The 70579-nt window shown below is 46.4% G+C and overlaps 6 protein-coding genes and 1 long non-coding RNA gene across 8 annotated transcripts in view; 4 read left to right on the top strand and 3 right to left on the bottom strand.

Annotated features, from left to right (window-relative positions):
- Positions 1-135, top strand: part of LOC109746022 (uncharacterized) — a 3655-nt gene extending 3520 nt beyond the window's left edge. Inside the window, exon 2 of the mRNA XM_020305138.1 lies at positions 1-135. This exon is cut by the window's left edge and continues 780 nt beyond it. Coding sequence (XP_020160727.1) covers positions 1-135 — 135 coding nt within the window.
- A 7124-nt stretch (positions 136-7259) lies between these two features.
- Positions 7260-10393, bottom strand: LOC120962671 (uncharacterized). The gene is made up of 2 exons (XR_005753397.3): positions 9124-10393; positions 7260-7502 (listed from the first exon to the last, which is right to left on the bottom strand). It is a non-coding gene; the product is annotated as an uncharacterized lncRNA (long non-coding RNA).
- A 12489-nt stretch (positions 10394-22882) lies between these two features.
- Positions 22883-25775, top strand: LOC109746026 (uncharacterized). Of its 2 annotated transcripts, none has more exons than XM_020305141.4 (3): positions 22883-23153; positions 25050-25311; positions 25414-25775. In XM_020305141.4, exons 1-3 carry the CDS (start codon positions 23031-23033, stop codon positions 25470-25472), a joined length of 444 nt encoding a protein of 147 aa, XP_020160730.1. In that variant the 5' UTR covers positions 22883-23030; the 3' UTR covers positions 25473-25775. The 2 variants fall into 2 exon arrangements, with proteins under 2 accessions (XP_020160730.1, XP_020160729.1); XM_020305140.4 differs by having other exon boundaries at positions 22897-23153; positions 25041-25311.
- Positions 25776-26406: 631 nt separating this feature from the next.
- Positions 26407-27839, top strand: LOC109746032 (uncharacterized). The gene is made up of 2 exons (XM_020305147.4): positions 26407-26708; positions 26786-27839. Exons 1-2 carry the CDS (start codon positions 26612-26614, stop codon positions 27658-27660), a joined length of 972 nt encoding a protein of 323 aa, XP_020160736.1. The 5' UTR covers positions 26407-26611; the 3' UTR covers positions 27661-27839.
- Positions 27840-31143: 3304 nt separating this feature from the next.
- On the top strand, positions 31144-32154 carry LOC109746031 (uncharacterized). The gene is made up of 2 exons (XM_020305146.3): positions 31144-31347; positions 31440-32154. The coding sequence occupies exons 1-2, from the start codon at positions 31230-31232 to the stop codon at positions 32045-32047; spliced, it is 726 nt and encodes a 241-aa protein (XP_020160735.1). The 5' UTR covers positions 31144-31229; the 3' UTR covers positions 32048-32154.
- LOC109746030 (5-methyltetrahydropteroyltriglutamate--homocysteine methyltransferase 1) lies at positions 32139-38053 on the bottom strand. The gene is made up of 14 exons (XM_020305145.4): positions 37918-38053; positions 36254-36607; positions 36066-36153; positions 35478-35605; positions 35203-35394; positions 34903-35105; positions 34366-34529; positions 34173-34253; positions 33922-34088; positions 33681-33786; positions 33248-33498; positions 33073-33145; positions 32849-32977; positions 32139-32759 (listed from the first exon to the last, which is right to left on the bottom strand). Exons 2-14 carry the CDS (start codon positions 36601-36603, stop codon positions 32391-32393), a joined length of 2301 nt encoding a protein of 766 aa, XP_020160734.1. The 5' UTR covers positions 36604-36607; positions 37918-38053; the 3' UTR covers positions 32139-32390.
- A 7396-nt stretch (positions 38054-45449) lies between these two features.
- Positions 45450-52536, bottom strand: LOC109746021 (protein FAR1-RELATED SEQUENCE 5). Its single transcript, XM_020305137.4, has 3 exons — positions 49695-52536; positions 46577-46703; positions 45450-46395 (listed from the first exon to the last, which is right to left on the bottom strand). Exons 1-3 carry the CDS (start codon positions 52272-52274, stop codon positions 45878-45880), a joined length of 3225 nt encoding a protein of 1074 aa, XP_020160726.1. The 5' UTR covers positions 52275-52536; the 3' UTR covers positions 45450-45877.
- Between the last annotated feature and the right edge of the window lie 18043 nt (positions 52537-70579).

The raw sequence follows: 70579 nt of genomic DNA, 5'->3' as shown, positions 1-70579 counted from the left end.
CAAGATGCGGCTCAGCTGATGAACTCTCTGCAGATGCATCAGAATCTTCGAGATCAACAGGTGCACACGCAACTACTCAATGATCTTCTGGAGCACATGTGGACCAACAATGGCAACCAAGAAGCCAATGCTTGAGTTTGGCACTTAAAATAAATTTGATGTAAACACTATCTATGCTTTGTACCAACATTTGCTATTTACATGCGACATTGGCTTGTATAATCGATGTGCATGTATTTGCATGGATTTGAGAGTCCGGATTTGAGATATCTGGATGTCGGGACGGAAATATGAGGATCCTTCCGGATGCGCGTGCGAGCGTGCCCAGGCGCGTCCGCGGACGTATATGAGGTCAGATTTGCCAAGTCTGGTTGTAGATGCTCTTACTTACTACATTTGTTTCTCTCTCTCAATAAAAAAATACGTAGTATTACTCAAAAAAAGTAGTATGTTTCTTCTCTTCATCAATCAAACAAAAAGAATGTTTTTTGGGGGGGAGATTGTACGTTGTTCTTAAAAAATAAAAGTGTGTGCTCATTCCTTTCCTATTTTTAAACATAATATTGTTTGATTTTAAGTTCCTATAGTCTTTCATGCCAGTCAATTCGGCCATACAATGATTTCTTCTTTTTCTTATTCGACTTAATTGTAGAATTGGTACACGAACTTGTCTCCTATGCTCACTTTGGTCGACCATCCCACAGACGCAACAAGCGGCTCCATAAACTTGATCAAGGCGCTCAGTTTAGTACATATAAGTTGACTCATGGAGTTGGGCTTGGGTGGGAAGAAGTGGTGGAGACAAGGAGGCGAGCTGGAGCTGCCGCCCTCCTCCCTAACAATCCAGTGAACCTTCCATGCGTATAAATTAATCACATCACTTCGGGTTAGGACCATGTATTTTTTTTGAGTAAAAGATCACATGTAGTTTCTAGATTATGTTAGAGAGGATACCAACTTAAGATTGGATTCGACCACCCCCGCCCTCTCTTAGATAATGTTTGGGTTTTGTTTGATTGAGTTGTGTTCACTACTCTTTACCATAGACACGGGAGTCGGTGAAGCCTCTTGCAGTACGTGTCATTAAAACCCCACTGTGTCAAGCAAAGCACTTCATCTTATATGTGCAATTCTGATTGCATATCTTAAGTTCTTGCTTGTTCTTTGGTTGGATGTAGGGATTGATCTTTGGTACCAGGTTGATAGTGTTTACATGTTGTCAATAGCCACACAGGAGTTGGTTTACTTATTGGCACACCATCTAATGTTTGGTGTAGTTGGGTCGTCAAAGTCCCCTCCAACAAAATCAATACTATCTTATCGAAATACCGGGCCACCTTGTAACTTGTAGAGCTAATTCTAACAATATACATACAATATGGGATGCTTTGAAACACAATACTTGCTTTGTTCCTACTTATTGTGTGTGTGTGTGTGTTTGCTTAACTAGCTACCAAGGTAACATGTTCGTACAAGAATATTATCAGGAAATGAGAAAATATTAACTTGTTTGAAAAGTGAGGATAGAGGGCTAGATTTCTAGGAAGATTGAATAACCCTACTCAATAATTTCATCTTGCGTGTAAAGTTGAACGACAAGTACATGAGCAATAAAGGAGTATACGATCTAAATTTTATGCAGGACATACTTCTTCATGGATGTTGCGTTCCTATGATGCCCCCTCAACACATCCCACTGCACCATCCAGCTCTAACAACAACATAAGTGCAACACAGCTCAACTCAGCCAAGACTATTTCAACAACATCAAAACATCCTCGTGTTGCTCGAGCAAACATTTTGTGGGTGCTACTAGTATAGGCTCTCGCTTTAGGTGATATCAACAACATCGATTTTTTCAAAATACAAATTTTGATGTGAATAGTGTCTTCATAGTCAAAATTTTCCTCTTTATATTCTCTAACTTTAGATCAAATTTTGAGTTGATTTTTTTGGAATTGTAGAAATACCTCATAGATATGTTGTCAAATAATTTCATTTTTTCAAATGTCTAAATATGATGATTATTATTACCGATCCTACGATCTCAATAAGGGCAGATTCTATTGAAGTCTCCCCCAACATATCGTCTTTGGTTGCTTCCACGGGGTCAACAATACTTCCATACATGCTATCATCATTCGTCAAGATGGAACTATGAGTACGACAACAACCTTGACGAGGCAACTTTGGCTTTGGTTCATGAACAAGAATAAGAACTCGATGGCTCCATTTTAGATCATGACATGGAACTCATGGGAGCAGAAGCCACTGATCAATACACAATTTTAGTTTCATAACATGTTTTGAGCGTACAACTGAGCCACATTGAGAAAAATAGCAGCACAACATGTTCCAAACAAGAGGAGTTGTCAAAGAATGTGATGTTTGAATCATCATTGATGGTGGTTTTGCAACAATCTAATTAGAATGGAGTTGATGGAGAATATTGTTGTCACCACCGGGCCTCATCCTCACCCGCACAATATCCATCATCCTTCAGAAATCAACTAGACCAGCCCACAACCTCATCTTCATCTCTGGCATGAACATGCTCCACCCCTCCCATTTCTCTCTATCCTCTTAACTAGTCAAGCCCGAGTGCACCAAGAAAGATGTTTCTTGCATGTAAATTCGACGTCAGTGCCCACTGATGGCTAGACAGAAAATACGATAGTGGGTACATTGTGAATGTCCTTAGGCACATTTTTCAAAAATGGAGTTAAACACCTAGACTCTATATCAATTGATGCACACAGCCATTTATATTGAAGTATCACAAAACCACCTAACAAAGTTACATAAGCGACTACAAATACAAAAATCCAACCGACGGGTGATAACATTACATGACTCATAGACATAACATATCACCGGCCACCATTCAAACATGTTGAATAAAGTCGTGCAACTATCTCCCAAGTGTTGCACCCAATACATGTGTACACCTGAGCCTCCACACGTTGCAGGGAGCCACATATAGGTCCACAATTTAGCTATGAAGATAACTTTAAAAAATGGAAGTTTGGATCTCTGGAAAAACAAAGTCATTTCGGTAACTTCAGATTGTTGACATTAAAACACATATTCCCATCTGGATCAAAACTTTAAGTTTGGGGTTTACCTCAACCTAACATATTTATTATACAAACTAGATGATCTGTTGCACCAACTGGCACAGAGACCAACTCCAACCTGCAAGTTAAGCACTCTATATGAGACTTAGAATAGAAGTCAAGTGAATTATTTGAAGAGGCCAAAAATTGAAAGCAACTAATACAACCGAAAATTTAGGTGAATTGTTTGATGGATGTTTGTATCTGCATCGCACATTTTCGTCGAACTATATGAATTCACAGGTCCTTGTCAAGCTGCAGCAGAATCAGATTCGAGTATAGCATCATTCAGTTGGAGTTCTGAAATAATCTGGATCCCCTTTGCTATTTTAGCAATCTCTGCTGCTCAGGCCATAGTTAGTTGCTGTTTCCATTTGGTTCTTCTTTCTCGTTGTTGATACCGGCAAGACCCAGCCAGATGATGATGTCTGCTGGTTGGTAGTGAGAGGACTCTTAGTACCCGCAAAAAAAGGGCGCTGGTGAAAAAAAACAATCATTTGATTTAGTAGCCTTCGCCACCTATTCCTGAATTAAGGGAACGCGAGAAAGATTTCTCTATGTCAATTCAAAACAAAACAAACGGACGACTGAATCTAAAGTCTACTAGAGAGAAGATTGGCTCGAACGTAAACTACTGATTGCTCTATCCAACCAGCACATACCGTTTGCCTCGAAATAGCATAAGTGATCCTGCGAAACCGGCGATGCCAGACCAATCAAGCGTATCATGTCGACTTTCGAATCCGGGACTTGACTATCCTTGAGATAGCAGTTCCCTGGTCAGGAAAGCGGAGTCACTAAAATGGAAGTCAGGTGAACTATTTGAATCGACCAATTAACCAACTCTAACTCGAAAGTTAAATGAACTATTTGAAACATATAGTTCGCTTCAGGCCACAAGTTAAGCGAAGTACTTGTAAAAAATTCCCCTCAACTATTGACAAATGATCTTGTTCATACTTTGTTTCTATTTGTCTTGACGATGATCATTGCCAATAGTGCTCTCTGATGATCTATTTTTGATGACATGAAAGTCTGTTCGGAAAGGACCATACTGTTTATCATCTGACTATTGTTATGACTCTCATAATAATTGCAAGTTGTGGAGTATTTTTCTGGCATTATTCACAACTACCGAATAGGATGATCAACAAACTCTCAACAAGGAATCCACGAGTTCTGCTCGACCATTCGGACCTAGCAATCAATCACATCAAACAGGTAGCAACGATGGCGTCCAATGGCCACATGAAAATTATGGGACTGCCCAAGCACCTTTGAATTGGTGGCCCACATGACCCGACAAACACACAAATAGACTCAGCAATGGCACACCCCAGGAAATGTATGCATATTACATCTAGGCAAATATACCAGTGGCATTATTATTTATCAGGTGGGTCACCATCCGGGCACATCAAAGTGAATGACCAGCCATCGCACTCAGCATATGTAATCATTTGTCTCTATTGTGCAATAGCCATAATGTTTATCATACGATCACTATTATGACTCTTTCATGATAATCTCAAATTGGCCAGTATTTGCTGACATTGTTCATTCATTCCACATCTATATAATTTTTAATTTGTAATTAAACAAGATTGAACTTATTATTTAATATGGATATTTTGCAGTTGCTATGTAAAATCCATTCCTTCCACATCTACTATATCCAAATAGCTAGCACCCACTGCTAGGAATTCTTTCACTTCTCCTTGAGCCACATCAGCCAAATTAATTTAGCCGTTGGATATACTAGATCAGTCTATAATAGCCATCGGGTCTACACATTGAGAGCCACTTCACCAACCACATATAGCAACTGACGCATGCATGCAACTGCATGTAGTAACTTACACCTAATGAGTGTTCTAATCTAAAGAAATTGACACATGCATGAACTCATACTCAAGGACTCCACAAAAGAAAGTGACACGCCATATTTGTTTGTTTTTGTTCGTTTTTGCAACTATGCATAGGGATGTACATTTATTAATTTTTACAAAATATTGATAAACAAATTATCTTGCTACGGGAGAAACCGTAAAGACACTAGCAAGGTTGATTCATACAAACTTTCGTAGGAAAGCGGGGCATTCGTCTAGTTTAACTTGCTTAGCTCACCCCTAGCTCATATCCATCATCACCTTAGGCCATTATCACTCTTGTTATCAACATTTAAAGTGGTTTGAGTAGCTAAACAACGTTGTACCCTATACTTGATATGGAGTCTTTTGGATTGCATCCTAGTTGCAATCCAAACTTCGTTTAACTAGTTGCTAACAACATTAGGACAATCTTGCATATCCCTTCGCATGCCATGCATTGAATATCATGAACATGCTGGATCTTTGTCGTAGTAGTAAGATTGCATCTGTTATTGATTGTCATGCATTGATGTGGATGCTCGTCGCCACCGACCTGCGGCACCACTACAACACCTTCGCCCCCTCCACGGTTTTCAACGTCGTCCAGCTCGTCATCGACCTCGCAATATGGGCTGCCCCGTGGTTGTAACTCTGCCAGTTGTTTGCCACAACCCGTGCTCGATGAGTTATTCCAAGGAGCCCGCGGTGCAGCCCGTAGCAGGGCGTGTCATCGGCAGATCTCCACATCACCCCCGCGATCCTCGCGGTAGTGGTGGGAGCCTCTCGTGCGGGGGGGGGGAGGGGGGCAACCACACATGAGAAGAAGGTTGTGCGGGGTGGGATGACGGGTTTGGAGTATTAGAGGAAGAGGAATGAGAAGCTTGCGTGGTGCATGCGAAAGAAGATAAGGCAGGGGATGGGCGGGTCACAGGCCCCATGCGAGGACGTGTGTCGCATCCTTTCCCTTTTTTTGATTCGGATCCTTTCCCTTTTTCGATTCAGTTTCAATTTCATGTTATCAGGCCGGACTAAGAAACTAACTAATGTAGCCATTGTAAGCCCAACTACAACCAACAAAGCTTTATGACCAAACTGGCCGCTCCATGCCGACTCAAAAAAAAGAACACTGGGTAGTCCCAAGCAACTTCCCGGGCCTTCACAGTGCCTCTGCCACATGTGGGCTTCGTGCGTGCACAAATGCTATTTCTCCCTCGTTGTGAGAACTAATAGGTCTCACCAACAACACGACGCTACTGGGTCATCCTAATAATGTAGTTGCACACAAGTTTTTTTGTTCTTTTAATCGGCTTTTCACTGTTTTGCATTGGTTCTCTTTGGGGTTCTTTTAGTTTCTCTCTAGTTTCTTTGGTTTTTCTTTATCTTTTTGTTTATTCCTTTGGTTTTCATCATGCTTTTTTTCCTTTTTTCCTTTTCCATTTCTTTTCCTTTTTCTTCTTGTATTACTTTTTATTATTTTACCAACACATTAGTAAACATTTTTTGGTATAAATTAGGAACATTCTTTATACATGTTATCATTTTCTTAAATATATGTTGTGATGTCTACTTTTTTTCATACACATTGTATATTTTGTACACATGATTAAGATATCTGTCAAATACATGTCTTGATTTTTTTTCGAATATGTGTTAAACATTTTACAAATTCACGCTAAAATATATTTTGAATGATATGAGATATTTAAAAAACCAGGGTTTTTTGCATTTTTTAAATTTTAAAAATGTATCTTTGAAACATGTGATGTTTATATGTAACTACATTTTTTTAAATTGTATGAACATTTTTAATTACATAAATATTTTCCAAATTTTTATAAGTTTATAAAAATGCCAACTATATATATTTTGAAGCATGTAAACTTTTAGAAATGCCTCATACATTTTTTCCAATGGTACAATAATTTGCAAAAAAATTAGCAATCATTTTTTACACCGCATGAATATTTCTTAAATGTACGATGAACACTTTTTAAAAATGGACTAAATTATTTTTTGTAATATATGTATTTAGTATCTTTTCAAAATATAATTAAAAGTTAAAAAAGCACGTGAACATGATGAAACCACATGACTACTGAGTCGGCCCACTACCTGCTCTTTGCAGGCAAGCCAAGCTACTATCTCGCGTAAATCTTGAATGTTGTCTACTTCTCATCTTGTTTTATTTCGAGTGTAGAAATCGGCCATCATTCTAGTGTGGCACCCCGGCTCAGAGAACCAAAACACTCCGTATTCCAGACCAGAGATCAAGTTTTCTGGAATACGACACTACTTGGCATAGAACAAATTAGCTCTTATTACAAATATGGGTACAAGGGTTCGGGTGTTACAAAGGATTATATCGGCACGACGACACTACGCCTGCTAAGATAGCTCTATGCTATCAGTGAAACAACGATGATGACAGTGAACTCCACTCCGCAGGGACTCTGCCTGGGACGTATCCTAGCTTGCAAACTTGGGGTCCTCGACAAGCAATCAAACACGGCATTACCTGCAAACTGGCATGACACGTCAGTTGAGTACTTTGAATATACTCGTAAGCCCACAGCAACCAAAAGCAATCAAGACAAACAATAGCATGTCATTCACAAGTTAATTGCAGATGAGCATGATACCACTAGAACCATACGAGATGAGCAAGGCATGAACATGTTACTTATGATATGAACATGATGATAATGCATGAGAGGGGATCGATGTTTAACGTCTCTTGGACCAACTTACTCTTCTCGGAGGTTATCTCGTAACCACCAAATATATATGCCAATCTTTCTTACCGTCACGATCATCACATGATCACCTCATGATCAACCATCATCAATGATACCAGAGTGATCATCACAAGATCACCTCATCATCATCAAGAATACCATCGTGATCATCTCGTGATCACATAAAGATCAACCAACTTCTTTCCTCATCGAACCGGGGTTGTTTATTAGTCATATTGTTATTACTGTTGACCCAAGTTGTGACCTACTACGAACTGGGTCCATAATCGAGAGCGCGACTATCGATAGAGTATACACTCTGCAGAGGTTAGTACACTGTACCCACACCACGGAATTCATGGCCTCGTGCTCCCATTCGGGTGGACCAACGACATTCCGATAAAACCAATCTATTGCATGATACTCTCGCGGCCACCTCGACAAACTCCCCTTTGGGCTATGTCCTGGGTGGCCCCGATGCCAACTCTTGACATCTGCCACTTTTGTGGCCGGCCACCGTCGTGGCCAAACAAAAAACAAACGGTCCCAAACGAGGACAAAAACGCGCAAACAACTCAGGCACACAAGGTTATCGCCGCCTACCGGGCCAGGGTAGCGCACGCACATAACCTTCCCTAGTTTGAGGCGTCGGCGAGAGGCATGACAACAAAATAACATGATGAAATGACAATGCAATATGAGCATGATATCAACATGAGCATGGATGGGAACCATAATCATTAAACATACGAATCTTACATCAACAATAAATCATTAGTCTACTCATGCAAATGAGCATGGCATAGTGATGATCATGAATAGCACCAGTAGGCATTGGAAATCAAGAAATAATTAAATGAGCAAACAATTATTCAATCATTCGAGTGAGGACCATGGCTATTGCAATGCCATCAAGCAAGTGGCTGTGTAGTTTGCCTGGCGATGAAGAAATCACCTGGAAGAAGTGCGATGAACTCGCTGAAAGTTTTGCAGGAAAAGTTTCTCGAAGGGGGCTAATTAGATGGCAAGGGTAAAATGGTCATTTTCAGAGTGTTACAACATCAGAAAATGGTACCAACAAAATGGGCTCGACGAATAGAGAATGTGGGCTTTTGAATAACCTGATTCGGAGTTACGGTTGCGGTGATACGGCCGTTCGTTCGTTAGGCAGAAAACAAATAAAAATGTATTCATTTCTGCGCTGAACTAACGGACGTCCGCACACTAGAGGTTTCGGCCGGCGGCCGAAAGCAGAATGCGCCTTTCAGGAAATATGCTTGCTGCATAACGAAAACCTATTCTTAATGGAAGTAAACCTGTACGCTTTCTCAAGAGGAAAACGTATTCCTTGGAATACGATTCCACTTAAAGGGGCCGGGCCAAGCTGTCGGTGGCACTTACCCCTCTGCCGTGTCCATGACACGCGGGGCCCACCTAGCCTCTTTCTCTCCTCCTGTCCTCTTCTTCTACCTCCGACAGCGATGCAGGGGAGGCGCCGGCCACCGGCCTAGCCGTCGCCGCGCCGCTCCAGGGGGCCGGCCGGCGAGCGAGGGGGCCTAGTAGCCCGTCACCGCGCCCAGGGGTGGCCGAGGGTGATCCCGAGATGGCCCATAGCCCTGGCGCCGATGCGGCTGTGGCGGCCAAAGCTTTCCAAGAGGAGGGCAGCGCCAGCAGGACTCCTCCGCCGGAACTGAGGACGGCGGAGGCTCGCGGTCTCAAGGGTAGGGTCTCGGAAGCAGAAGTGTGGGAGGGGGTCTCTCAATCGCCGAGGGGACCGAGCGGCGGTCATCGGCCATTGTAAAGGGAACGAGGGACTCCGAGGCTTGGAAAGGGGTCTGGGAGGGCGGTAGCTTGCGGGAGAGATTGGGGGTGCGCTCAAATAGCCGCGGGGAAGGCTCTGGAGCGAGCTAGGTGGTGGCCGAAACTCCAAGAGCCACGGCGACGTGTCCGTGCGCCGGCGAGGGCGCAAGCGAGGACAGGGGCTAGGGGACGGGAGCTGGAGGTAACTCAGCGACGTGGGCGAGCTCGTGGCACGCCGTGGCGATCTGGGCGGCCGGGGAGGGGCCTCCCGAGGGGTCCAGTGGCCAGAGCACCGGGTCTGCATGCAACACACGCGCTCTACGCGTGGTCACCGCGTGAATGTGGCGTTGCAACGCGCTCTGGTCGTCCAAACCGTATCTGGAAGGTAGGGTAAAGGTCACAGAAGTGACGCATGAGATTTAATAGAGATAAGGGAGCAAGCACTGCACTGATTTGAGACGACACTGATTTTGGAAGAAGGTGTTTGTTGTGTACTGGGGATGGCTCACTCGGTTATAGGTGCTGAGCTTTTGCTTGGTGTGATCACACACTAAGATTATTATCTATGCAAAATATCAGCTCAAATGGAAGGGTTTAACTAGCATTTGCTGTACAAAGTGCCAATCTGGCCAGAAAATATAAATGGAAGCTGCACTCACATGGATGATGGGATTGAGCTGTAATTTGGTAGAGGATTGTCATTTGGGCATATGAAGGCACTGTACAAATTTCATACCATTTGGAACCACAAAAATGGTACTTCCTTCACAGTGGTCCTCCCTGGACAGAAACTTAGGAAACTCATTGAGGGAAATTTGCTTGATGAAATGGGCCCGTATTTGGTGGAGGGGTGTTATATAGGTAGAAGCATGTCCTGGTAAATTTTCAGAAATTATGTGACAATATAAAATATAGTTGCTTCACAATCTGAAAATACGACCAGAATCAAAGATTCGACGACGTGCTCACACGGATCATTGGATGAAGCTCAAATTTTTAGGAGAGTAAATATGTGACCACACTGAGAATATTGCAAAATTTCAACTCATTTGGATATGCCTAGCTAGTACTTTCTTCACAAAGCTTCCCCCTGGTCAGAAACTTTGTAAATTTGCTGAGGAAGATTGACAAGACAAATGAAGCTGAATTTTTTCATGTGGCAATGATTTGAATATGAAAGAGTGCTCAAAAAGTTTGAGATCAGCCAAGAAGATATAAATGACACTTCCTTCACAAAGTGCCGTTCAGGACAGAATAGGAAAATGAATATTCCTGAATTATTTTTGAACTAGGCAAGGAAGAGTTTAGACATATCTATGGTAGATATGACCCAAAGGATTTATGGGAATTTTGTGGGAATTAATGGCAACACAGAAATATAGGTTGCTTCACATCCTATGGCAAACATGGTTATTCCTTTAATAGAAAAAGGGATATTCCCAATAAATAAATATTGGGGTTTGGCTAAGATGGAAATGACATGGTCTTGGGAAGGATTTGAGAATGACAAGCCACTTGAGATAGGAAGAAGAGATGATCTTCCTATGCTTCAGGACCACACAGTCACAGAAAAGGAAATCCAAATAAAAATTCAAAGAAATCCAAAAGAATAAGAAAGGGCCAAAAATCACGGTGTTACATCCAGTCAGATTTGGGGAGCGATTGTGGAGGGGCGTGATGTACTTAAGCAGGGTTTAATACACCATATCCTCAACTCACATCTGGTGTGATAACCTGATCCTAAGGGATGTTATGATGCGGCCCTTCGGGTGTCAATCAGCTTACCCACTTGTTTTAGTTTCTAAATTCATTCACAACACATTGACTAGATGGGATCCTGAGCGGCTCGCTAAAGTCTTCCTGCATATTTATGTCCTAGCCATTCTTGGCATTCCTCTTTGCACGAGTGAGGTTGAAGATAGTTGGGCTTGGAACTTTGAAAAAGCGGCCGCTTCATGGTCGGGTCGGCATACAAGATGATGATTGCAACGAAGTTGAGATGCGAAGCTTGGTTAGATGGTTCATATGAAAATTGTTATGAAACACACCAGTTCCAGGTAAAACATGCATGTTCCTTTGGAGATTGGCTAAGCATTCGATACCAACCGAGCACGTTAGGGCGCACAGAAAAATGTCAACGAATAGCACCTGCCCCGGGTGTGGAGCTGCAGATTCCTAAAGACATGTGTTGCTTGAATACACAATGACAACATGTGGATGGTGAACTGGCATAGCACCTTTGCAAACTATGGAACCAAGCGCCAAATAGTGGTTAGTCTCTATGATGGGACTGTTGGAGAACGTAGTAATTTCAAAAAAATTCCTACGCACACGCAAGATCATGGTGATGCATAGCAACGAGAGGGGAGAGTGTGTCCACGTACCCTCGTAGACCGAAAGCGGAAGCGTTAGCACAACGCGGTTGATGTAGTCGTACGTCTTCACGATCCGACCGATCAAGTACCGAATGCACGGCACCTCCGAGTTCAGCACACGTTCAGCTCGATGACGTCCCTCGAACTCCGATCCAGCCGAGCTTTGAGGGAGAGTTCCGTCAGCACGACGGCGTGGTGACGATGATGATGTTCTACCGACGCAGGGCTTCGCCTAAGCACCGCTACGATATTATCGAGGTGGACTATGGTGGAGGGGGGCACCGGACACGGCTAAAAGATCAATGATCAATTGTTCTGTCTATGGGGTGCCCCCTGCCCCCGTATATAAAGGAGCAAGGGGGGAGAGGCGGCCGGCCAGGAGGAGGCGCGCCAGGAGGAGTCCTACTCCCACCGGGAGTAGGACTCCCTCCCTTCCTTGTTGGATTAGGAGAAGGGGGGAAGGAGGAGGGAGAGAAGAAGGAAAGGGGGGCGCCGCCCCCCTCCTTGTCCAATTCGGACTAGAGGGGGAGGGGCGCGCGGCCTGCCCTGGCCGCCCCTCCTCTTCTCCACTAAGGCACATGTAGGCCCGTTAAACCCCCGGGGGGTTCCGGTAACCCCCGGTACTCCGGTATATATCCGATAACCCCCGGAACCATTCCGGTGTCCGAATATAGTCGTCCAATATATCAATCTTCATGTCTCGACCATTTCGAGACTCCTCGTCATGTCTGTGATCACATCCGGGACTCCGAACTACCTTCGGTACATCGAAACATATAAACTCATAATATAACTGTCATCGAAACTTTAAGCGTGCGGACCCTACGGGTTCGAGAACTATGTAGACATGACCGAGACACGTCTCCGGCCAATAACCAATAGCGGAACCTGGATGCTCATATTGGCTCCCACATATTCTACGAAGATCTTTATCGGTCAAACCGCATAACAACATACGTTGTTCCCTTTGTCATCGGTATGTTACTTGCCCGAGATTCGATCGTCAGTATCTCAATACCTAGTTCAATCTCATTACCGGCAAGTCTCTTTACTCGTTCCGTAATACATCATCCCGCAACTAACTCATTAGTTGCAATGCTTGCAAGGCTTAAGTGATGTGCATTACCGAGTGGGCCCAGAGATACCTCTCCGACAATCGGAGTGACAAATCCTAATCTCGAACTACGCCAACCCAACAAGTACCTTTGGAGACACCTGTAGAGCACCTTTATAATCACCCAGTTACGTTGTGACGTTTGGTAGCACACAAAGTGTTCCTCCGGTAAACGGGAGTTGCATAATCTCATAGTCATAGGAACATGTATAAGTCATGAAGAAAGCAATAGCAGAATACTAAACGATCGTGTGCTAAGCTAACGGAATGGGTCAAGTCAATCACATCATTCTCCTAATGATGTGATCCCGTTAATCAAATGACAACTCATGTCAATGGCTAGGAAACATAACCATCTTTGATCAACGAGCTAGTCAAGTAGAGGCATACTAGTGACACTCTGTTTGTTTATGTATTCACATAAGTATTATGTTTCCGGTTAATACAATTCTAGCATGAATAAATAAACGTTTATCATGATATAAGGAAATAAATAATAACTTTATTATTGCCTCTAGGCCATATTTCCTTTCAGTCTCCCACTTGCACTAGAGTCAATAATCTAGATTACACAGTAATGATTCTAACACCCATGGAGCCTGGGTGCTGATCATGTTTTGCTCGTGGAAGAGGCTTAGTCAACGGGTCTGCAACATTCAGATCCGTATGAATCTTGCAAATTTCTATGTCTCCCACCTGGACTAGATCCCGGATGGAATTGAAGCGTCTCTTGATGTGCTTGGTTCTCTTGTGAAATCTGGATTCCTTTGCCAAGGCAATTGCACCAGTATTGTCACAAAAGATTTTCATTGGACCCGATGCACTAGGTATGACACCTAGATCGGATATGAACTCCTTCATCCAGACTCCTTCATTTGCTGCTTCCGAAGCAGCTATGTACTCCGCTTCACACGTAGATCCCGCCACAACGCTTTGCTTAGAACTGCACCAACTGACAGCTCCACCGTTCAATGTAAACACGTATCCAGTTTGCGATTTAGAATCGTCTAGATCAGTGTCAAAGCTTGCATCGACGTAACCATTTACGACTAGCTCTTTTTCACCACCATAAACGAGAAACATATCCTTAGTCCTTTTCAGGTATTTCAGGATGTTCTTGACCGCTGTCCAGTGATCCACTCCTGGATTACTTTGGTACCTCCCTGCTAAACTTATAGCAAGGCACACATCAGGTCGGGTACACAGCATTGCATACATGATAGAGCCTATGGCTGAAGCATAGGGAACATCTTTCATCTTCTCTCTATCTTCTGCAGTGGTCGGGCATTGAGTCTTACTCAACTTCACACCTTGTAACACAAGAAAGAACCCTTTCTTTGCTTGATCCATTTTGAACTTCTTCAAAACTTTGTCAAGGTATGTGCTTTGTGAAAGTCCAACTAAGCGTCTTGATCTATCTCTATAGATCTTGATGCCCAATATATAAGCAGCTTCACCGAGGTCCTTCATTGAAAAACTCTTATTCAAGTATCCCTTTATGCTATCCAGAAATTCTATATCATTTCCAATCATCCACATATAATATCAGAAATGCTACAGAGCTCCCACTCACTTTCTTGTAAATACAGGCTTCTCCAAAAGTCTGTATAAAACCAAATGCTTTGATCACACTATCAAAGCGTTTATTCCAACTCCGAGAGGCTTGCACCAGTCCATAAATGGATCGCTGGAGCTTGCACACTTTGTTAGCTCCTTTTGGATCGACAAAACCTTCCGGTTGCATCATATACAACTCTTCTTCAAGAAATCCATTCAGGAATGCAGTTTTGACATCCATTTGCCAAATTTCATAATCATAAAATGCGGCAATTGCTAACATGATTCGGACAGACTTAAGCATCGCTATGGGTGAGAAAGTCTCATCGTAGTCAATCCCTTGAACTTGTCGAAAACCTTTCGCAACAAGTCGAGCTTTATAGACAGTAACATTACCGTCATCGTCAGTCTTCTTCTTGAAGATCCATTTATTCTCAATGGCTTGCCGATCATCGTGCAAGTCAACCAAAGTCCACACTTTGTTCTCATACATGGATCCCATCTCAGATTTCATGGCCTCAAGCCATTTTGCGGAATCTGGGCTCACCATCGCTTCTTCATAGTTCGTAGGTTCGTCATGGTCTAGTAACATAACCTCCAGAACAGGATTACCGTACCACTCTGGTGCGGATCTTACTCTGGTCGACCTACGAGGTTCAGTAACAACTTGATCTAAAGTTTCATGATCATCATCATTAACTTCCTCACTAATTGATGTAGGTGTCACAGAAACCGGTTTCTGTGATGAACTACTTTCCAATAAGGGAGCAGGTACAGTTACCTCATCAAGTTCTACTTTCCTCCCACTCACTTCTTTCGAGAGAAACTCCTTCTCTAGAAAGATTCCAAATTTAGCAACAAAAGTCTTGCCTTTGGATCTGTGATAGAAGATGTACCCAACAGCCTCTTTTGGGTATCCTATGAAGACACATTTTTCCGATTTGGGTTCGAGCTTATCAGGTTGAAGCTTTTTCACATAAGCATCGCAGCCCCAAACTTTAAGAAACGACAACTTTGGTTTCTTGCCAAACCACAGTTCATAAGGCGTCATCTCAACGGATTTCGATGGTGCCCTATTTAACGTGAATGCAGCCGTCTCTAAAGCATAACCCCAAAACGATAGCGGTAAATCAGTAAGAGACATCATAGATCGCACCATATCTAGTAAAGTACGATTACGATGTTCGGACACACCATTACGCTGTGGTGTTCCGGGTGGCATGAGTTGCGAAACTATTCCGCATTGTTTCAAATAAAGACCAAACTCGTAACACAAATATTCTCCTCCACGATCAGATCGTAGAAACTTTATTTTCTTGTTACTATGATTTTCAACTTCACTCTGAAATTCTTTGAACTTTTCAAATGTTTCAGACTTATGTTTCATTAAGTAGATATACCCATATCAGCTTAAATCATTTGTGAAGGTGAGAAAATAACGATACCCGCCGCGAGCCTCAATATTCATCGGACCACATACATCTGTATGTATGATTTCCAACAAATCTGTTGCTCGCTCCATAGTTCCGGAGAACGGCGTTTTAGTCATCTTGCCCATGAGGCACGGTTCACAAGTACCAAGTGATTCATAATCAAGTGGTTCCAAAAGTCCATCAGTATGGAGTTTCTTCATGCGCTTTACACCGATATGACCTAAACGGCAGTGCCACAAATAAGTTGCACTATCATTATCAACTCTGCATCTTTTGGCTTCAATATTATGAATATGTGTATCACTACTATCGAGATTCAACAAAAATAGACCACTCTTCAAGGGTGCATGACCATAAAAGATATTACTCATATAAATAGAACAACAATTATTCTCTGATTTAATTGAATAACCGTCTCGCATCAAACAAGATCTAGATATAATGTTCATGCTCAACGCTGGCACCAAATAACAATTATTCAGGTTTAAAAACTAATCCCGAAGGTAGATATAGAGGTAGCGTGCCGACCGCGATCACATCAACTTTGGAACCATTTCCCACGCGCATCGTCACCTCGTCCTTAGCCAATCTTCGCTTAATCCGTAGTCCCTGTTTCGAGTTGCAAATATTAGCAACAGAACCAGTATCAAATACCCAGGTGCTACTGCGAGCATTAGTAAGGTACACATCAATAACATGTATATCACATATACCTTTGTTCACCTTGCCATCCTTCTTATCCGCCAAATACTTGGGGCAGTTCCGCTTCCAGTGACCAGTCTGTTTGCAGTAGAAGCACTCAGTTTTAGGCTTAGGTCCAGACTTGGGTTTCTTCTCCTGAGCAGCAACTTGTTTGCTGTTCTTCTTGAAGTTCCCCTTCTTCTTCCCTTTGCCCTTTTTCTTGAAACTGGTGGTCTTGTTGACCATCAACACTTGATGCTCCTTCTTGATTTCTACCTCCGCAGCCTTTAGCATTGCGAAGAGCTCGAGAATCGTCTTATCCATCCCTTGCATGTTATAGTTCATCACGAAGCTCTTGTTGCTTGGTGGCAGTGATTGAAGAATTCTGTCAATGACGCTATCATCCGGAAGATTAACTCCCAGTTGAATCAAGTGATTGTTATACCCAGACATTTTGAGTATATGCTCACTGACAGAACTATTCTGCTCCATCTTACAGCTGTAGAACTTATTGGAGACTTCATATCTCTCAATCCGGGCATTTGTTTGAAATATTAACTTCAACTCCTGGAACATCTCATATGCTCCATGACGTTCAAAACGTCGTTGAAGTCCCGGTTCTAAGCCGTAAATCATGGCACACTGAACTATCGAGTAGTCATCAGCTTTGCTCTGCCAGACGTTCATAACATCTGGTGTTGCTCCTGCAGCAGGTCTGGCACCTAGCGGTGCTTCCAGGACGTAATTCTTCTTGTGCAGCAATGAGGATAATCCTCAAGTTACCGACCCAGTCCGTGTAATTGCTACCATCATCTTTCAACTTTGCTTTCTCAAGGAACGCATTAAATTCAACAGAACAACAACACGTGCCATCTATCTACAATCAACATAGACAAGCAAAATACTATCAGGTACTAAGTTCATGATAAATTTAAGTTTAATTAATCATATTACTTAAGAACTCCCACTTAGATAGACATCCCTCTAATCCTCTAAGTGATCACGTGATCCAAATCAACTAAACCATGTCCGATCATCACGTGAGATGGAGTAGTTTCAATGGTGAACATCACTATGTTGATCATATCTACTATATGATTCACGCTCGACCTTTCGGTCTCAGTGTTCCGAGGCCATATCTGTTATATGCTAGGCTCATCAAGTTTAACATGAGTATTCCGCATGTGCAACTGTTTTGCACCCGTTGTATTTGAACGTAGAGCCTATCACACCCGATCATCACGTGGTGTCTTAGCACGAAGAACTTTTGCAACGGTGCATACTCAGGGAGAACACTTATACCTTGATAATTTAGTGAGAGATCATCTTATAATGCCACCGTCAATCAAAGCAAGATAAGATGCATAAAAGATAAACATCACATGCAATCAATATAAGTGATATGACATGGCCATCATCATCTTGTGCTTGTGATCTCCATCTCCGAAGCACCTTCATGATCACCATCGTCACCGGCGCGACACGTTGATCTCCATCGTAGCATCGTTGTCGTCTCGCCAACTTATGCTTCTACGACTACGCTACCGCTTAGTGATAAAGTAAAGCATTACAGGGCGAGTGCATTGCATACAATAAAGCGACAACCATATGGCTCCTGCCATTTGCCGATAACTCGGTTACAAAACATGATCATCTCATACAATAAAATTTAGCATCATGCCTTGACCATATCACATCACAACATGCCCTGCAAAAACAAGTTAGACGTCCTCTACTTTGTTGTTGCAAGTTTTACGTGGCTGCTACGGGCTGAGCAAGAACCGTTCTTACCTACGCATCAAAACCACAACGATAGTTCGTCAAGTTAGTGTTGTTTTAACCTTCTCAAGGACCGGGCGTAGCCACACTCGGTTCAACGAAAGTTGGAGAAACTGACACCCGCCAGCCACCTGTGTGCAAAGCATGTCGGTAGAACCAATCTCGCGTAAGCGTACGCGTAATGTCGGTCCAGGCCGCTTCATCCAACAATACCGCCGAACCAAAGTATGACATGCTGGTAAGCAGTATGACTTGTATCGCCCACAACTCACTTGTGTTCTACTTGTGCATATGACATCTACGCATAAAACCAGGCTCGGATGCCACTGTTGGGGAACGTAGTAATTTCAAAAAAAATCCTACGCACACGCAAGATCATGGTGATGCATAGCAACGAGAGGGGAGAGTGTGTCCACGTACCCTCGTAGACCGAAAGCGGAAGTGTTAGCACAACACGGTTGATGTAGTCGTACGTCTTCACGATCCGGCCGATCAAGTACCGAACGCACGGCACCTCCGAGTTCAGCACACGTTCAGCTCGATGACGTCCCTCGAACTCCGATCCAACCGAGCTTTGAGGGAGAGTTCCGTCAGCACGACGGCGTGGTGACGATGATGATGTTCTACCGACGCAGGGCTTCGCCTAAGCACCGCTACGATATTATCGAGGTGGACTATGGTGGAGGGGGGCACCGCACACGGCTAAAAGATCAATGATCAATTGTTGTGTCTATGGGGTGCCCCCTGCCCCCGTATATAAAGGAGCAAGGGGGGAGAGGCGACCGGCCAGGAGGAGTCCTACTCCCACCGGGAGTAGGACTCCCTCCCTTCCTTGTTGGATTAGGAGAAGGGGGGAAGGAGGAGGGAGAGAGGAAGGAAAGGGGGGCGCCGCCCCCCTCTTTGTCCAATTTGGACTAGAGGGGGAGGGGGCGCGCGGCCTGCCCTGGCCGCCCCTCCTCTTCTCCACTAAGGCCCATGTAGGCCCATTAAACCCCCGGGGGGGTTCCGATAACCCCCGGTACTCCGGTATATATCCGATAACCCCCGGAACCATTCCGGTGTCCGAATATAGTCGTCCAATATATCAATCTTCATGTCTCGACCATTTCGAGACTCCTTGTCATGTCCGTGATCACATCCGGGACTCCGAACTACCTTCGGTACATCGAAACATATAAACTCATAATATAACTGTCATCGAAACTTTAAGCGTGCGGACCCTACGGGTTCGAGAACTATGTAGACATGACCGAGACACGTCTCCGGCCAATAACCAATAGCGGAAACTGGATGCTCATATTGGCTCCCACATATTCTACGAAGATCTTTATCGGTCAAACCGCATAACAACATACGTTGTTCCCTTTGTCATCGGTATGTTACTTGCCCAAGATTCGATCATCGGTATCTCAATACCTAGTTCAATCTCGTTATCGGCAAGTCTCTTTACTCGTTCCATAGTACATCATCCCGCAACTAACTCATTAGTTGCAATGCTTGCAAGGCTTAAGTGATGTGCATTACCGAGTGGGCCCAGAGATACCTCTCCGACAATCGGAGTGACAAATTCTAATATCGAAATACGCCAACCCAACAAGTACCTTTGGAGACACCTGTAGAGCACCTTTATAATCACCCAGTTACGTTGTGACGTTTGGTAGCACACAAAGTGTTCCTCCGGTAAACGGGAGTTGCATGATCTCATAGTCATAGGAACATGTATAAGTCATGAAGAAAGCAATAGCAGAATACTAAACGATCGTGTGCTAAGCTAACGAAATGGGTCAAGTCAATCACATCATTCTCCTAATGATGTGATCCCCTTAATCAAATGACAACTCATGGCAATGGCTAGGAAACATAACCATCTTTGATCAACGAGCTAGTCAAGTAGAGGCATACTAGTGACACTCTGTTTGTTTATGTATTCACACAAGTATTATGTTTCCGGTTAATACAATTCTAGCATGAATAATAAACATTTATCATGATATAAGGAAATAAATAATAACTTTATTATTGCCTCTAGGGCATATTTCCTTTCAGGGACACGCTATCAGATGAGGCATTTGTCAAGCTATCGGTGACGTTGTGGGCAATATGGTGGGCAAGGAGAATAGTGATACATGAAGAGGTCTATCACATGTTCATAGTCCTGCAACTACTCATGAATTCATAAAGAGGTTCATATCGGAGCTCGATATAACTACGCAGAAAGTTGTCTAAGCACCAACTAAAGCAAAGGGTGATAGTAGCAAGACCCAGGGCACCGCTGCAGGGCTTTACAAAAATACATGTTGATTCTAGCACAGCAAGGTCGGGACTGAGAGGATCGGCCGCAGTAGTTTGTCATGATGATGCATGTTTATATCTCGGTATTTCTTCCCTAGTTGTTCAAGGGGTCACTGATGTTGTCACTCTTGAAGCAAATGGCATGCCAGGAAGGAGCATTGTCTTTGGCTAAGGATGTGTTGCTCCAAAATTTCATAATTGCATCGGACTAAAAACAAATTGTGAGGGATATTGACAACGGTATAACCAGTACTTACGGTTGCATCATTCGTGAGATCAACTAGAGGGCAAGGTTGTTCAACTGTAACTTCATTTATGAAGGTCGTGCATCGAATATTGATGCAGATAGGTTTAGCTAAGTTTTCAAGTTCTCTTGATCATGGCAACATCTGCGGCTGATCCATCTCCATGATCCAATCTGTATCCCACTTCATGTGGAATATGATTCATAAAATTTAGCTTTACCCTAAAAATATACTGTCTCACACAAAGTGACATTTTATTTGAGTCCGCATAAAGTGACATAGCCGCATCCGGTGTTGCTTCGTTTGAACTTCACATTATCATTGCAGGAAACGCCATTTACATTTTAAGCTCTTATTATTTACTTTATTTAGTTATTTAGTAGACATATTTAAATCCTCTTTTTACTAGCAATTTTAGTTTATCGTTTACCTAGGACAGTAATAGTATTTGCAGAAGCTTAAGCAGTACTTCACACAACTATGGAACCAAGCGCCTTGTGTGGAGCTGCGGATCCTGGAGACATGTGTTGCTTGAATGCACAATGGCAAGATGCCTATGGGCTCTTGTGGGTGGTGAACTGGCAAGCACCTTTGCAAAACTATGGAACCAAGTGCCAAACATTGGCTATTCTCGATGATGTGACACGCTATCACATGAGGTGTTTGTCAAGCTATCGGTGGCGTTGTGGGCAAGGAGAACAATGATACATGAGGAGGTCTATTATAGTCCTGCAGCTACTCATGAATTCATAAAGGGGGTCATATCGGAGCTCGATATAACTGCATAGGAAGTTGTGAAAGCACCAACTAAAGCAAGGGCGGCAGTAGCAAGACCAAGGGCACCGCCGCAGAGTTTTGCAAAAATACATGTCGATGCTAACATATCAAGGTCGGGACTGAGAGGGTCGACCGCAGCAGTTTGCCGTGACGATGCAGGTTTATATCTCGGTAGCTCTTCCCTAGTTGTTCAAGGGGTCACTAATGTTGTCACGCTTGAAGCAATGGCATGCCAGGAAGAAGCATCGTCTTCTGGCTAAGGATGTGCTGCTCCAAAATTTTATAATTGCATCGGTCTAAAAACTTAAGTGTGAGGGATATTGACAGAGGTATAACCAATAGTTATGGTTGCATCATTCGTGAGATCAACGAGAGTGCAAGGGTGTTCAACTGTAACTTCATTTATGAAGGTCGTGCATCAAATATTGATGTAGATAGGTTTAGCTAAGTTTTCATGTTCTCTTGATCATGGCAGCATCTGCGGTTGACCGATCCCCATGATCCAATCTGTATCCCACTTTATGTGGGATATGATCCATCAAATTTAATTGTACTCCTAAAAAATAATGTCTTGCATAAAGTGACATAGCCGCGCCCGAGTTTGCTTCGTTTCAACTTCACATTATCAAGATAGGCGGAGCCAAGAAAACTAGTAGTGTAGCCATTGCAAGCCCAGTTACTACAGAGCTTTATGGCCGAACTAGGCGAGCCCAAAAGCTTTCTTGGCCCTTCACCACCTGTAAGATCCCCGCGTGTCCGGGCAAACCTGGCCAACTGGGCTCTGCCTAGCAGGCCGGCTTGTTAGCACACGCGCCCCGCCCGTGACGGGCTGGCTCGACACGTGGTTAATCGGGTCATGCCGGGCACGTGGCGCCTAGGGCCGTGCCTGCGTCTGGAGGCTGGGCACGCGTGCCGGCATGGCACGGCTCATTTTTTATAGGCCAATAGACCGAATAATATGTGGGTTGACGGCTAAATATGCCGATGGGCCGGCCCGTTTAATTGTAGTGCCGTGCCTGGGCCCGGGTAGTTAGCGTGCCTGCCTGGGCCGGGCCGGGCAGTGCCGGGCGGGCCGGCCCATCTGGCCAGGTTTGTGCCCGGGCGACGAAACCGAAGCTCGGCTTTGGAAATCTGGGGAAGGCGACGAACAATCCGAGGAGCTCCGCCTCTTCTTCTCCCCCACCCCCCACTGGCGACGGCGACGGAGGAGAGGCGAGGGTGAAAATTTCCCACCAACCGGAGCGCGTGCCTGCCGATGGAGGTCTCAGCCAGGCTCCGCCCGCCGCCCTCGACGACGGCGCCTCCCCGCCGCGGCGGAGGGTCCCTGGGGCGGCTGCTCCCTTCGGCCCGGCCCGCCGCCCGCGCGGTCTCCGCCAAGGTGCGGTGCCCTCTCCATACCCTCGGTGCTTCCCTCCTCCCCTATCTTGTGGGTTGCGGGGGACGTTAAGCGTGTAGGCCCCAAGCTTCCCTCCCGGTTGCTGCTTCTGGAGGCAGCTGCTTGTGGAGGTGGATGGAATTCTGACGATTTGGTGCGTTCTGTTGAGCTTCTGCCCCCTATTTTTTCACTGATTTCTTAGTGGAAAGGAGGGTGAAGAAGGTAGGCAGGGCTTGTATGTTCCATAGGTTTAGCACTTAGCTAGCTAGGAGTATACTCTAAGGAAGGGGGGGATTCTGAATTTGTGGCCTCTGATAATGAGGCCAAGTTACAGAAGTGAGCACGACAGCACCAGTAAGCTTTTGCGGTGACCATGGACGAATAGGCTAGAAGTTAGTGCATTCCATCATATGCACTGCACTTTCCGAAATGGTTAAAATGCCTGCCAAGAAAAATTCCTGCCTTACGTGCTGGCCCTGGTTGCCAGGAAAAATTGGTGCCTATGCAGTATGCACCCCTACGAAATGATCTTTGTATGTGTATCGACAGGATGGAACGAGAATCGATCGAAGCTGTTTTGATACCAAGTTATGAGCATGAGCTATGTGTCTGGTGCTTATTCAGATAACTATGTTTGTTTGTCAATTGGTCGAGCGTTGTCAAATCATATTGACGAAAGAGCAAGCGTCTGTTCCCTTTAATGATAGAATCTTATGCACATATGCAGTGCTATGAAATATGATAGCTATTCTGGTAAGAGGGATAAGTAGGTTGTAGCATTGAAAACATGACGATGTGGGTGAGTTAGCAGCACGTATAGATCTGGAATTATCCAGGTGGAAATGGAATCACGTCTGCGTTTGGGTGTGAGACAAAAACTAGAATGTCTTGTGAGCATGGCCCATTTCAACCTGGCTGATCTTCTGTTTTCGCAAGTTTCTCTTACAGACAAACAAGTTTATCCAGCATGTAAGTACCATTCAGTGGCAACCAACATTAATTGTTGGTGCGTAAGTATATATAGGATGCAACCTTCTCTTTAAAGGATCTAACTGTTATTTGCGGTTTTGGAACTCAGTGTGTTGTTATTATGCCAGGCTAATCTGGACCCATTTTGTCATCCTGTACGGTAGCGAATACTGCTTAACTTCTTGTCTTCACCCTAAGCACTGGGAGAGCAACAACAACAGCATCCTTTTGGGTGCGAAACAAAGCTATAATGCCTTGTGCGCATGGCCCATTTCCACCTAGTTGATCTCCTATTTTCAGAAGTTCCTCTTATAGAAAAGTGTGTCCGGCATGTAAGTATTATTCAGTAGTGACAACCAACATTAGTTGTTGGTGCGGAAGTATATATAGGATGCAACCTTATCCTGAAAGGATCTAATCTATTATGTGTGGTTTTGGAAGCCAAGCTGTTTTTGTTATGTCGGGCTAATCTGGACCCATTTCTGTTGTCTTCTACGGTAGCGAATAATGCTTAACTTCTTGTCTTCACCCTAGCTAGACCTTGTTACCTATAATACTCCACACTGAAAACACTGGGAGAGCAACAACAACAGCATCCTTTTCTAGATAATTCCACCCAGCTCTGTTGGTTAAATATTCATAGTGAGTGTCCTCCATTCCAGCATCAGTCTACTAACAATCTACTTACTGGAGCCAGGAAGTTGGATTAATAGCTCTCAGCCTCTTACTTCCATATGGGGGTTGATTTTCCTCTTACTTCATTCGTCTCGGTTCTGTTGCGTGATGTGGCCTCACTAGCTAAGTGTTGATTTTCCTCTTACTTCATTCGTCTCTGTTCTGTTGCATGATGTGGCCCGACTAGCTAAGTGACATCCAATCTGATAGTAGCAGTTCATGTTAAGAGATTTACAAATTTTCTAGCCAATGCAGATCAGGGCAAGTGCAATTAATGACCTGCAGAGAAGCAAGAGTAGCCTCGAAGCACTGTTCTGCTACGACAAAGCTGTTCCAGAGGAGAATATTGGGAAACCAGCCGGCCTAGATTTGGAAAAGAAGGAGGTTGGGAAGAATCCTCCATGCGTGCGCTGCGAAACTAAAGGCGCCGTGCTGTGCGCAACCTGTGCTGGCTCAGGCTTGTACGTCGACTCGATAATGGAGAGCCAAGGAATCATCGTAAAGGTCAGATGCCTAGGTAAGCAAGCTTGACAACCATTTCTGATGTCTGCAGTGATCTGTGTGCATTTTATATACTGCTAATATGGATGATACATTGTTTGTTGTGCGATTGCTGTAGGTTGTGGAGGAACTGGAAGCATCATGTGCTCCACGTGCGGAGGCCGTGGGCACACCTGAATTGTTTGTTGATGTCTCTCACAAACAAGGCAATGAAATTCAAGTGGCATCCTCTTGGTGCACGTCCATCATCGGCCAGGACTCGAGCAGTAATCTGTATGCATTTTACTGACGATTCATAGTTGGACGATGGTCGGGGTTTCTGACTAGCAAGGATATTCAGAGCATACTGCGGACAATTTCACTGTACTAAAGGATACGGTGCCGAGTCCGGTGTTGTACCTTGAGTCTGTCTACTTGTGGTAGAGCGTGTTGACATTGTTTTGCTTTTGTATCAAAAATTGTTTCAGTTGTGACACTTTACTGATCCCAACTGTTTGACATGCGTGCTCGTTCATGCATAGGACTCTTTGTTTCGCTGAATCTGATAAAGCGCTTTATGCTACAGTGAAACAAGAGCAGCCGGCACACATTACTTGCTAAGATGTACTAGCACTAAGCATGAACTTTGTGCAAATATCGGTACACCGCCATTGCCTAGGATGAATGATCGCAATTCGACAAGATTCACAAGTTAGAATCAACCTCAAGAACCCGACCAAATCGACAAATTAGAATCTCAGGAACCCCAAGATCACCTGAAGAACAGAGAAACCACTCATACGCAAGCATGCATTTGAAGTATCTGCGAATTCGCCAACTCAAAGATAGGCAACATCAAAATTTGAAAAGTTCGAATAGCAGGTCAAATCGTGCATGGTCGAAAATTATACCTACCCCATTATACACTCAACACTCAATCAAGAAAGAAAAAGAGAGAAACCCACCCAATATATGCTTCCCTTGAGGCTTGGACCAACCTCTGCTGCAAATCCACATGGATTTTCCCCAACCCCGGCCGAAAACCAAGCAAGGAATAATACTTCACTTTGTTGGGGGTTTGCGTCGCCGACCGACGCCGGGAGAAACACCAACGAGCAGAGGAAAATATCACTTGCCCGCCAAGCCAAGCCATGTCTCATCCTTCCAAGAATCTATTCTTCTCCTCCTCCTCCTCCTCTCATGGCTCCTGAGTCCTGACTATATATACATCTCCACGGCAAAAGGCGACCGGCATCACTCGCCATCACCATCACCGCAAGCATTCGTTCATCGGGTTTGTTGTTTGGGAGATCGAGAAGGAGGTGCCGGCAGCAGCCATGGACAGGGCCATCAACCGCACCTACGAGGAGTACACCCCCGTCGTCGAGTGGAGCCACTCCGCCGACGCCAGCTTCGTCAAGATCACCGTCCCAGGCAAGCAACCATTATCCATGAACTGATTACGATGCATGCAGATGCAGGCGCTGATGAGGGTTGGTTCTTGGCTACAGGGTTCAAGAGGGAGGAGATCCGGGTGCTGGTGGACAACCACGGGCACCTGCGCACGCGCGGCGAGCGGCCGGTGGAGGGCGGCAGGTGGAGCCGCTTCCAGAAGGACCTGCAGCTCCCCTCCGACTGCAACGTCGACGGCATCCGCGCCAAGTTCGAGAACGAGGCGCTCACCATCACGCTCCCCAAGAAGCACCCTTCGCCCCCGCAGCAGGCCGTGCCCGTGCCGCCGGTGATGCCGGCGCCGGCGCCGGCGACGCCCAAGCCCGAGCCCAGGAGGCCCTACGTGGCGCCGTCCCAGAAGCCGCCGGCGGCGTTCCCCGAGCCCGCGAGGCCGGCCGCCACGGCGCCGCCCCCTGTCGTTCCTTCTCAGAAGCCCTTCGCTGACCGCAGGCCCTCGCTGCCCCGGAAGTCGGCGGACATTCCCGCGCCGGCAAGGCCGGCACCTCCCGTGCCCGCACCGGCGCCGGAGGAGGAGACCCTGAACAAGCACAACGGAGCCGCGAGGCCCGAGCTGCCCGCCTTCCCGAAGCCGACCGGGGAGTGGGTGAGGGAGGAGGCCAAGAAGCCGCAAGAGGAGGCCATGGCGAGGAAGCCGCAGGAGGCGGCCGAGGAGGAGGAGAAGCGGAGGATGGAGAGGGAGGCGAGAGGGAAGATGGAGGAGGACAGGAAGATGGCGGAGGAGAGGGAGACGGAGAGGATGATGGACATGGCGCGGCGGAGGAGGCCCGCGCCCGCCAACCGCGGGCTGCTGGTGAACGTGGCGGTGGCGGCGCTGGTGCTCGTCGGGATCACGGTGTACGTGTGGCGCAACCTGAGCGCCGCTGCCTCCGGCGGCGGGGACGCCGGAGCCGGGAGCTACGGCGACGAGATGTGAACTGTGATCGATCGACATCGAGCATGCAGCAGCTGGTGCGAAGCATTTGAGGCGTGAGACGAGACGGCTGGGTGAAAGTTCATGCGTGTGGGCAGGTGGTGGTCAATGGAGACATGGTTTGTTACAGATTACAGAGACATGGTTGCTCGATCAAACTTGATGAAATAAAATGTTATGCACGTACGCGCCTTTAATTTTCTACTGATATGTTCTTGAACGCGTCGAGGTTGATTTGTTCTACAAGCACGTAGGAGTATGACTTTAAAACTCTTTACGCATGCAGACTACAAATTTTATCAAGTGCACGCGCATATACGTGAAATGCACTAGTGGATATGGGAGAACATTTACGTAGCTAATTTAACTTTTGGGATACTTAACCAAGTCTCGGTCGATGCTCTATATTCATGGGATCTTACTTTGGGTTCTGTGCAAAATTATTTTTTAGTTTTTCTTATTTCTTTCTTACACGTTATATCACCTGACTTAGACTGGATTAAGACTTAGCCACACCCTTTACTTTTATGGATAAGGTAGGTACGTGTTGATTTTTATTTTTTTGTGAATAAGGTACATGTTAGACTTAACAGTGAAAAAACTTGTGCAAGTTTGCATGTGTAGATAGAGAAAAACTAGTACTCCCTCCGTTCCAAAATGAATGTTGTGGTTTTAGAAACTTATTTTGAAGCGGAGGGGTAACATCGTGGTGAGAAAAAGTGACTTAAATGAAAAGAAATCCAGACAACTTACAAAGGACAGTCCCTTTATTTTCGCAAACCTTTGACGATGATCGTAATTCCCATCAATTAGATGGGAATTCAAACTATACTGTAAAAAAAGTGGAATTCACATCGACCAAGAAACCTACATGTGCATACCCATGAAAGGGATCAGGGGCGTGTCGTTACCGTCGATGGTTCCGTGCTTGATTTGGGAGAAAAGTTAGAGGAGCAAGGCAGGTATTTTGGTTGTTTGGGAGAGAGGTTCCCTCCATTCTTTCTTATGTGCATGCGCTTTACTCCATCATTTTCTCTGTGTTGCTTCTTCTCCACAACTAACAATGGCGAGCTCGTTTGGGGTTTGGGTCGAGTATGCTAAGATGAAAGGTTTGGACATGAACATGTTGGTGAGTAAGGGTACCTAGTAGAATGGTGCTTTGCAGGCACACCCCCACCATATCACCTATATGAGTGCCTAGGGACTCAAAGGAGATAAGGATAGATGCACCATGACAAGTACCTTGTGGTTGTGGGAGATTGATTAGTGCATTGTGTATCAAGTTTTACTTATTGCTTTTGCACCGTAGAGCTGGGATTTTCTGCATTTACCGCAGTCGCTTGCCTGTTTTTGTCTGATTTCACTAGACCTCCAGAATTAGGAGATTTGGAGCATTATTTAGGGGGAAACTTAATTTTGGTTGAAAATATGTTGGGATGTCAGGGGAACCTTCCATACGAAGAGAAGAACACCTAGGAAGAAACCTCGCCTGGTTCGGAAGTTCCAGAAGAGAAGACGACTACCATCGAAGTGGGTAGATTCGACATCCTACCACATTATCTGGAGGCGCCACTTCGGTATACAAACCTAAGAAACAGAATCCAGCCTCAAGGCTATGCACCACATGAGCCGACGAATCTACCACGCAGGCGACCAGACCCGACACCAACAACATCGAGGCGCTCTCTGGACCGCTGATCCGACTTCCACACCTGCCCCGAGGGCACGCGCATGCCTAGCTGATGGTGACTCTACATGATGACACAAACCACCAATGTCAGATAGAACCGGACCTCCAAGGTGACACCCCCATGGGGGATGATGGAAATTTTGCCACCTCTGACCAAAGACAAAAACTTGGGTTTTCACCCAGAGAGTTCAAGATCCAAATGACAAGGGAGGTGAAGGGGCTTCCTGATGAGGCCTCCAAAGAGGGTAACGACATCCTAGGACGATGTTGTCGTCGTCATCGACCAAGATTGGTGCTAGGCTTTCGCCTGGAGTTCACCAAGCCCATGTTGTTGCATCATCATGTCTAACCATCCACCCTAGCCATAGTAGGAATGTGCCACATGCAACTCGCCACTGCCAACATGCACCACCATGGCCGACAGACCACCACAACACCACATTATGCCATGGCTATCCCGAACCACCCCCAAGCGTGACTGTTGCCACGCCGTCGCCCTGATTCATGACATCCTTCCGCCGCCACGAATCGTCACCTGAAGTCGGTGGATAAAAACTTCAGCATCATAATCTGGGGGCCGCTTCACTGGCATCCTTGATCCCCACCTAACGGAGCACCACCATCCATCGAGCCGCTGTCGGCTGGGCAGCACGAGAGCAACCACTCCAAAATAGCCCATTAGTGCACCCCCACACCGTAGTGCTGCCGCCGCCCTGGATAATCTACGTATGTGGACTCGAAGGGGGCTTTGAACTTAGGGAAGGACACTCAGGGCATGTTTGGGACTGCCCCGCTCCATCAAAATCAGCTTCACACCATCAAATCCACTTTGAAGAAGTTTCATACAGGAGTTACAGCTCCACCAAAGAGCACTTTATCATGTTTAGCTTCCAGGTAGCTTCAACTTCAAGAATGGAAATTTGATGGAAAAGGTCTATTTGATTGGATGACGTGGGGGGATTCGAAGGGGTATCCACCTACTGGCGTCAGTGGTGGGCAATTTCCCCAAACTCCACCTTCTAGAATTTCCGAAGCACCCGCTGAAGAGCTTCACAAAAAACAAGGACTTGTACCCCATATTCTATTTTTTTCGGAGCGGTATGTCATAAAGCTACCCCGTTTGACTTGGTTTTCTAGAGCGGAGCAGATCCAAACAGACCCTCGTTCTTTGATATTGACAAGATTAGAGTAGTTTGTAATAGTGTTTAATCAATGTGTGGGTGTGCTTATCGGCGGCACTGGCCGAGAATGATTGTGAGAATTTGGTTTAATCTAGAATATATATAATTACATTTCTTCGTAAATAAAGAAGTCCATGGATGAAGGTGAAAATGAAACATGCATGCTTTTGGGTTGGGTGTGTATTTTCTTTATCAAAAACATCATTCGTCTCAAAAGGACAAAAATATATATGCTCAGAAAAGTGAGTGAACTTGCTACCGAAATTTGTGAATGTTGCGATAAAGTAAATTCTTGCTCTCGACTATACCTTACAATCTCTTTGATCTTCAATGTGTGCATGACTCTGAAACTTCTTACAGTACCTTCTATTAACAAAATTCATTTATTAACTCTGCTGCGTGGTAACAACCTGGCTGACTGGTGCTTCTATTAACAAAATTACCTGCATCCTTGCTCCCCCTGCATCGAATGAGTGCATATGCGTTGCACCTTGCGACCAAAGCAAAACATCCGAGAGCAGCGCAAGCAAAGGAAGGAGTTGCCTGGCGACAGCCATCACCGCCGCATAGTTATATCGTGTCATCTTCCCTAATCCCTATAATGCACACCTTTCCTGTCCCCTACTCAATCCTTGTCGCTCAAAGATCCCAAGGGTGCAGAGCAGCAGCGTCTCTGTACGTCTATCAACAGCAGTTCGGCAATGCAGGCGGCCGCCGCCTCGGCGCCGGCGCCGCGCCACCGCGTGTACACGGCCGTCGAGCCCCGGTGCGAGTGGGCGCGCACGGCCGACGCCGACACCCTCGTCGTCGACGTCTCAGGTGCGCACCACCGCGTCCTCCTTCACTGCTGCTGCGTTGTGGGCATGTGACTTGCGTGTCTTCTGAAGATGACTGTCTTGCCATGGTCGCAGGGTTCATGAAGGAGGAGCTCAAGGTGCTCTACAACACGAGCCGGAAGCTGAAGGTCGCCGGCGAGCGCCCCGTCGGAGAAGGCGGCGGCGCGCGATGGGCGCGGTTCCTCAAGTCGTTCCCGGTACCGAAGAGCGTCCGTGCCGGCGGCATCAGGGCCGTGATGGACAAGGAGCAAGCCGTGCTCTACGTCATCCTGCCCAAGGGGTCATCACAACCACCACCAGGTCCTCCACCGCCGCCGCCACCACCGTCGTCGTCCATGGCCGCGCAGAAGGAGCAGCAGCCTGGAGGCGCCCTGCCCCTGCCGCACGGAGAGCGGAAAGGCGATGGCCCGTCGGGCGGCAGCAGCAGCAATGGCGGCTTCTGGAGCGCCCAAGAGGACGCAGGGAAGAACAGGGCTGAAGAGAAGAATGCGGCACCGAAGGAGACCAGGATTCAGATACAGGAGGAGGAGATTGCCACACCAGATGCACCAAGAAACGATGGTGGTGGCGATGGTGACAAGAGGTGGTGGGAGAAGCTTACGCCTCTGCACGTGGTTGGCTTCATTGTTATCGTCCTCGCGGTGGTAGGAATTGGTGCACTGTATGCAACGCTGCTACTCTGAATCATGTGTAAAAGACTACAACTTCTGTAACCTGCCTGACTAACTGAACAGATTCAAAAATGAGCAGGGAAATCAAGGAGGAACTGAGAGATGCAAGACAATTTTCAACTCCGTTTATAACGAACCGCGACGAGACATAAGCTCAAGACCGCAGCCTGTAAACAATAAGAAACCACCCACCAAACATAGATACAACATGTCAACACGCACCAGTTTACCATAGCAGGACTAACCCTAGCCAAACTCCGGACGGCGGTACGATAAAGAATCGGATTATTCGAAACAAATGTGGCTCATTTGGCGCTCTGTCCCCACAAAACAATAGGTAGTAGTATCAGGCTCTTCACTTTGTGCTGGCGAGCTGGGTGCGGATGAGCTTGGCCGCGGCGACCATGTTGGTCAGGGCGGGCTTCACCTCCGTGTACTTGCGGGTCTTGAGGCCGCAGTCGGGGTTCACCCACAGGATGTTGGTGTCGAGCACCGCGAGCATCTTGTTGACGCGGTCGGCAATCTCCTCCGTGGAGGGGATCCTGGGGGAGTGGATGTCGTAGACGCCAGGGCCAATGCCGGCTCCATAGGTCACGCCCTCGCGGAAGACCGAGAGGAGCTTCTCGTCGGAGCGGGAGTTCTCAATGGTGATGACGTCGGCGTCCATGTTGATGATGGAGTGGATGATATCGTTGAAGTTGGAGTAGCACATGTGAGTGTGGATCTGCCCAGGAAAAACAAGTCTCATAAGGGATGGATGATGATGGTAACAAAGATTTTCTGAATACCTTCATGGCATTCCAAGTAGATTACCTGAGTGGTATCTTGCACACCGCAGTTGGTGATTCTGAATGAGTGGACAGCCCAGTCCAAGTAGAAAGCATGCTCCGACTTGCGCAGCGGCAGACCTTCCCTTAGAGCAGCCTCGTCGATCTGGATCACCTGTAGATGACCGAAGCGTATTTGTTACACATGCCACACGGACATAGTAATGACATGGTGACAACTGACAAGACAGCTAAAGCTTATATACAAACCTGAATACCGCCAGCTTCGAGATCCTCGACCTCCTTTTTAATGGCAAGAGCAATCTGGTAGCATGTCTCAAACCTGTATACCAAGAAGTGGCACACCGATTAGTAGCAGTTAAACACCTCCACGTGAAGGCCGTCGAATCAAAACAGATGTAAGAAGGTAGGAAGCGGTATCAACCTTGGCTGGTCGTTCCTGACAAAAGACCAGTTGAGGATTGTGACAGGACCAGTCAGCATTCCCTTCATTGGGCGAGGGGTCATGTCCTGAGCCATCTTGGACCAGAAGACTGTCATGGGGTTGGGGCGGCTGACATCACCATAGATGATCGGTGGCTTCACGCAACGTGATCCATAGGATTGCACCCATCCATTGGCAGTAAATGCAAAACCAGATAATTGCTCGCCAAAGTACTCAACCATGTCATTTCTCTGAAATGTACATAGAAATTAGTCAAAAGACGTACATACACTAAGTTACCAGAGAACAAATACAATATGCTGAAACAAATCTCTATTTCAATGATCCATAGACAGATATAGCTTCATTTCAAAAACGTCCAAACATCTTGCAAATGAGTCTGCAACAAACAATATTAATTAGCATTGCTCACCTCAGGCTCTCCATGGACGAGCACATCAATGTCAAGCTCCTCTTGGATCTTGACAACCTTGCTAATTTCTTCCTTGATAGCACTGACATACTCCTCCTCAGAGATCCTGCAGTGACACAAATTTTCAATAAAATGCAGGAATATTACAAGAAAAGACTCATAAGAGATCCAGCAGTGACACAAATTTTCAATAAAAAATGCAGGAAATATCGCAAGAAAAAGTGCATGTAGAGGCACTCACTTCTTCGCCTTGTACTCACGGCGGACCCTCCTGAGGTCCATTGTCTGAGGGAATGAACCAATTGTTGTTGTCGGAAGGATAGGAAGGTTGAGCTTCTTCTGCTGAGCGTCCAGTCTAGCAGAGACAGGGGTAGCACGGCGGTGGTCAGAGCCCTTCAAAGCAGCCGCCTGTAAGAAATGCACTTCATGTTAATAATTGGCATGTGGGAACTCTTAATGTGTGTATATATGACTCAAGTTCAGTGAACTTACAGCCTTCTGAACCTCCTCATTGTTCACTCTGGGTGACGACCTCCTTGAGGCCTGAGCAGCGGCATTGGCCGCAAAGTAGGCCTGTATTTGACAATATTCAACATTACATGTCAGTATAGTTAGGAGTTGCAATTAAAGTGGTGCAAGGAAGCATCAGGCTATACTGAGAGAGAGAAAAGAAAGAACAACATACCTCATCCTTGAGACCAGCCAAAGCCTTGCCAAGTGCATTCACCTCAACCACCTTTTGGGCAGCAAATGCGAGCCATGACTTGATCTCACTGTCAAGCTTAGTCTCGTTCACAAGATCAACAGCAGTGTGCATCAGTGAGCAGGAGGTGGACACCACAAGCTTGTCTGCAATAAAGTATTCACAATTGTTTAATACAGAAAGCAATGACAATGGATAACAGATACCACCTCTGAGTCACACTGTAGGTCGTTTTAGAATATGTGATGATGGAACATTTTAAGGTTTGATCACAACTATGAGTACAAAACAAATACCAACATCTGCGACACATTAATACAGTACTAGAATATCATGGTTTGAATACACCTCTGAGTCACACTGTAGGTCGTTTATAATCAATACTTGGTTTTATTTAAAGCAACATATTTTTCATAGGAACTGATGGTCAAAGTTTCACCTAAAGAGCTGTCAATGTTGAAAACGTCCTAAATTGTGACCTGGAGATAGTAAATAATAAATATATTGTTTACTGCTTACCCTTGCCAACAACCGCCTCAAGAGACTGAAGAGTGCTGAGAGATGCAGCAAGATCATCAGCCCAGATGTTCCTTCCATCTACAACACCAGCAAATAAGTACTTCCCAGATGGGATACCAGCGCTCTTGATAAGCTCAAGCGTCTTGGTTCCACGAACAAGATCAAAACCATAGGCAGTCACGCCACTCAATGATGTGAGGGTCCTGTGGTTACAAGAGAATTAGTGTTTTGCTGTTTTAATAGAACACCTTGAAATACATGAAACGGCGAGTAGAATGTATTAGCACTAGAGAAACGTACTTGTAAGATTCAGCAGGAACATCAGCAAAGTATGTCTCAATAAGCACATTCAATCCAGAGAGTGCCGATTCGAGTGCAGCATATGCTGAAGAGAACGCAGCCAATTCGTGAGCAGCAAGGTCCTTAACAAGGGTGGGCTCATCAAACTGAATCCATGAAGCACCAGCTGCCTTCAGCTCAGTCACAACCTCCCTGCAATTTATATAACATATGACATTGTCAACTGAAGATTCAAGTTAAAACAAAAGGAGTTGGTTGCGTCAGTCGATGCTTACTTGTAGATGGGAAGAATGCTATCAAGAAGTGAAAGAAGAGAGAATGATTTCTCCACACCCTTCGCTGCCTTGGAGAGCAGCAAGTATGAGACTGGTCCAACAAGCACTGGAACAGTGTCAACACCGAGCTGCATGGAAGACCATGTAAGCATGCAGGCATCATTTTGTGAAGACAAATAGCATGGCAAATGAATTTCTATATTCAGGTCCTTGAAATGAATTTCTATATTCAGTTAGGCATGCAAATGGTAATGCATTATTCTGTGCACGACAGAAAAAACATGCTTGTTCCAGGACTATAAATTTCAACTTCAGGTATAGGTTACAAAATAAACTAGTCGGCGTTTTGCCGTATGGGATTGCTATGATATGGGGTCTCATCCAGATGTGGCTAAAGGCTCTACTTTAACCAAAGAACATGTAACTAGCAAAGAAAGACATACAAAACTAGAACTGTGGGATCAGATTCAGGTAGCTAGCAGAAAAATAGTAGTACAGATCAGAAGATATTTTTTTACTACCAAATCATGTGCAAGGAAACTACTATGAAAAGGAGGCTGAGACAATGCTGTGGGTGAAGGAACATACCGCCTTTGCCTCCTTGTATTCAGAGACAGCCTTGTGTGAAGCGTATGAGAACTTGGTTGCTGGGCTCAATTCAGGTACAATGAAGTGGCTGCAAAAGAGTAACAAAGCCAGTAAGCAAAACTGCATGACCAATGCCCTCAAAAAGATTTCACCTCTGGTCAGCATTCAAGAGATGCAGATTGACTTACTAGTTGGTGTCAAACCACTTGGTCATCTCCATAGCAGGGACAGTGGCATTGCCCCTGGCTATTGAGAAGTAGGTGCTGTGACCAATTTCCCCGCCAGTCCAAGAGTAGCGGTCCGGGACGGCACCAAGCATGGCCGTTGTGTCAAGCACCTGGTCATAGTATGAGAAGGTGTTGCTGGGAATGTACTTAATCCCAGCCTCTGACATCTGCTTCCAGATGCTGGCCCTGAGGTCAGCGGCAACCTTCTCCAAATCCTCAGCGCTGCTCTTGCCATCCCAGAAAGACTCCAAGGCAAACTTGAGCTCCCTCTTGGGGCCCATGCGAGGGTATCCAACAATATGGGACGCCATCTTTCTACACCATCAAAAAACTAAAATCAGTTAATCTGCAGGAACATTGGTTGGTAAGGAACTTTCCAAAATACTTTGCACATACAGCAAAATATGTATATCTGCAACCTAACAGACAAGGGATCCAAAATAAAAAACAATTAACGCACATACAGGAAAATATATATATCTGTAAGCTAACAGCCAAGGGATCCAAAATTATGACAGCATATTTTTCCAAACCGAATCAGTACTCGATCTTCTTCGTCCTTTTCATGTACACAAATTTTTTAGTTTTTTGTTTCTTGTTGCTGCATTATATATTTGTGGGAGCTTAGATGTGACATCCTTAAAAAACATCTAGATGTGAATTAGACAAACTGAATTTTTTAATTACTGTGGCATGGGCTCCTCCAGTAAGAATTAAGAGGCTTAAGAAATACCTTTGGCTAAGCCAGGATGTTTCTTTATACTGGGAATGTTTAGCCGTGCCATGAAGGCAGGCTATACGCACTAAAGACCTCCATTTAGGATCCAACCAACTCCCATGGTGTGGGTACAGGACAGCTAAAATCGGCCGGAAAGAAAGCAGGGTCCCTCTCAGGCATGAAGGCATCATGCTACTACAAATAACATAAACATTCAGGGGAACGGATGGCGGCTGGAAACAAAATGTGTGAGGACGAGGAGGACATGCAGAGTTTAAGTTGACCACAGAATTTAAATGTGAAGTAAAATAGTAACAAAACTGATCAGAAAATGTCCTGGTACTACGGATATGCATGATTGGACAGAACTGGAGGCAAGTTAAATTAACCGACGGATTAGAACGGCCGAGGAAACAAACTGATCATCTGAAATGATGATAATGATTAGCACATAAAACCAGCACTCCCTCCCTGACAGTCGTTCTACAGATACAGTGGACAGCCAATGCAATCTCAGATCGTAACTAGGAGGCACAGCAGATCTGATGGCAGGAACCTAACCGCCGCATCGACCTCAGATCCATCGAGGGCGCGACCGAGAGGCTCGGATCTGACTGCGAGCAGCCACCGCCATGCAGGGGGCGGATCCAAAATTCAGTTCGGGTTTAAGCCCGAACCCTCAGAAAACCAAATGCCCGATACCGCCGACGGGGCGGGGAGGCATCGGCGTCGGCGCTTAGACTACGGACACGGGTCGGCGGCGGCGACTCGCGCGATCGGCGTCGGCGCCTAGGCTACGGCGCGGCGCGGCGGCGTGAGGCTGACTGCGCGAGGGATTTCGCAGCCGCGCGCGCGCGCATTGGGTCGGACACGGCGGGAGGGGAGGGGAGGGGGAGCGGCGGCTTACCCTTGGAGGAGTCGCGGAGCGGCGCCGGAGATGAGGAGGGAGACGGTGGGGAGTGGAGGAGGAGGATGGCGGTGGGCACGGGGAATTGGGGGGTTTGGGGGGGTTTATTTATAATGTGTAAGCAAACGGGAAGGGCGGGGGGGTAGGTGCGTACGTTGGGATCTGGTGAGGTGAGATGAGATCCCTCTCAACTAATCTCTGTTAGCACTAACATGCTGTTGTTGAGTGATTCAAAGTTGTTACTACTAGCACTAGCAAAGACACTGTCCATCCATCAAAACTTCTAATTTGTTTTGTTTTATTCTAGGGACGCATGTCTGTCGTCGGTCGATTTTTTGGGTCGCACGATATTCAGATCCGACGGCCTCAGCCTTTCTCATTTTTCATCTTCGACCAGCTTGCCTTCGCCGCCCCCCCTCCGTCGTGCTGCTCCGCCCCGACCACCCCTCTAAACCCCGACACGATCTTTGACATGCGTGACTTCGCCGCCCTCCTTCGCCTCGTTGATCTGCCCCGACCACCCCTCTAAACCCTGACACGATCTTTGCCGCCGTTACCCCCTTCCTCTCTCGCGTGGCATCCGAACCCGTCAACCTCTAACTTCCCTCCATCGATGATGTCGTTGCCGCGTTATCCCCTGATGAATCGATTGGCGGGATCGGAATTTCAGACACCCTATGAAGCCATTTTTTTCCCTTTCTTCACCTCCCTTCGAAGGCAGCTATGTCTGTATGGCTTCGGAGTTCGGAACCGATCTCCGTCACACCGAGTTTCCTATTGGTCACGTTGCCGTTAAAACCTCCTGATTGCAGCTGCAGCAGGTTGCTCTGCTCCAGTCGGGAGTACATCAAGAGCACACGTGAAGCACCGCTGCAACACGTGAAGGTCCGTTGCAGGACGTGAAATGAACGGAGATGCGTGCGAGCTGCTAGCTGGAATATTCGCCACATTTGGTGGCCATGCGTGTAGGAGATTCCTAAGCTATCGTCAGTGGCAGTGCCACTAGTTTGTCACGTCCTCATTTCTGCGAGGAAATGAAGCAAGCTTTGGCCACATGTGCGACATACGCAAACACAGCAATCTTCACAAACATACTTCCGTCACAGGTCAAGTGGATATTTAGGGGCTGTTTGGTTTGTGACTAAGGGCCTATTTGGTTCATGGCTAACTTTGCCACAACTAACCTTAGGCAAAGTATGGCTGCCACAAAAAGTGTGGCTAACAAAATGACCATCACAAGTGTGGCAAAATTTGGCAAAAAATTGAGCTTATGACGTGTGGACCATATAACTAGAGAAGTGTGGCAATGAACCAAACCCATGCCTAAGATGTTGTGGCATGACTAAGGTTAGGCGTTGCAACCTTAGTGTTGAAGTATATTGCCGGCCTCCCTCCATCAGTTCGGACTTTTGGATGAGTTGGCTGAAGCATGAATGCAATATGGTATCAGAGCCAAGAGGTCTTGAGTTCAAGACCCTGCCAACGCAGTATTAAATAAAATGATTCTGCGGCCTACATCGATCCCACGTCTAAGGACTAAAATAGCCTAGACGTGTGGGGGAGTGTTGAAGTATATTGCCCGCCTCCCTCCATCAGTTCGGACTTTTGGATGAGTTGGCTAGAGCATGAATTCGGTGGTTTGGCTTGCGGCGTGTGTTGCTCACGTCAAGGAAGATCCCTCGGCTGAACCGCGTCACTTCCAGGTTGCTCTCAGGATTCCTCATTGGCGTCAAGCTATGGAGCAGGAGTATCAGGCATTGTTGACAAATGGTACTTGGCAGCTCGTTCCCCCGGTCTCTGGTGTCAATGCTATTGATTCCAAGTGGGTCTTCAAAGTTAAGAAGCATGCCGATGGTTCTATTGAACGCTATAAGGCACGGTTAGTGACGAAAGGGTTCAAGCAAAGGTATGGTCTTGACTACGAGGATACGTTCAGTCCGGTGATCAAACCGACGACTATACGGCTTCTGTTGTCCTTGGTTGTTACTCGGGGCTGGTTTCTTCGTCAGCTGGATGTTCAGAATGCTTTTCTCCATGGTGTTCTGGATGAAGAGGTTTACATGCGTCAGCCCCCGGGGTTCGTTGATCCTGCTCGCCCTCATCATCTGTGTCGCCTTGTCAAGGCGCTCTATGGGCTGAAGCAGGCTCCTCGTGCTTGGCATGCCAGATTGGGCTCTGTTCTTCGGTCACTTGGTTTTGTTCCCTCCACTGCTGACACCTCGCTCTTTCTTCTGCATCGGCATGAGGTGACGATGTATCTTCTGGTATATGTTGATGACATTATCCTCATTAGCTCCTCTGATGCTGCTGCTGATCGTTTGATCTCTTCCTTGAGTGGTGATTTTGCGGTGAAGGATTTAGGAACGTTGCGTTACTTCCTTGGCCTGGAAGTTTCTCGTTGTCCTGTTGGTTTGACACTCACGCAGCATAAGTACTCGATGGATTTGTTGCGGCGGGCAGGTATGTTGAAGTGCAAACATGCCATGACTCCTATGTCTGCTACTAATCGTCTGTCTGCTTTTGATGGAGATCCTCTTACCTCTGATGATGCCACTGAGTATCATAGTATTGTTGGTGGTCTGCAGTATCTGACTATCACTCGGCCTGACGTCTCATATGCAGTCAATCGTGTCTGTCAGTTCCTTCATGCTCCTCGGACTTCTCATTGGACAACGGTGAAGCGCATTCTTCGCTATGTTTGCTTTACTGCCTCATATGGTTTACTCCTTCAGCCAGCACCGTCTCCTACACTTTTTGCTTTTTCAGATGCAGACTGGGCTGGTAATCCAGATGACAGGCGATCCACGGGGGGACATGCTGTCTTCTTTGGTTCTAATTTGATCGCCTGAGCTGCTCGTAAACAAGCTATAGTGTCCAGGAGTAGCACTGAAGCTGAATACAAAGCAGTTGCAAATGCTACAGCTGAGATCATATGGGTACAGTCCTTATTGAGAGAATTGGGAGTTTCTCAAACTCAACCGCCTGTTCTTTGGTGTGACAACATTGGTGCTACATATCTGTCATCTAATCCAGTGTTTCATACTCGGACAAAACACATTGAAGTTGACTATCACTTTGTGCGGGAATGTGTTGCACAGAAGCTACTCCACATCAAATTCATCTCTTCAAAAGATCAACTTGCTGACATCTCCACGAAGCCTCTACCACAACCTCAGTTTGTAGGCTGCAGGCGCAATCTTAACGTACTTTGTACTTCAGGGCATAGTTAAGATTGAGGGAGGGTGTTAGATTGTATTTATACGTAGCCTCTGTATAGGTCTTGTATATTGTACCGTACACCTTTGTGTGCTCCTTATATATATATGAGATAGCCACACCCGTTAAGGGTGTCGTGCAGTTTCCCAAAACCCTAAGTCTTACACTTAGGCTGGGAACCAAACAGACCCTAACTTTGCCAAAGATTGCCACATCTAAAATTAGGCAAGTTTGACCAACTTAGGTGAGTGTTTGGTTCAAGCCACACCTTAGGCAAGCCACACTTGGGCCTCATATGGCATACACATAAAAAGTGTGGCAAGATTCCCTTAGGCTTGCCAACTTGTGACTCTCATTTTGATGAGGCAAGCTTGGCAAAAATGTGTGGCAAAGTGTGGCAATGTTAGGCCTAGAACCAAACAACCCCTTACTGTCTAGCATGTACACAACAATTTTTTGTATTTCTTTTAGCACAGTACAATCAAAGTCGCTCACTTACACAAGCGCACATTCACCTCTATGAACGCACACACACATGCACACCCTATCCTTATAATCACCTCTGATAGACTGAGCCGGCACATCATCTTGAGATTAATGAAGTCGCTACAGACACCTTCGTAGTCGATGAAACAGCTCCTCTCATAAACACACAACACCGGAAAAGCCTGGAATAAATCTAGGAAAGTGCGAGCACCAAGTCTAGGACTTGAACTCTGGTGCGCTGGGATACCACTATCCTCCTCACAATTTCTTGTATCTTTTGCCTTGTTTGACACTGGCTTGCACTTTCATAAATAAAAGCTTCAAACGATACAACTCAACAATTCGAAGTTTTTTTCCCTAAAAAAAGGGGAAGAGCTAGGACTTTACCGACGGATCTTCCGTCGCCCGTTGACTACGTCCCGAGGGTGACGTGTGTTCCCCATGGTGCCCACCACTGCACGTTATCTCCCCGCAAGAGCTCTCATCAAGTCGTTTCGTTCGTTCGTTCTTCACTCGGTTCCCTTTTTCTCGGATTACATCAATGTCGCAAGTTCACTGCTGCGTGCCACCACCAAATCGTTACAACCACCATGTTGCGAGCTCCACTGAAAGAACACCCTTGCAGCAGCCACCAGCGCTGCAAACTGGGCGAGGCGCGACCCTTTGTAATGTGGCACGCCTAAAAAAAACTATTCAGAGCTACAACAAGTACGAAGTGCTTTTTTTCGAAACGGAGTTTTGCTGGTCCCTCGCACGGCGGTGAACAAAGTGACTCGAACAAAGTTGTATTAAGTGTGAATGAAATCGTCCGTGCAACAATTCTAAATTGCACCCGGGCAGGAGTGCGGAAGGGTGGTGTGGTTGGGGGTGGGGGGGTGGGGGGGATTAAGAGCAACTCTAGCAGACCCCGCATCCCACCGGCCCGCAAAACCGCTTTTGCAGTTCGCGCAAAACCGCTTTTGCGGGCTGGCTCGGGCTGGCACAAATGCAGACCCCCCAAACGGATCCGTAAAAAAGTATATTCGCGGCCGGCCTCCCTCCAGCCGGCCGCGCCCAACCCCGTCGGCCGTGCCCCGTCGCCCGTCGGCCGTGCCCCGCCCCTGCTGGCCGCGCCCCATCACCACGCCGGCCTCGCCGGCCACGCCCCGTCGCCTCCGTCGTCCGCGCCTTGCTCTATTGCCAACCGAGTCGTGCCCCTTTGCCTACCACGTCGGGAGGATTCCGGCGGCCAGGCTGAGGTCATGGGAGGCCACGACGATGTCGAGCTCGTCCAATTCGAACCGGCGGCGATCGATTGCGGCGTCTACGGCCTTTTCCGATGTGCGGTGATGAATTCCGGCGAGTTTAGGGCGGATTCCGGCAAACTCCGCGGCGGCGTGTTTGCTCCGACGAGGTTTGACCGGTATACGGGGCCCCCTATATTCGACCTTCCAACCTCCAAAGATAAGGGTTTCGGGTGTGCATTTGCGGTGGCCCTTAAAAAATTTACGGGTTGGACTACTTTTATGGTTTCTGTTCTGGTAACTTTTTTTGCCCAAAACTGTAAAACGTAAAAAATTTGCGGGTTTGACCACTTATGCGGGGTCTGCTAGAGATGTTCTAAAGTATTTCCATGGAGATGGAATCCTTGTGTGTGGAGTCCTGATTGGTGGACAAGGACATTCCAAATGCCAACAGAGGTGTGCGTGCGCCCCCAACACCCAGGCCCCGGCCAAGTGGAGCAGCTCCTTGTGTGCATCTTCTCTCTCTCAAAAAAAAGGAAACTCCTTGTGTGGCTCACTCACCAACCATGACGATGACAGCGCCGCTGAGCTATGCATACTTTTCCTCCGGTTTGGTGGCTTGGTTTGGTTTCCATCACGCTCGCTCGAACACACACACACACACACACTGCATGCAGATGCATCAGCAGAAGAGTCTCCTCGTTCAGCATGAATCTTCTCTACGCAAAATGCATTGGAAGGAAGAGGGTGGTTGGTGCCCCCACTTGCAGGCCGTGGGGCCCACCGCCGAGTAGGAAAGGCAGGCATGGTAGGTGCTCCTACCTCCGGGGGTTGGTGGACGGACGAGATACGCGTGCCCCCACCCACACACACTTGTGACTGCGGTCGCGATCACATTCAGGCCAGTAGTCCCGTGCTTGCAAAGATCACTACCATTCATACTGCTTGGGCCTTGGAATTTATTTTTCTGCTAAGGAAACGAGTGGCCAGCTCCTGCTCCCACCCCATGTCACCCGTTTTTTCCACAAAGAACGAAAGAAAGAAAAATACTACTACTTCGCCAGCAGCAGCTGGAACTGTGTTTGGTGGAAGAATCTTGGGAATCTTTCCTGCTCACTCACCAATCACCCTTGCAACGCAAGTCAATGGCGTGGTGAGCTCGAAGTCTCAACACAGGTCCCTGTCCAAGACGATACGAAGAAAAAAGGGGGTGCAAAACTTCCCAGTTCAGCTCCTGGAGCACTTCACCACCAAACCTACTTGCTCCTGCCCTCATATCGGCGACGGCGTGCCCCAGATCGGAGGAGAGACCTCGCCTAGTTTTAGTTGGCTCCACGAGGACGCGGCGCGAAGCTCCGTTGTTTGTTGACACCGTGGGACATGCCGTCATCTCAATTTCCATGGCACGGGCCGCGGCGGGGAAAGTCTTGATGGCTGAGATCGGAGGATCGGTGGGACAGAGGGGGCCTCGAAGGCAATGGAGTCAGCCAGGTGTTTGATAACTTTCAGTAGCAACGGTGTCAAGTGGTGGCGGCGGCACAGGAGGATTTCATTTTTGATGGCGCTCCTCGGGTGTCCGGTCGTGGCTTTCAAGGTGAAAACCTAAGATCCGGCCTTCATTGGGTGTGCCTGGCAATTGCCTTGTTGAAGGTATTGTTTTGAGAGCTCGGTCTTTCTTCAGGGTGAAACACATATGAACTTGGATCGGGGTGACGACGGTGCTTGTGCATTGTTTGCTTCTTAAAGGCGTCGCCTTTGGAGGCCTTCTATGTTTTCCGGGTACCGTCTTTGGTGGTGGTTGTGTGATGCTGGGAGGAGTTGATCACTTTGACGAGGCCATTTTTTCTCCTTTCTTTTTTGTTCTATTTTTGGATTGTGTGCATCCTGAATGTCTTTGTGACTTGTTAGTGCAGAGGCTGGGTATAATTAGTATCTCTGCGATATTAATATATTCCCCTTTTGGGATTATTTTAAATTTAGGTTGAACTTGTTTAATTGGCTCCATTTGGTTGTAATATATTAAACTTTCTTTAAATTGCGTCTATTTCGCTCCAATTTTGTTGTGTTTGTGCATGGTCCATTTCAAATGGCCAGCAACCCGCCTACTGTCCACGGACACGTCCGGACATGTGGTGATCCACCTTGTAGTTGCCCTACATGCGGAAAATGCCAATGGAGGACCAGCTCCACAGAGCTCGTTTTCAAAATATAATTTTCTACAACGCAATTTTCTTTATGTTCTTTGTGAACATACATACACATGTGTATTACATATGTGCAAATTTTCATAAGAATATAATTTCACACATGGCGTACACAAAACAGGCAAATACGCATTTTCAAAATGGGCCGACTTTTTTTTTGTTATTGGGCTGAAATTTTGTTTTTTGCACAGCCTACAAATCATAATATTTTCAACGATTTGTTCACACATTCATGCAGAATACATATAAGTTTCCATGGATTTTTTTTTATTTTTTTTGAAACTTTTAAATATGATTTTCGAATTTTTTGAAAAAACAAGCTCCAAGGAGCCCGTCCTCTGAAAATTCGCACTCCCCTAACATGTCCCTTTCCAACTCAAGAAAACAGGGCCCTTTCCAAGAATAAGAAAAAACCCAGCTCCTGGAGCAGTTCACCAGCAAACTGTACTACTACTCATGCAGCCATGCTGTACTACATACATCATCATAAGTTCATAGCTACCACATGTTGGAGCTGACAACTTGACCAAACCCTAGCAAGAGCCAATGAAAAACAAGCTTGAGGAAGCTTCATGTCCGATTAGGTTAAACAAAAAAGGGATCTCTAGATTAATAAGAAAGAAAAAGAAGGCTCCTAGGCTCATGGGGGGGTGATGGCTGGCTGCTGGGACATTAGATACAGGCTATAAACATGTATGTATACAGCTATTGCTCTATGATGAGACTCCATTTCCATTGGTGAAAAATGTTGTCAAGATATCAGCAGGGGCTGGGGGGAAGCCTTGGGAGAGGTTAGTGACTGGAGAGACGGCTCGATCAACAGCTGGAAGATCACTCTTGCTCCCCTTCATCGCCGGTTAGCCCCTCGCCGTCGTCGTCGTCAGTGTCTTCGTCTTCGTACTCGTCGCCATCACTGCCATCTGTGGAGCCGAAAATTGCTTCCTTGGCTGCGGTAGAGTCGCCGAAGCTGCTTTGTCCAGGCTGCTGCAGATGCTGCGCCGAACTGGGCGCGATGGCTGGTGCTAGTGAGGAGAGTGGCCTGGGGGCTAATGGTTTCAGCTGATTTGGAAGGCTTTCCCCAGGCCTGATGTGGATGGCATCTTTCGACTGTGCTGCTTTTATGATTGAAGCTGCATCAGATGGGGATGCAATGCGCGCCCCCGCCGCGATGGCTGCAGCCCTTATAGATGAGCTGTCGGCAGTAGCTGCCCGAGACTCGGTGTTTTCTGCCAGTGTTTTTGCCTCTGAATGTGTGGCAGGCACTTGGGCAGAAGATTGACATTGGCGAAGATCAAATGATGCATTGCCATTATTCATCATGCCGCCGGAGTTTGTAGAATTCATCCCAGCTGCATCAGCAGTAAAATCATATCAAAATGACCGTGTTAAGTAAAACAACCGGCAAAGGAGACAAGGGTTATTCAGGAAACTTGTGCACATAGTAACATATATAAACAGAATTGCAGCCAGATGTCTGGAACAATTTATAGATTTTCATAGCAACGTAAAATCATGGCAATACATACATACCAGTAGACATCTTGTTCTTGTCCATGGAGGGCAGGCAGAATCCAATTGGAACGGTCACAAGCTGTGGTGAAGCAGTAGAATTTACGCTGCTTCCCTTGTTTCCATTAGCTTGGGACAGTTCATGAATCTGCACATGTCATGAAGATTTATTATGGTCAGAGCCTTGAAGGTAGAGTTGAAGAGTCAAGATAAATGAAATGAAGAGCACTCTGTAATTTAGCAAGAAAATCAAAGCTAACCATAGGCACTGTTTAAAAAGAACTACCACATGAGCTACAATGCTACACTAATGTTTATGAGACAGTCTAGTGCTGTCTCTCTAACTAGTCACAACCTTAAGCCAATTAGAGATAAGATCTAGGATTTCTCACTTTTGGATTGTTAAGCCTCTATATAAAGAGGACCCTATATGATGAACAAAGAAAGCAAGAAACAGCATAGTCCTTATATCTTTCCCCTCCCCTACTCTCTCCAAAACCTAGGACACACAACAAGAGATGACCAAACATACAACAGCTTGCATGGCACAACCAAAATACACACATACAACTGTTGACATAATGGACAACACAATAGGAGATTAGATATCAAGAAAACAAGACTATAGCTAAGTAGCTAACACCCTTTTAAGACATACAAAGGGATAAGCAGCAAGCAGCATTTCTGACAGAGGCCTATTTGAAAATATTATGACTGGAATCTTCGTTCTTGGTTACGGTTCTTAGACTAACCACATAAGATCTACTCCTTCCGTCCCAAAATTCTTGTCTTAGATTTGTCTACATACGGATGTATCTATTCACATTTTAGTGTTAGATACATCTGTATCTAGATAAATCTAAGACAAGAATTCTGGGACGGAGGGAGTATTTCCTAAATACTACAGTGGCTATGAGTCAAACACTTGGCTAACTTCAACTAGATTTGATACAGAACAAACATTCCGTCAAATTTGTCAGTGCCTTGTTAGTGAGTCAGTCAGAGCACCTTCGAGAAATAACAGGCTTACAGCATTACAAAACAAAAGGGAATTACTTCCAAGCTTCTAAATACCGGTCGATATTTTGGTACTGGTAGCCTGCTGATACCAATTCAATATACAAGTAATTGTACTTTCACACATATTGGCCATAAAGCCCGATGGTTGATATTGTGGCCACTAGCCAGTACAGCTCCACATGTAGATGATATAGAATTAAACGTGTTTGTCTAATTATTTATCAAATTAATGTATCACAAAGAAATGGAACTAATGCAGATTTGTGTAAAGATACGTACAAATGCACTTCCTTCTATTATAACAGAAGGTGCACCGTATATATGTAATTATTTCTTATGCCATTCAGTAATTAACTAGTATTTTGCTTCTGATGCAAAACTATCAGAAACTTATAATTACATGTTTGTTGTAATCAATTATGAGTATTCTGCATTGTATTTATTGTAGAACGGAATGGCATGTACATGAATAATTAAAAGTGAACAGTGTTTCCCCAGTACAACTGCATATCGCTCAGTATTCCAGACCCTTGCCTAACCCAGTCTGATATGAACTGGATATCCAATATTTAGAAGCTTAATTACACATTAGCACACTAAATGTGTACTGAGTGATCTAAATAATTGGTTCTCTCCCACAATCAATCGTGCTATTTATCCATGCCACATCAGCGCATATCCTTATTTCACACCATTATGAAATGTTGGCCAACAAACGAGAACATGAGATCATCATTCTAGATAAATCTGAACATGGACAGGCCTCTATTCAAATAATTAAGCAGGAAGCTAATAATACTGAAACCATCGCATCCTATAAGCAGTCCTGATCAGACAGCCTTACTCCTAGAAACAAAACCAGCAATTGTATCTGTATACAGAAGTAAACTGTAATGAATATTTCAACACTGCTTTGCAACTGAACAAAATCACTTCATTTTTCTTTAGCTGCCTGCTGAAGTGCTGAACAATGGAAGGAAATTAGGTACGTGTTTCTTCCTGTGGACAGCACTCAAGTACAACCAAAGCAGTTAAGCAGATTTTGGATCATGTCATACTCAAGTCAAACTAGCAATATTTATTTTACTTATTTGTATTTCCTAATGCAGTGATAGCATGAAATCAATGATGTGGTTATCTTCTTTAATTATACATGTGAAGTACAAAATTTAGTATTGAATATTTCAAAGCACCTACACCAGCCAGCTGAGGAAACAATGCAGGAAATTTATAGTAAAGATTATATGTTTATGAGCCAGATGAAGAATGGATAATAATTGAACTTCACCCCACAAGAACATATCTTTATGTGCATACATGTAGATTTTTTTTTAAACACTGTATGATTATTGCCAAAATTGCTAATATCCAGTCAAGCAGCAAGTTTAGAAGAGGGTAGAAAATGGTAGCACATATGGTGTTATGTAGGACATGAAAGAAAAAAGATAAAGAGAACAGCACCACGAATTATCATAAATCATGCAGCATGCTCAGATGAGATAGACAAAAGAACGGTAACGTAGCGTTCATTCGGAACTCAGAAAAAAAAAATATATAGCAGAAACAGGAGGTGGAGGTGGAGGTTGAGAAACAGGAAAATAGTATTGCTCACTATGATCTGCTTCTTGCTGGTCTTTCAAAAAATTCAAGTTGATTGATCACAACTATCAGAAAACAAGAAGGGCAATCTGAAAAGAACATTCTTAATGATAGAAAAAAGGGCTCCAAGCAAATAGATAGACAACAATTGTTGTTTGCTAACAGATAAAGGAAAACCTCATTCTCTTATAGTTCGTCAAGCACCTATTCTTTAAACTTCCTATACGATGTTCACAATCAAGTGGAGAAGTTTTGCAAGTTTCGTTGCATGCATTATACTACTCCTTCCATATTTTATAACTGATGAATTAGACACATGTACACATATTAAGAAAATGCACAACATCACTACCATAACAAATTAAATTTGTTCATCTACCAATGACCTGCCCTTTTTAGACCAAATAACCAACAAACAAAGTGGGCACCACCTCACTCAATGGAGCACACAATGAACAGTTAAAGGATAGTGCAGGAAGATATGAATATGAAACTTTTGGTAGTCAGTATAGTTAATGACCTCGTTAATTTGTGAAGCGGCACCTGAAGATTTAGTTTCTCCTGCTTGCACAACATTTCCTGAAGAAGGTGCTGTTGTTGATGCATCTCGGTCTGAGAATCCATGAAACTTGTCAACAGCTACAGAAGCAGTTGCCATGTTGCCATCTGTTGAGTTATGTGCACCCGATGTTTGCCCATGTTGTGCACAGGAAGAAACAGGAATCGCAGCAACTAGCTGACTAGGCCCTTGTGAACCACCTGATGTACTGGGACCAACAAAGAGGTAATTACTAGGTTGCTGCATATGCATAAATTGATTCGGTGTGGAGTTCTCTCTTGAGTTGTTTGAATTCCTTTTTCTCTTCTTTTGCTGACTAAAACTATCCTGAATTTTCCCAGAACATTCTGGTAGCTGCGCTGTAATTGGCATCACTGCCAATGGTGCTGCTACTTGTCCAATCCCTCTCTTGGCCATATTGACTTTGTTAGCAGCCTCTTGAAGAGCCTGCATTGCCACAACATAAACCTCTGCAGATGATGCTCCTTCTTCAGCATACCTAAGTGCTTCACGACACAAATTGTTGTAGCGCCATGTCTGAGATTGCTCGCCATCCTCAACAGTACTTCTTTGCTCCTCCTTGAGCTCTTTAACTCTAATAACTTCATCAGGTTTCTTGTCCGAGCTTCTGTCTGTGGCATTTTTGGTCCATCTTTTTATGATGTACTGAGAAGGAAGTGTAGATACACCTTGTGCACCAAAGACAGTAAGAATATGCCTACAGACAATACCAAGACATTCGAACATCTGACAGGTACATTTCGCAGAACACACAGAAGAATTGAATTGAACCATACGAGGCTTCTCACTTCCTTGAGATGTGGTCACTTTATATGTGCAAGCCCTACCATCCTCCTCTGCCACTTCCAGAGTAGAAACAGAGGCACCAATCACCTCCTGTTGGAACCTCAAAAACAGCGTCCTAGTGTACAGGTCTGCCCCTTGCTTCTCAATAGGAGATGGTGTCTTGATATCTGGAAGCGAATACTTTGTTTCGAATTCTTCCTTCACCTCCCTCTCATAACAACTGTCGAGAGCTTTTTCGTACTGCTGAATGAACGACTGTGAATTAGTTTTAGCAGTGATGTGAGACTCAAAAAACGAGCTCCTGCTCATACACCCCTGCCTTGATGGCTCGTCTCCAAAGAATGTATCCCTCAAGTATACAGGGGCCCACTGCTGCCGGCAATTGTACATTGAATCAAGCCACTCGTTGTGTCCAGACCCAACCTTAGAAATCAATGCCTCCCAATTTGCTTCGAACTCATCAATTGTGTCAGACATGTTGATGCAGTTGACAAGATCATCATAAAAGGACGGGAATGCATTTAAGAAATCTGATAGCTTACACTGGGCTTCATTCAAGATGTGCCATCTGCAGAATCGGTGCCTGGTTTGAGGAAGAACCTTGTGGACAGCTGATTGTATGGCGCCATCATACTCGGTGGTGAGAGAGACAGGGTGCTGACCAGACATTGCCAAGAGAAGTGTTTCAAAGAGCCAAGCAAATGACGCCTCGGAGTTATCCCTGATGACCGCACACCCAAATAGGACTGGCTGGCAATGGTGATTGACTCCGGTGAATGTGACCAGCGGGAGCTCATACTTGTTTCTTTTGCAGTGGTCATCCAAGAAAACGGCGTCCCCAAAGTCCTTGTACGCCGTCCTCGCTCTCGCATCGGACCAGAAGACATTCCCCACCGGATGGCCCTCGACGAACTGCATTGCGTAGAAGAAGGCCGGGTCCTCAGCTTGCATGCGCTTGACATAATCCAGGATCACCCGAGTGGCATTTCCGATGCCATCCCCAATGTAATGGGGAACCACGGCTGGTTGAGGGATGATGCTGGTCTGAGGAACAGGCGGCGTGGGGGGTGTTGGTGGTGGCGGAGGCTCAATCGCGAGGAACATGCCTCCATTCCGGCGGAGCCCGTAGGAGGAGGAGGAGCGCTGCTTGCCGCACTCGGAGAGCGGCTTGTGCGGGCGCAGGCAGTGCGCCTGGTTCTGCGGGACGAGGGGGTGGTTGTGCGCGGTCTCGAGCTTGGTGATGGCCCACTTGCCGCCGTCCTGCTTCTTGACCCGGATCATGGCCTTGCAGCCGACCCTGGTGACGGCGCGGGTGCGGCGGCCGCCCCGCCCGCCGTCGTCGGCGCCGGCGGGGCTGGAGGCGAGGGCGGCGGCCTGCTCGTGCTTGCCGCGGTAGGTGCGGAAGCCCTCCTTGGCGCACACGAACTGGCGCGACATGATGGAGCCGTCGCGGCGGGAGCGGTGCATCACGCTGATCCGGGTGCTGAAGCCGACGCGGTGCGCGTAGAGGTTGTAGAAGGTCCACGCGTCCTCCTCGTCGTCGAACTCCATGCCCTCGAACGGGTCCACCCCGTCGTGCACGCTGGGGCGCGCCGGGTAGGCGGGGGCGGAGCCGGGGGTTGAGGCGGCGTCGAGCTCCATCTCCGTGCCGTAGCCGACGCTGTCGTTGTCCCCGTCGCCCATTTCGCTGTCGGGCGTCCCCTGCTCGCTGCTCCCCGCCGCCACCCTCTCCATGGCCGGGGATGCCCGGAGGCCGCGGCGGCGAGATCAAGCTGCCCCCTTTTCGCGCGCGGGGAGGGGCGGGCGGGGGCGATCGAGCCGCATACGGCGCGGGGGGGCGAGGGGGGAGGTGGAAGGGGAGGTGGGCGGCGGCGGCGGCGGAGGTCCGGCGAGGTGCGAGTGGGGGGGAGGGGGGTGTGGGGGAAGAAGAGGGGACGGGAGTGACCGGCTGGGGCGGTCTGGGGTTTGACCGGGGCGGCTGGCTAGGGTTTGTTCCTGACCCGTCCTCACAGTCCGCTTGGGCTGTGTGGGGTTCGTCCCGTGCGTGGCCCGCCGCGATTCCCTGTACTTTGACGGCAACTGAGCTGCGTGTGGGGATGGATGGAGGGATCATCGGATGGTCAAAAAGCCCCAAAATAGTGCGGCGCCGCTCCTTTCCCCCCCTTTTTGTAAAACAGGCAAAGCAGACAGAAATAGTGATATGCTATTCTCCTTGACAATGTTCTTTCCTTTTTGCAAGACACACTGAACCTTGCTTGCCTGCTGCTTTTGGAACATTTTTTTTGTGTGAAGGGGGCAAAAGAATTCGGTTGACATGTGTCTGTCTACGGCGAAGCGCGTACAGAAAACCGACACGATAGGTGGGCACCGATGCAGAGTCTGAAACAGTTGTCTGGTCTTCTGTGGAGTGTCGTGGGTGGTTCTAACGAGGCCATGTGGTCGTTCGGGCGTTTCTCGGGCACGCCACGAAATGAGAATCAGATGCTTGCCTTTCGGGGTACTTTCGAGGTATTGTGAACTGATGGATCTTGGTTTTTCTGGCTTACCTTTAGCTTGTGATAATAGGGAGAATGGTCGCAAGAATGTGAGGGCGAGGCTGTATAGAGCAGTTGCAGACAACCGTTGGCGGGACATATTTGCTGAAAGATTTGCCTCGTCAATTGATTAAGTAGAGGATAATTGTCAGCTTAGTTAACCATAAACTGGGCAAAAAAAGTCGCAACCCACTGAGTGGCACACATAGGGCATCACACACACATCTTTCCCAAGAGAGCCTCATCGAGTCAGGGCGTAGGCCCCAAGAAGGAGTCATCGCCATCTCTAATCTTCGAGCAAGCGACTCTGACTTCGGCGCAGACGGTCGTCGACCCAACCCACATCGTGGAGGCCACGCGGAGACACGTGAAGATCCGTGTCCGAACTCATCCACCCACGACGGGGACAACGCAGCTCCGACTTTGATGGAGAGCTATGACGGAGAACTAGAGCCACTCTGGATTTTTTTTACCACTACAAATAAAATTATGAGAGTTACGAAAGAAGTTTCACACTCTCATTTCAAATGTTCACTTCTAAGAGACAGTTCCATAGTATTGTGCTGACTTCAAAAGGCATTAAGGCATCTCAAGCGGGCTCATCAAAAAGGTCTCAAATGTTTGGATTGGATAGCCCAAACACTTTTAGTCATCTAACATGGCTCACCAAATCGGTTCGGGCCGGTCCGAACGTTTGAAAACCCCTAGACCGGCACCAAATCGAGGGGGGGGGGGTTCTAAGGGAGTCCGGATGTTTGTCGTGTCAGACTCCGACACCTCGGTCCCACTGTCGGTGTCAAAACCGACGGATCTCGGGTAGGGGGTCCTGAACTGTGCGTCTAAGGTCGATGGTAAAGGAGACAGGGGACACGATGTTTACCCAGGTTCGGGCCCTCTTGATGGAGGTAATACCCTACTTCCTGCTTGATTGATGTTGATGAATATGAGGATTACAAGAGTTGATCTACCACGAGATCGTAATGGCTAAACCCTAGATGTCTAGGATGTATGATTATGATTGCCTCTACGGACTAAACCCTCCGGTTTATATAGACACCGGAGGGGACCAGGGTTGTACAAAGTCGGTTACAGAGAAAGGAATCTTCATATCCGAACGCCAAGCTTGCCATCCATGCAAAAGAGAGTCCTATCCGGACATGGGAGAGAGTCTTCTGTCTTGTATCTTCACGGTCCATCAGTCCGGCCCACGTCACATAGGCCAGACGCCCGGGGACCCCTTAATCCAGGACTCCCTCAGTAGCCCCTAAACCAGGCTTCAATGACGAGGTGTCCGGCGTGCAGATTGTCTTCGGCATTGCAAGGCGGGTTCCTCCTCTGAATACTCCAAAGCGACCTTTGAACACAGAAAACGTGTCCGGCTCTGCAAAACAAGTATCACACACAACCGCAGAGAGTATAATATTTCACGAGTCCAGTCAGCTGACAACTTTTTGTAGCGTGACATCACGTCCATGCCCGGTCATTATTTCGAACCGTTTTTTAGCCTCCCGCTCCATATTTTGAGATGCGGTTTTATTGGCATGTCTTGTCAAAGCAGAGATCATGTCCCCTTATTGCGGGATTCTCATCAATACGGGCGTGGGTAATCCAACCGTGCCGTCTACATGGCCCTTGGGGAATAGGCGAGTTTTAAGGCGAGTGGGGAGGCGCTTGATATTCGCTGCCTTTATAAGGAGATAAGGATTCACCCCTTTCACCCACGCCTTCTCTCTCTCTGCCCATCCATTCTCGAGCTCCAGCGCCCAAGCCTCCATCCTTTCCACCTCAAAAAAGCACTCCGACCATGTCCGGATCTGGAGCGCAGGGCAAGTGGATGGTCTCCTTCATCAAGGAGAAGGACATCACCAAGCTCCGGGAGGCTGGGTACTTAGCCCAGGAGATCGCCCACCGGCTTCCCGCAATGGGGCAGATCATCCCCACCCCGGAGCCCCATGAGAGGGTGGTATTCATCCCCCACTTCGTCCGCGGACTGGGATTCCCTCTCCACCCATTCGTCCGCGGACTCATGTTCTACTACGGGGTGGATTTCCACGATCTGCCCCCCCAACTCCTTCCTCGACATCTTGGCATTCATTGTCGTGTGCGAGGCCTTCCTCCGCATCCCACCCCACTTCAGATTGTGGCTAAAGATCTTCAATGTGAAGTCGAAGGTGGTGGGTGGCCAACACGCAGAGTGCGGAGGCGCCATGGTGAGCAAGATGACCAACATCACATGGCCCAAAGGTACCTTCATGGAGACCGTCAAAGGGTGGCAACAGTAGTGGTTCTATGTCACTGAGCCTCGCGACGCTACCTGGGCCGCGGCTCCCGAATTCCAGTCCGGAGCCCCGATGCGGCTCACCTCCTGGCTAGAGAAGGGCCTGGACTGGTCCTCGTCAGACGAGCTGACAACGCTTCAGACACACATTAGGAGCATGGTCGACAAGAACATCAAGCTCGTCAATGTGATCCAGGTGATGCTAGTTCGCCGGATCCTTCCATGCCAAAGCCGGACTTGCCATCTGTGGGAGTTCGATCCGGACGAGCACCAGACCTTGCAACAGTTCTTCGGAACTACGCACGAAGACATCTGGAAGGTGCTCTTTAAGGCCAACGAGACGTGGCCGAAGACGACCGAGGACCGTGGGCACGACCTGGCCCATCCCGCCAGTCCGGTAAGTCTTTCGTGTTTCAAGGTGTATCCTTTACTTGCTTACTCAAGGAAGATGTCTAAGCTTCCCTATTTGTTTTTTCAGGGCTGGACAAAGAAGGCGAAGCGGATTCAGTGTCCGGCTCCGCTGCCCGAGGAACCAGCCATCCTGCTTCTGACAAAGATGCTGGTTCCGGCGCCCTACCAGGCGCCGGAGAAGAAGGCCAAGAAAAAGGCCAAGGAGATCAGAAGTGGCCTCCGCCGCAAGGGCGCTTCAGACATGACGTCCGAAGACGCCGAGACTCACTCCTCCACCGCCGAGGACGACGACGAGGAGGAGGAAAGCTACTCTCCCCCTAAGGGGGGAAGGAAGAAAAGGGCGGCCTCCACACATCTGGAGGCAGAGGCGTCCAAGAAGGGGAAGGTCTCCCTCGCGGATAACTCCGCGTGGGACATCGATAACAGCTCGGAGTGGCGCCCCAAAGATAAGCCCCTGGCCGAATCGTGAGTACTCAAAGGCCCTGACGCATTCATATATCCAGCCTCTTTACTTCATAGTTTTAACATGTTGAATCATGCACTTGCAGTCCGGCTCGTTCCGACCTCGAGCGATCCTCATCTTCGGGGATTTCTCTGGACCCGAAGGTGATGGACAGTGGGTCCCTTCCGGCGGCTGAGGGAGTCCTGGACTAAGGGGTCCTCGGGCGTCCGGCCTATTATCAATGGGCTGGACTAATGGGCTGTGAAGACACGAAGGCCGAAGACCGTACCTGTGTCCGGATTGGACTCTCCTTGGCGTGGAAGGCAAGCTTGGCGACCGACTATGAAGATTCCTTCTTATGTAACCGACTCCATGTAACCCTAGATTCCCCCCGGTGTCTATATAAACCGGAGGGTGTAGTCCGGAAAGGACAGACTCATTACCATAGTCATACAGGCTAGACTTCTAGGGTTTAGCCATTACGGTCTCGTGGTAGATCAACTCTTGTAATACTCATATTCATCAAGATCAATCAAGCAGGAAGTAGGGTATTACCTCCATAGAGAGGGCCCGAACCTGAAAAACATCGTGTCCCCCGTCTCCTGCTAACCATCGACCTTAGACGCACAGTTCAGGACCCCCTACCCGAGATCCGCCGGTTTTGACACCGACATTGGTACTTTCATTGAGAATTCCACTGTGTCGTCGACAAAAGGTTCGATGGCCCCTTCAATCATCTATAGTGACGCTGTACAGGGAGAAACTTTCCTTCCCGGACAGATCTTCGTATTCGGCGGCTTCGTACTGCGGGCCAACTCGCTTGGCCATCTGGAGCAGATCGACAGCTACGCCCCTGGCCATCAAGTCAGATTTGGAAGCTTGAACTACGTCGCAGACATCCGTGGAGACCTGATCTTCGACGGATTCGAGACCACGGCGATCGCTCCCCCTCGCCCCGATGAACATGACTTCAATCTGCCATCGAATCACATCCAGGAGATGGTTCCTGTTGCTGCAACGGCCTTAAATCCGGAGCAGATTGCGCCATCCGAGGCCACAGAGTCCGCGGCGTTGGAGTTGCACACAGACTCGACACCTTGCAATACTTGCGTCAACGGAACTCCGGACTCGTCTCTGGCCATAAGTTCCGAACCACATACGCCTGCGGACACCGAGATGGATCGGTTGTCGATTTTCGAATTCGGCGCCGCAGACATCTTCCAACACTCGCCCCTGGGCAATGTGCTAAATTCATTAAAAAACCTTCCCTTGGCGGGGAACTCACAGCCGAACTATGTCCGGTTCGAGCTAGGGGCTGATAATGGAGAATTTTGCTTCCCACCCGCCACCCGCTTCATAGCCACTGTCGAGGACTCAACCGACATGCTTGATTATGGCTCCGAAGACATCGACGGTATAGACGACGATGCCGACAAGGAGCAAGGCCAAGACCCGCCATTCACGGGACGTGGGACGGCCACCTCTTCGTACGACGTGTACATGGTTGATACACCTAAAAAAGCTAGCGACGATGAAAAAGAAGATCCAGTTGAGAACAAACCTCCTGAGACACAGTCTAAGTACCGGCGCCCTAAATGCCGCTCTAAGTCGCATCGCAGCAGCGCTGGCACCGGAGAAAAAAGTACTCCGGACGATGCTGAAAACAATGAAGACCCTGCTGGAGCAAGATCCAAACAGGAGAAACAAGAAAACGGGCAAGCCAGCCCCGACGAACAGGCCCTGCCCAGCGACAATTCGGAGGATGACAACTACCTTCCGCTCTCCGAAGATGAGGTAAGCCTCGGCGACGAAGACTTCATTATACCCGAAGAACCCCTCGAGCAGGAGCACTTCAAGCGCAGGCTAATAGCCACTGCAAGGAGCCTGAAAAAGAAGCAGCAGCAGCTTCAAGCTGACCAAGACCTACTCAACGATAGATGGACCGAAGTCCTGGCCGCCGAAGAATATGGCCTCAGTGGCCCAGCCAAAAGCTACCCGAAGCGTAGATTGCTACCTCAGTTTGATGACGAGGCGTTGGAGCCCGTACCATCATCACACAATGCGGCAGGTCGTCGACAACTCTGTCCGGATAAAGAGGCAACTCAAGCCGAACACCAAACCGCCCCACCTCGCCGTAAAGGCAAGAACAACACAGCTCATGGTTGTACAAACGACCTTCGAGGGGGCTTGTACAGTAGAGTAGGACACGCAAGATCGATCTACGGATCGCGAGGGCATGCCTCGACATGCGATGATGGCTACCTATTCGGACGTGACAAACCTAGCCACGCCCAAGCCGAAAACCGCAAATGGACTCCTTTAGAGCTACGTTGCAGTGTGGCCCTACATGGAGGCGCTGCACACCCTCTTTGCTTCACTGATGAAGTAATGGATCATGAATTCCCCGAAGGATTCAAACCCGTCAATATTGAATCATACGACGGCACAACCGACCCCGCGGTATGGATAGAAGATTTTATCCTCCACATCCACATGGCCCGTGGAGACGACCTCCATGCCATTAAATACCTCCCACTAAAGCTAAAAGGGCCAGCTCAGCACTGGTTAAACAGCCTGCCTGAAAATTCCATAGGCAGCTGGGAAGACTTGGAAGAAGCCTTCCTTGACAACTTCCAAGGAACATATGTCCGGCCACCGGATGCCGATGACTTAAGTCACATTGTCCAGCAGCCCGGAGAGTCAGCCAGGAAGCTCTGAACTCGGTTCTTAGTAAAAAAGAACCAAATCGTCGACTGTCCGGACGCGGAAGCCCTCGCAGCCTTCAGACACGGCGTCCGGGACGAATGGCTTGCACGCCACCTCGGCCAAGAAGGACCTAAATCCATGACAGCCCTTACTGCTCTAATGACCCACTTTTGCGCGGGAGAAGACAGCGGCTCGCTCGTAGAAGCAACAGCACCAGCGACCCGGGCACTTCCGAAATCTGAGACGGCAACGGCAAGCCACGACGAAGCAAACACAACAGTCGCAACGATAATGAAAGATCACGCGACACAGCGGTCAACGCCGGATTCAGCAATCCCAAGCCCGGTCAACGGAAGAAGCCTTTCAGAGCGAACCGAGACGAACCATCCAACCTAGACAGGATATTGGACCGACCCTGCCAGATTCACGGCCACCCCGATAAACCAGCTAATCATACTAACAGAAACTGCTAGGTCTTTAAGCAGGCCAGCAAGCTCAACGCCGAACACAAGGGGAGGAGGCCGCCAGGCGACAGGGACGATGGAGAAGTTCACCAACGGAATACCGGGAGTCAGAGGCAATCTCCACCCAAGGATCGATTACTCCCAGAGCGAAAATAGCAGTCCGGCTTCTGCCGCCTACCTCGTACACCTGCAAAATTTGTACCACGCATACATCACTACGCACTCAAGATACCATGGGCATTGGTGGAAGCACACTACGGACAAGCCTGCAAGCATTCCCGTAACACTTCTTATCTATTTTCTTTTTATTTCTTCCTTCACTATCTCTTAAAAATAGGCGGCGAACAGGGCAAATATCTAAAACTGACTCTATCGGAGTTCGGACCCGTACACTCACCCAAGGGGCTACTTCCATCAAGGATTCCTCTCACCGAGGACAGGCGGCGCAGACGTGCGACAGGAGGTCCAAAGTAACCTTTGTAGACCGATCTCTTTATTTCGAGCCTGTAATATGCCTCTTCCTCTGCCTGCGACCCCGTGCATGTCAAATAGCCGGGGTTGTGGTCTTTATGTATATAAAGTAATCATTGGCATATCGCTCAGCTCCCAGTAAAAAGTATCCGAACTAATCATCCGTGCTGTTTCGCCAATGAATATGGCTCCTACGGTTGTTTCAAAGATATACCTAGGCATAACCTGACAGGGGCTTCGGTATGGGAACAAATGAGTTGCCAGCAAAAGTCCGAACAACTCTATAGCGTACTTCGGCGTCGCAAGTTTGTCCTTATATGCATCAGCTCCGAATCATTGTCTTGGGTCAATAGTTGGGTTGCCCGGCTCCTGTACTTGCTACCCTACGTTTCGCTCCATCGGCTAGGGTAGTAAAGGGAGAACTACTGCGATTGTGCTTCCGGTTCATCTGGTCAAGTACCTCAAAAGAGAAAGCCGAATACTGACTGTCATGATGCGGCGAGAGCTGGTCAACCACTTGACGACTTACTGGAATCTTTAGCGATTCTCCGTGTCACACGAGGGATCTTTTTCAGATCAAATATGTAAGGCACCATACTATAAAACGCCGAATACATACCAGGGGTTATGTCATAGCCCCACCATAAAACTCCTATGGCTAAGTGAAAGTGTTAACGCCCTATAGTCCGATTGCCTGGTTCGCCGCATTATCACCTCCTTCATGGACCAAGACGTTGGATAAAGAGTGATTAAATGCTTTCCCGAACACCCCCGTACTTCCTATGAGGGGGCTGAAGCCGACGACTGGAAAACTTTCAGATTATATTAAAACGGCCGCACAGGAGGAATACAAGCTTTCGAGCAAAACATAGATTAACTATAAAATTGTCTTTTACAATTCTCATACACCTCACTCGAACATTATGTCTTTCGAGCACTGACCCTCTATCAAGCGGGCAGCCTCTAGGACGTCTTCAAAATAATGCTCCGGTTCAGGACGGTCCTAGCCCTTGGGTGGACTCTTCGCCGCAATATCGATGGCCTTCATCTTCCCCCAGAATGTCTTGACTCGGGCAAAGGCCATCCGTGCACCCTCAATGCACGTCGACCACTTCACTGCGTTGATACGTCTCCAACGTATCTATAATTTTTGATTGTTCCATGCTATATTATAGTCTGTTTTGGACATTATTGGGCTTTATTATACACTTTTATATTATTTTTGGGACTAACCTATTAACCGGAGGCCCAGCCCAGAATTGCTGTTTTTTTGCCTATTTCAGAGTTCACAGAAAAAGAATATCAAACGGAGTCCAAACGGAATGAAACCTTCGGGAACGTGATTTTTGGAACGAACGTGATCCAGAGGACTTGGACCCTACGTCAAGACATCAACCAGGAAGGCACGAGGTAGGGGGCGCGCCTACCCACCTGGGCGCGCCCTCCACCCTCGTGGGGCCCACGTTGCTCCACCGACGTACTTCTTCCTCCTATATATATACCTACGTACCCCCAAACTACCAGATACGGAGCCAAAAACCTAATTCCACCGCCGCAACCTTCTGTACCCGTGAGATCCCATCTTGGGGCCTTTTCCGGAGCTCCGCCGGAGGGGGCATCGATCACCGAGGGCTTCTACATCAACACCATAGCCTCTCCGATGATGTGTGAGTAGTTTACCTCAGACCTTCGGGTCCATAGTTATTAGCTAGATGGCTTCTTCTCTCTTTTTGGATCTCAATACAATGTTCTCCCCCTCTCTTGTGGAGATCTATTCGATGTAATCTTCTTTTGCGGTGTGTTTGTTGAGACCGATGAATTGTGGGTTTATGATCAAGTTTATCTATGAACAATATTTGAATCTTCTCTGAATTCTTTTATGTATGATTGGTTATCTTTGCAAGTCTCTTCGAATTATCAGTTTGGTTTGGCCTACTAGATTGATCTTTCTTGCAATGGGAGAAGTGCTTAGCTTTGGGTTCAATCTTGCGGTGTCCTTTCCCAGTGACAGTAGGGGCAGCAAGGCACGTATTGTATTGTTGCCATCGAGGATAACAAGATGGGGTTTATATCATATTGCATGAATTTATCCCTCTACATCATGTCATCTTACTTAAAGCGTTACTCTGTTCTTTTGAACTTATTACTCTAGATGCATGCTGGATAGCGGTCGATGTGTGGAGTAATAGTAGTAGATGCAGGCAGGAGTCGGTCTACTTGTCTAGGACGTGATGCCTATATACATGATCATACCTAGATATTCTCATAACTATGCTCAATTCTGTCAATTGCTAAACAGTAATTTGTTTACCCACCGTAATACTTATGCTCTCGAGAGAAGCCACTAGTGAAACCTATGGCCCCCGGGTCTATTTTCCATCATATTTAATCTCCCGACAACAAGCTATTTCTGGCGCCGTTTTTATTTTGCTTTCTTTACTTTGCATTTTTATCATAAAAATACCAAAAATATTATCTTATCATATCTATCAGATCTCACTTTCGTAAGTGATCATGAAGGGATTGACAACCCCTTTATTGCGTTGGTTGCGAGGATTTTATTTGTTTGTGTAGGTGCGAGGGACTCGTGCGTGGCCTCCTACTGGATTGATACCTTGGTTCTCAAAAACCGAGGGAAATACTTACGCTGCTTTACTGCATCACCCTTTCCTCTTCAAGGGAAAACCAGCGCAGTGCTCAAGAGGTAGCAAGAAGGATTTCTGGCGCCGTTGCCGAGGAGTCTACGCAAAATTCAACATACCAAGTACCCATCACAAACCCTTATCTCCCGCATTACATTATTTACCATTTGCCTCTCGTTTTCCTCCCCCCACTTCACCCTTGCCGTTTTATTCGCCCTCTCTTTTCCGTTCGCCTCTTTTTCGCTTGCTTGTCGTTATGGCTAGTTCCCTATCTTCTCCGTTGTCTCCCGAAAATGAAGTTCTTACTTTTAAGCAAAGGGAGGGAGAAAATCTAAAATACGCTTGGTATAGAATTTGCAATGCTCAAAATAGATCTACCAGGAAGCAATCTACTTCCGTTCTTCTCCGCAGTTTTTATGCAGGCGCTACTCCTTGGTACAGATATATCCTTGATACCATTACTGGAGGGAATTTCTTGGGTAGCCATACTTTTGATTCTTATAATGCTATGATAGATTTGTTTGGCTCACCACCTCTTTTGGTTAATGGAACTATGTTAACTTTAGAGCATGTAATGCAAAGACTTGAAATTATTGAAAATAATGTTGCTACCGTAGAGTTAATTGAAAATTTGGATAAAAAGATCCACAACCAAATTACCCAATATGGATCTAAAGTAGGAGTCACTTTGAAAAATATTAAGGAGAAGGAACCCATAGTTAATGAAAGAATAAATCAAAATTCCACTAGAATCGATAAACTTGAGGGTATCATTACCAACTTGGGAACCGCTTTTTCTTCCGTAAAGAATACTCCAAGTCCTCCAACTAAAATTGCCAAGCTTATGTATGTTCCTAAAAATAAGGGTGAATCATCTAGCAAGGAAACTGCGGATCTCAAATCTATAAGTATTCATCCTAATCTTTTTGCTATCATTAAGGAACCATTTGCTACAAATGAATTTTTCGATTTTGTGCCTAAAGGTTTGATAATTAATAAAAAGAAAGAAACTTCTAAGGGTGATAGATGCCTCATTAAAGAATTGCCTACCAAAGATGGCAATACCTAGATCTATCCTTGCTTTTATGCCTAGCTAGGGGCGTTAAACGACAGCGCTTGTTGTGAGGCAACCCAATTTTATTTTTAGTTTTTTTGCTTTTTGCTTCTGTTTAGGAATAAATATTTTATCTAGCCTCTGGTTAGATGTGTTTTTATGTTTTAATTACTGTTTGTGCCAAGTTTAACCTATAGGATCTTCTTGGATGATAGTTATTTGATCTTGCTGAAAATTCCAGAAACTTTCTGTTCACGAAAATAATTGTTAAAAATCACCAGAACGTGATAAAATATTGATTCAAATTGCTTCTGATCAATAAACAAATTGTCTAGGTCTTCCTATTTTGGCTGAATTTTTGGAGTTCTAGAAGTTTGCGTTAGTTACAGATTACTACAGACTGTTCTGTTTTTGACAGATTCTGTTTTTCGTGTGTTGTTTGCTTATTTTGATGAATCTATGGCTAGTAAGATAGTTTATAAACCATAGAGAAGTCGGAATACAGTAGGTTTAACACCAATATAAATAAAGAATGAGTTCATTACAGTACCTTGAAGTGGTGTTTTGTTTTCTTTCGCTAACGGAGCTCACGAGATTTTCTGCTGAGTTTTGTGTTGTGAAGTTTTCAAGTTTTGGGTAAAAGATTTGATGGATTATGGAACAAGGAGCGGCAAGAGCCTAAGCTTGGGGATGCCCATGGCACCCCAAGATAATCTAAGGACACCTAAAAGCCAAAGCTTGGGGATGCCCCGGAAGGCATCCCCTCTTTCGTCTACTTCCATCGGTAACTTTACTTGCAGCTATATTTTTATTCACCACATGATATGTGTTTTGCTTGGAGCGTCTTGTATTATTTGAGTCTTTGTTTGTTAGTTTGCCACAATCATCCTTGCTGTACACACCTTTTGAGAGAGACACGCATGATTCGGAAATTGTTAGAATACTCTATGTGCTTCACTTATATCTTTTGAGTTATATAGTTTTTGCTCTAGTGCTTCACTTATATCTTTTAGAGCACGGTGGTGGATTTGTTTTATAGAAACTATTGTTCTCTCATGCTTCACTTAGATTATTTTGAGAGTCCTACAAAACAGCATGGTAATTTGCTTTAATTATGATAGGTATTCAAGATTAGTAATTTTTTTTCTTATGAGTGTGTTGAATACTATGAGAAGTTTGATGCTTGATAATTGTTTTGAGATATGGAGATGGTGATATTAGAGTCATGCTAGTTGAGTAGTTTTGAATTTGAGAAATACTTGTGTTAAAGTTTGTGATTCCCGTAGCATGCACATATGGTGAACCGTTATGTGATGAAGTCGGAGCATGATTTATTTATTTGATTGTCTTCCTTATGAGTGGCGGTCGGGGACGAGCGATGGTCTTTTCCTACCAATCTATCCCCCTAGGAGCATGCGCGTAATACTTTGCTTTGATAACTTGTATATTTTTGCAATAAGTACATGAGTTCTTTATGACTAATGTTGAGTCCATGGATTATACGCACTTTTCTTCCTTCCACCATTGCTAGCCTCTCTAATACCGCACACTTTTCGCCGGTATCATACACCCACCATATACCTTCCTCAAAACAGCCACCATACCTACCTATCATGGCATTTCCATAGCCATTCCGAGATATATTGCCATGCAACTTACCACCGTTTCATTTACTATGACACGCTCCATCATTGTCATATTGCTTCGCATGATCATGTAGTTGACATCGTATTTGTGGCAAAGCCACCGTTCATAATTCTCTCATACATGTCACTCTTGATTCATTGCATATCCCGGTACACCGCCGGAGGCATTCACATAGAGTCATGTTTTGTTCTAAGTATTGAGTTGTAAGTAAATAAAAGTGTGATGAGCATCATTTTTTAGAGCATTGTCCCAAGTGAGGAAAGGATGATGGAGACTATGATTCCCCTACAAGTCAGGATGAGACTCCGGACTAAATAAAAAAAGAGAAAGGCCATAAAAAAAGGCCCAAAAAAATAAAAAAAATGATGAGAGAAAAAGAGAGAAGGGACAATGTTACTATCCTTTTACCACACTTGTGCTTCAAAGTAGCACCATGATCTTCATGATAGAGAGTCTCCTATGATATCACTTTCATATACTAGTGGGAAATTTTCATTATAGAACTTGGCTTGTATATTCCAATGATGGGCTTCCTCAAAATGCCCTAGGTCTTCGTGAGCAAGCGAGTTGGATGCACACCCACTTAGTTTCTTTTGTTGAGCTTTCATACACTTATAGCTCTAGTGCATTCGTTGCATGGCAATCCCTACTCACTCTCATTGATATCTATTAATGGGCATCTCCATAGCCCGTTGATACGCCTAGTTGATGTGAGACTATCTTCTCCTTTTTGTCTTCTCCACAACCACCATTCTATTACACATATAGTGCTATGTCCATGGCTCACGCTCATGAATTGCGTGAAGATTGAAAAAGTTTGAGAACATCAAAAGTATGAAACAATTGCTTGGCTTGTCATCGGGGTTGTGCATGATTTAAATACTTTGTGTGGTGAAGATAGAGCATAGCCAGACTATATGATTTTATAGGGGTAACTTTCTTTTGGCCATGTTTTTTTGAGAAGACATAATTGCTTAGTTAGTATGCTTGAAGTATTATTATTTTTATGTTAATATTAAACTTTTGTCTTGAATCTTTCGGATCTGAATATTCATACCACAATTAAGAGAATTACATTGAAATTATGCCAAGTAGCATTCCACATCAAAAATTCTGTTTTTATCATTTACCTACTCGAGGACGAGCAGGAATTAAGCTTGGGGATGCTTGATACGTCTCCAACGTATCTATAATTTTTGATTGTTCCATGCTATATTATATTCTGTTTTGGACATTATTGGGCTTTATTATACACTTTTATATTATTTTTGGGACTAACCTATTAACCGGAGGCCCAGCCCAGAATTGCTGTTTTTTTGCCTATTTCAGAGTTCACAGAAAAAGAATATCAAACGGAGTCCAAACGGAATGAAACCTTCGGGAACGTGATTTTTGGAATGAACATGATCCAGAGGACTTGGACCCTACATCAAGACATCAGCTAGGAAGGCACGAGGTAGGGGGGGCGCCTACCCCCCTGGGCGCGCCCTCCACCCTCGTGGGGCCCACGTTGCTCCACCGACGTACTTCTTCCTCCTATATATATACCTACGTACCCCCAAACTACCAGATACGGAGCCAAAAACCTAATTCCACCGCCGCAACCTTCTGTACCCGTGAGATCCCATCTTGGGGCCTTTTCCGGAGCTCCGCCGGAGGGGGCATCGATCACCGAGGGCTTCTACATCAACACCATAGCCTCTCCGATGATGTGTGAGTAGTTTACCTCAGACCTTCGGGTCCATAGTTATTAGCTAGATGGCTTCTTCTCTCTTTTTGGATCTCAATACAATGTTCTCCCCCTCTCTTGTGGAGATCTATTCGATGTAATCTTCTTTTGCGGTGTGTTTGTTGAGACCGATGAATTGTGGGTTTATGATCAAGTTTATCTATGAACAATATTTGAATCTTCTCTGAATTCTTTTATGTATGATTGGTTATCTTTGCAAGACTCTTCGAATTACCAGTTTGGTTTGGCCTACTAGATTGATCTTTCTTGCAATGGGAGAAGTGCTTAGCTTTGGGTTCAATCTTGCGGTGTCCTTTCCCAGTGACAGTAGGGGCAGCAAGGCACGTATTGTATTGTTGCCATCGAGGATAACAAGATGGGGTTTATATCATATTGCATGAATTTATCCCTCTACATCATGTCATCTTACTTAAAGCGTTACTCTGTTCTTTTGAACTTAATACTCTAGATGCATGCTGGATAGCGGTCGATGTGTGGAGTAATAGTAGTAGATGCAGGCAGGAGTCGGTCTACTTGTCTCGGACGTGATGCCTATATACATGATCATACCTAGATATTCTCATAACTATGCTCAATTCTGTCAATTGCTAAACAGTAATTTGTTTACCCACCGTAATACTTATGCTCTCGAGAGAAGCCACTAGTGAAACCTATGGCCCCCGGGTCTATTTTCCATCATATTTAATCTCCCGACAACAAGCTATTTCTGGTGCCGTTTTTATTTTGCTTTCTTTACTTTGCATCTTTATCATAAAAATACCAAAAATATTATCTTATCATATCTATCAGATCTCACTTTCTTAAGTGACCGTGAAGGGATTAACAACCCCTTTATTGCGTTGGTTGTGAGGATTTTATTTGTTTGTGTAGGTGCGAGGGACTCGTGCGTGGCCTCCTACTGGATTGATACCTTGGTTCTCAAAAACAGAGGGAAATACTTACGCTGCTTTACTGCATCACCCTTTCCTCTTCAAGGGAAAACCAACGCAGTGCTCAAGAGGTAGCAAGCGTCGATACGCGGCACCGCGTCAACAAGCCTTTGCACCAAACCGAAGTAGCTATTCGGAACAGGCTCGGTAGGCCACAACCGGATTATGACGTTCTTCATGGCAGAGCCGGATATCCTATGAAGCTAGGCCCATTGGGACATCTGTTCATTTAGCAACAGAGGGCGCTTTGAAGCGCCAAACTGTGACCAGAAAAGCTTCTCCGTTCCGTACCCCTCTCGCGCTTGATAATACTGCGCCGCATCGGAAGAACTCTTCGGCAAGTCTAAAAACTCGTCCAGAGAACTCCACACTCGGTCAAGCTGAGCATAGTTCGGATCGCCGAACTTAGTCTATAGGAGAAAGGGCTTACCAACCGCAATCTCCCTAGCTTGCCGGATCTTCTCACGGGCTGCTCTGGATTCCCACCGCGCTTCTCTCGCCTCTTGTAAAGCCTTGTCAAGTTCAGCCATTTTGGCTTCATTCTCCTTCTCCAGAAATTCACAGCGGCCAGTAGCATTTTTCAGTCCAAGCGCCATCGTGGATATCTTCTCCTCGTCTTGGCGCCGAGAAGCTTGTTCGGCTTCTAACTCAGCCGATGCCTTTTCGGCAGCCGCATCGCTACACTGGACCTGCTCTTTGGCTCGGGCCAGCTCCGCTCGGAGAACTACAACAGCGGCAGCACCATCTGCAGCCATGCATATTTCAGCATATAGATTTTAGCAGTATGCTTATAGCAAAGAGGAAAAAATATATGTATGGGGATTGCCCCAAATACATACCTTGCGACTCTTCAAGACGCATATTGATTAATGCAAGGTCACCCCCTGCTACATCAAGCTTCCGCTGCAGCTCGGCAATATCCATAGTCTGGGAAGTAGCTAAGGGGGAAACAACCTGCATTCAAATTCATCAGATCAGTCCTTGAGTAATTCTTTTCAATCCTCCGTTCGCTTCCCATTGGAAGCCAACCCGAGTCTCAGGGGCTACTACCTATACACAGGTGCATCTTTGCAAATAAAACATAGTTGAAAACATTACATCACAAACCTCAAAGCCTTTTAGCAGGCTCATGAAGGCTTCATTTAATCCGCTTTTCGCGAACAGAATCTTCTCAACCACTGTACCCATCAAGGTACGCTGTTCCCCCGAGACAGATGCATTTCGCAACATATCCCATAGTATGTCCGGAGCCGCTGGGTCTCCGGAAGCCGCTCTAGGAGCACAGTCATCCTAAGGAATTTGTTCACCCATCTCCGGAATCGTCATCGGCTGCGAGCCAGACAGTCCGGGGCCTTTATTATTGGCCCCAGAATCTCGGACGGTCGGAGATCCACCTTCGGGCACTGCCTTTTCCATCCCCTGCATAGCTTGTTGAGCAAGAAAGACCCTCCGCGATGACACTTCGGAGTCGTCCGCCTTATTGGGCGAAGAGGTCGGGGGAGACGTCTCGCTCTCCATCATCTCTGGGAGAAGACCTCCCGAAGAAGAAGATTGCCCCAAAAAACTCCGTGCTGACCTGCAGAAAGGCACGGACACGTTACGTAGATCTTTGGTAACGACAAAGGAGTGATACGTCTCCATCGTATCTACTTTTCCAAACACTTTTGCCCTTGTTTTGGACTCTAACTTGCATGATTTGAATGGAACTAACCCGGACTGACGCTGTTTTCAGCAGACTTTCCATGGTGTTATTTATGTGCAGAAACAAAAGTTCTTGGAATGACCTGAAACTCCACGGAACTTATTTTTGGAAAATAATAAAAATACTGGAAGAAGAATCCACGTCAGGGGGCCTCCACCTGTCCACGAGGGTGGAGGGCGCGCCCCCTGCCTCGTGGGCCCCCTGTTGCTCCACCGACCTCAAATCCAACTCCATATATTCGTGTTCGGGGAGAAAAAAATCAGAGAGAAAGATTCATCGCGTTTTACGATACGGAGCCGCCGCCAAGCCCTAAAACCTCTCGGGAGGGCTGATCTGGAGTTTGTTTGGGGCTCCGGAAAGGGGAATCCGTCGCCATCGTCATCATCAACCATCCTCCATCACCAATTTCATGATGCTCACCGCCGTGCGTGAGTAATTCCATCGTAGGCTTGCTGGACGGTGATGGGTTGGATGAGATTTATCATGTAATCGAGTTAGATTTGTTAGGGTTTGATCCCTAGTATCCACTATGTTCTGAGATTGATGTTGCTATGACTTTGCTATGCTTAATGCTTGTCACTAGGGCCCGAGTGCCATGATTTCAGATCTGAACCTATTATGTTTTCATGAATATATGTGTGTTCTTGATCCTATCTTGCAAGTCTATAGTCACCTACTATGTGTTATGATCCGGCAACCCCGAAGTGACAATAATCGGTACCACTCCCAGTGATGACCTTAGTTTGAGGAGTGAGGGAGTCCTGGATTAGGGGGTCCTCGGACAGCCGGACTATATCCTTTGGCCGGACTGTTGGACTATGAAGATACAATATTTAAGACTTCGTCCCGTGTCCGGATGGGACTCTCCTTGGCGTGGAAGGCAAGCTTGGCAATACGGATATGTAGATCTCCTCCCTTGTAACCAACTCTGTGTAACCCTAGGCCCCCTCCGGTGTCTATATAAACCGGAGGGTTTAGTCCGTAGGACAACAACAATCATACCATAGGC

The sequence above is a fragment of the Aegilops tauschii genome, chromosome 4 (genome assembly GCF_002575655.3).
Source record: "Aegilops tauschii subsp. strangulata cultivar AL8/78 chromosome 4, Aet v6.0, whole genome shotgun sequence".
Lineage (NCBI taxonomy): Eukaryota > Viridiplantae > Streptophyta > Magnoliopsida > Poales > Poaceae > Aegilops > Aegilops tauschii.
Note: the sequence above shows the minus strand (reverse complement) of the source record. Positions and strands in the feature narration are given on the sequence as shown.

Bases quoted from the DNA above. Each gene is read 5' to 3' on its own strand.
- LOC109746031 (XM_020305146.3), top strand. From the start codon at position 31,230: ATGCAGGCGGCCGCCGCCTCGGCGCCGGCGCCGCGCCACCGCGTGTAC. The intron at 31,348-31,439 runs GTGCGCACCACC...CCATGGTCGCAG, and splicing joins CCTCGTCGTCGACGTCTCAG to GGTTCATGAAGGAGGAGCTC.
- LOC109746032 (XM_020305147.4), top strand. From the start codon at position 26,612: ATGGACAGGGCCATCAACCGCACCTACGAGGAGTACACCCCCGTCGTC. The intron at 26,709-26,785 runs GCAAGCAACCAT...TCTTGGCTACAG, and splicing joins CGTCAAGATCACCGTCCCAG to GGTTCAAGAGGGAGGAGATC.
- LOC109746021 (XM_020305137.4), bottom strand. From the start codon at position 52,274: ATGGAGAGGGTGGCGGCGGGGAGCAGCGAGCAGGGGACGCCCGACAGC. The intron at 46,704-49,694 runs GTCATTAACTAT...TGACATGTGCAG, and splicing joins CCGCTTCACAAATTAACGAG to ATTCATGAACTGTCCCAAGC. The intron at 46,396-46,576 runs GTATGTATGTAT...CTGCTGATGCAG, and splicing joins CAAGAACAAGATGTCTACTG to CTGGGATGAATTCTACAAAC.
- LOC109746030 (XM_020305145.4), bottom strand. From the start codon at position 36,603: ATGGCGTCCCATATTGTTGGATACCCTCGCATGGGCCCCAAGAGGGAG. The intron at 35,395-35,477 runs GTAAGCATCGAC...TATAAATTGCAG, and splicing joins AGCATTCTTCCCATCTACAA to GGAGGTTGTGACTGAGCTGA. The intron at 34,089-34,172 runs GTAAGTTCACTG...CATTTCTTACAG, and splicing joins ATGAGGAGGTTCAGAAGGCT to GCGGCTGCTTTGAAGGGCTC.
- LOC109746026 (XM_020305140.4), top strand. From the start codon at position 23,031: ATGGAGGTCTCAGCCAGGCTCCGCCCGCCGCCCTCGACGACGGCGCCT. The intron at 23,154-25,040 runs GTGCGGTGCCCT...CAAATTTTCTAG, and splicing joins CCCGCGCGGTCTCCGCCAAG to CCAATGCAGATCAGGGCAAG. The intron at 25,312-25,413 runs GTAAGCAAGCTT...CGATTGCTGTAG, and splicing joins CGTAAAGGTCAGATGCCTAG to GTTGTGGAGGAACTGGAAGC.